The sequence below is a fragment of the Adiantum capillus-veneris genome, chromosome 24, assembly GCF_014529385.1.
Source record: "Adiantum capillus-veneris isolate H3 chromosome 24, ASM1452938v2, whole genome shotgun sequence".
In the NCBI taxonomy this organism is placed as follows: Eukaryota; Viridiplantae; Streptophyta; class Polypodiopsida; order Polypodiales; family Pteridaceae; genus Adiantum; species Adiantum capillus-veneris.
The window spans coordinates 72,554,439-72,626,527 of record NC_140954.1 but is presented as its reverse complement, the minus strand read 5'-3'; the positions used below and the strand labels follow the sequence as shown (position 1 = coordinate 72,626,527).

At 42.6% G+C, this 72,089-nt stretch overlaps 1 protein-coding gene across 1 annotated transcript; it reads right to left on the bottom strand.

Annotated features, from left to right (window-relative positions):
* Window positions 1-33,372: 33,372 nt before the first annotated feature.
* Window positions 33,373-64,394, bottom strand: LOC147426580 (26S proteasome regulatory subunit 4 homolog A). The gene is made up of 6 exons (XM_086498114.1): window positions 63,876-64,394; window positions 62,016-62,261; window positions 35,062-35,231; window positions 34,328-34,544; window positions 34,108-34,248; window positions 33,373-33,606 (listed from the first exon to the last, which is right to left on the bottom strand). The coding sequence occupies exons 1-6, from the start codon at window positions 64,353-64,355 to the stop codon at window positions 33,523-33,525; spliced, it is 1,338 nt and encodes a 445-aa protein (XP_086354240.1). The 5' UTR covers window positions 64,356-64,394; the 3' UTR covers window positions 33,373-33,522.
* Between the last annotated feature and the right edge of the window lie 7,695 nt (window positions 64,395-72,089).

The following is a 72,089-nucleotide window of genomic DNA, read 5'->3' as shown; positions in this document are numbered from 1 at the left end:
AGAGACTAAAACCGGACCCAGAGCTTGTGCCAGGATTCCAACCTTTACAGGCTCAGTTGCTTAGCGTTTCTACGAAAAGAACTGTTGACTTTTGTCAGGACTTTGATCAAGAAGAGTCAATTTGTGAAGATGAGTCAGAGAGATTGGCATGCCAAGAGTATCCCTCACCCTACAAGGGCCCCTCACCCTCTACAGTACTTGTCAAGAAAAATACAAGAAAGAGGAATATAGACTTCTCAGATGATGCAGATCTCCCAGCAAGCAGTCCTTGTGCAAGTAAAGGTAAAGCCAAAGAGGATGTGCCTTCTCTGGAAGAGCCAGCTGTAACTGATGAGAGGCTGTTTGATTTTGCAGCATCGTGTGGTGCTGGGGACAAATATGATCTAGTTCATTCTATGTTTAACCCAAAATTTGATATTAAAGACCTTTTAGCTCAGCACAGTGAATTCTTGCATCCCTACAGAGATCAATTTGAACTGATGGTGCAGGTAGGGAGGGTTGTTCTGCCCAGTATGACTATCGTCCATTTAAATGACTGCGATAGAAAAGGACAGGGACTGAAGAAGTATAGGGAATTACCACCTGCTTGCCGACATTCAGCTTGCCCTTTGCACCAAAAAGAGTGCAAACTTATTCAAGAAACCTTTGGCTTTATGATTTACCTGAACAGCCTGTTTGGATTCCTCATGCAAAATCCTGATGAGGTGATAGAGGAGCAGGAAGCAGCATCAGACGAAGAATGCAAGGAGACAACACATATACAAGAAGTCGAGGAGACAACACATATACAAGAAGTCGAGGAGGTTGAAGATACAGTCGACCTTGAGGTTGAGGCAATTGAAGTTCAAAGAAGTAAGATGCTCTCTGTGAAAACAACAAAAATCAAACTACCCTTGGATGTCGGTAACTTCACTGAGAAGCATGCTCAGATGTTCTCCCTCGCTATCCTTTCCAGAGTCCAAGAGCAGAGGAGTGGATTTGTTTCAGAGGATAGTAGTGATGATGAGGCAATAGAAACATCCAGCAATCCAATGGAATGCCTCCGAAGTTTCTTTTGAGAAAGCTCAAAAATACAAGGAGACACTACCGGATGAAGCCACCTTCCAAGAAATAAGACAAAGCCTAAGACCATCAACAAGTCACAAAGAAGTGGAGGATTGGTTTAACCATTCAGGTCAGGAGTCAACTACATCTGTGGACCTGTGGGTGGCAGGAAAACCTCTTTTTGCAGGATGAGAACTTCATGGTAACTCTCTCTCTCTCTCTCTTTGTGTGTGTGTGTGTGTGTCACTTACTCATACATGATATGTGCAGTCTTGGATTGATGACAAGGATGACTTCCTTCGACGGTGGACTCGAGAGTATCGTGGAAGGGATGAAGCCCTAGCATAGTACCTTTCAAAGCTTTGTGAGTCGCCGATAATAGTTTTTCACAATGGAATGTCACAAGAGGGTACAATAGCAACTTACACATAAAGACACTATCACGCTTCTTGGGTGGACCCGTGCTGCCCAAAAGTGCAGATAAAGTCATTCTTGTGGACAAAGTGTTGCCAGAGATTGTTTTGGTTACTGCTTGGGCTATACAGGTGGTCGGGCAGCGTATTACTACACTTACACAGCAATGGCACTAGCTCTTGGCATACAAAACCCGGATGAACTTTTAGAGTATGGCAAACATCTCATGATTCATTACAAGGGTGATGTGCCAAAAAACAAAATTGAACCTTCAAAATCTTGATTCACTTCAAGTAGCAATTGTATAAGATCATGTATTACAAAAATTTCTTACAACGTCATCCACTCAGAGTATCTTTCTCCACTTGTGGTTCACATACACCATTGTCTCTCTCCACCTTCGTTGACCTTCACTTGCACCGGAGTTGTTGTATGCCATTGATCTTTTAATTTTTTGTTGTTGTAAATGTTTGATGGCTTGTGCTGTTGCTGAAGAGGCCAAGACTTCTTTTGCTTGCATTCAATGAATGATTCTACGATAGAACCATTCAAATAGTTCTCTCAAACTGTTAGCCTTGATTCGAGAGCCACCATGTCGTGTGTGCCTGAAATACGCATTTCTCGCCATGTAATGAGACTTTTCCATCCCTTGGGTATTCCATATTGCCGGGTTCCCATACTTTTGTATAAAATATGGTAAATGATTGAAAATGATGTGCTGGATATGAAAAAAGATTACTTAGAATGTTTTACAATCACATAGTTACACATAAAAGAGAATCAAATACACAATAATAACATGTAGTGAGTAATCTAGGTGTCTGTCCATGCTGTCTTGAATGATTTCTTGAGAAGGTTGAGATTCTCCTTGAACTTGTTCATATCACCTTGTGACCAGTCATCTTTGTCGCACATCAAAAATAGCATGTCTATTGATCACCAAACCTCAGCCTTCGCGGTACGAGTAGTTGGTTCTTGATCTTTGACTGCAATATGTATCTTTTTCCAGCTCTGATAGTCTACCTTGCTAACATAAGATGTGTTATATATTTTTCCATGTTTTGTTAGCTTCGGATCTCCGATTCCTTGGGGTTTAGAGAAAAACCTCCGTGCCTTCACCCCATCGATGGATGGTTTGCATGGGACATCCTTCTTAGCAGTTGATCTCTTTTCATCTCGCTGGATTTTTACATTGCCACCATGAAGCCCCATATCCGACAGTACCAATTCTAAGCACTGCAGGGCCACTTGTCGCTCTGCTGAGTTCTTGATTTTCCAAGTAAACCCGATATATAAGTAGACCATTTTCTCCACAATTCTACAAAGGGTATGCATTGTACAGATGTGGACATTCACAAGTGGTATTTTCAAAACCGGTCGAAAAGCAGGGTCCTCAATGTGACGTGTTGGATCTTTTCTCCACCACTTTGGGTCCATGACCTTTGCAGGCTCCATGCAGAACAAACACGACGACTTTGCCATTGTACCCATTCCACAATTATACATGCACTTTAATGTTTTGAGGTCACCTGCAAGATGCCACTGAACTTGAAAGTCTCCCCTTCCATCTAGACGTAGTACCTCTCCCTGGTTAGTGTGTCGATCAATCACCTCCGGAACATTAGTTTGATGGAACACCCAATATAGAATATCATGATCTTCTTTCTTTACCTACAACACAAAATAAATGAGACTTAAGTAGATGTGAACAATTGAGCTTAGCTGAGAATCTCTCTTACCTCAAAAGCACCAAGCCACCATATGTTAGATTTTGATTGAACACTAAAATACAAAGGATCATCATTGGGACACTTTGAGAGGGCTCTATTCATTAAAGTAATAGTAACACGCTCTAGCTTTTTTTCTTTAACAAGCTCACACTCATCCAGTTTCAACACAAAATGTAATACCCCTCGTGACTCTTCAAATGTGATGTTGTAAAACTCCACCATTCTCTTCTGCAACATCTGCAAGTCCATAAAAATATTATTGAACTCATCATATGACATGTTTGCTCCATGGCCACTGTAAGTTGCTTTAATATGAAAGGGCTCTCCAAGATATTCTCTCTGTGCGTCGTTAAGTTGAAGCCTCTCTTTCCAAACACTTGAGGCTGATGATTCCCTTCTTAACAAAGATGGATGAGACAGATTTCTGTATAGCTTAATATCCTCTTTTGCTTACACCAAGTGAATCAAGTGTGCCTTGTATCTCTTTTGCAGGCACTGAGTTCTCTGAAATAAAGCAGTCCACTATATTTCTCTATAGGACCTTAAACTTCTTGTCATGTACTATACCTACTGCAAGGCTTCTACTTATAAGTGGCTTCAATCTCTTTCCTATATTGGCTTTGGGGTCAATGTTTTCCTTGTCAGGATAGATTGAATCTCTACATGAAGACAATGCATAAGTAAATAATAGAAAATTTACTTAACTAACACTATTTAGGCACATGAAAACAATGCATAACAAGAAAAAACAAAAAATTTACTTAACTAAGACTATTTAGTCAACCAAGAAGCATCACCTTAATGCTCGGATTCTTTTCTTGAGACCTCTTGATGCAATTTCTTCTTTCGGATACGACCACCCAAAATGGTGTCCTTCATTTGAAAACTTCGTACCTTTCCTTTCAGTTCCTGTACCTCTGTTTTGTGTAGCAAAATGGTAACCTGATCTATAGAATGCAAATGTGAAAGACGGGCAATCTCACATTGTTGAGCTTGGAGAATGCCCTTATAAGTTTCAGCTTTCCTTGTAAGAGATTTACAATAACCAAGAAGGCCCTTTTCTCCATCACCAGCAAAGGTCAATAAGCTTGTAGGATTGACAAATGGTGGAGACGCATTAGTCAATGGATTCTTAGGATAGAGAGAGCTTCTCGTCCAGATATCTATGTGTTTAGCTCCCTGAGCTCTGAGCGTGTCTATGGATGCGGGAGGTATATGTGTGTTTGCTTTACTACGCTTAATCAATGGTTGGTACTCATTGTCCAAATCAATGTGAAGGTGATATTTGGCTCGTTTCTGCATAACATTTGTGCCATTGGAGGAGTGCGCCATTAGCCAAAGGTGCAGGTTTAATGAAAAGTGAATAGGCGGCTGCGGCTTCGTCCCTCCATGTTAGCCTCATTCCCTCCATGTTGACGAGGTTCATTCAATGCAACTGAAAAGAAGATTATCCCTCAATCATTACGGACGAATGTTCAAAAGAGTAAAGAATCTACTTAAAGTACACTTTTTGAACTTTTACCATGAAAGACCCATCTCTATTATTCTCCATATTTTCTAGAGAGAGAGTGCAAAAAATACATTAGAAGGCCCTCCAAATGACCTCCGAAATTAGGGATGAGGGGTGTTTGCTTTGCATTCACTACTACTCCAAGAAGAGAGAGTCTTTTTTTTTAAAAAGCGGTGCAGATCCATTAGGGAGGGTTTTTTTTCAACTCTTTTTAAAAACTCTCTCATTGAGTAGTCCATTAGGGAGGGTTTTTTTTTACTCTCTCATTGAGTAGTCCATTAGGGAGGTTTTTTTTAAAAAAAACTTTCTTTAAGTAGTCTTTTAGGGAGGCTTGTTTCAACTTTGTTGGACCCTAGGAGTAGGGGCATCTTGCTTTAGCTTTGGCAGCTCTATGAGAATAAGGGGCCTCATAGGCGGACTTGTCTAGGGGATGTGGGGTATTCTTCTTCTAAGGCACCCTGGGCATGGAAAGGTATATATGGCGGGGGATGGGATCTGCAATGTAGAGGGATTGGGCTTTCTCTAGGTGGGAGAAATTGGCTGGCCTGTGCCCGTCATCCACGAAAGCTTTGGCAACCATCTATTTTTGCCAATGTGGTGGAGGCTGCCCCTCCATGACTTGTATGAGCCACCACGGCAGTTGGATCTCTTTGGTGGTTGCAGCTCAGCTCTGGATGGGGTTGTGGTGCTTTTGGCGGTAGCATTCTCTTAGCGATACTACATGGCAAAATGGTTTGGCTCCCTTGAAGCCAAGTTTTGGTTTGCAGGCTTGCTACGGCACTGTGGTATTGCGGGTCATGGCGTAGAAGGGAGGGTTGGTGACGGGACTTGGAGGTGCTCCATGTCAAAGTTGGTGGGTTTTCTTGGTGGCACCTGGCTGCCCTTCTAGTGGGTAGGGTTCGGATTGGATGGTCAGCCTTTGGCTCTTGGTGGTTTTTTTTGGTGAATGGCCCCTAAGCAGCCAGTGATGGAGCTTCAGGCTCCCCCCTTCTAGCGGCATGCGGCTATCCGGCTTCGGCAGTGGTCTTTCATGTGTGGTACCCTACCCAGTGGACAGAGGGTGGATGTCCAGTGGCAATCACATAGGAGGTTGCTTCTTCTATCGAGGGTGGCTCCCTTCTCAACTAGTCTGCTTTACTTTCTCAATTTCAAGGTGGCTCCCCTTTCAGTTGTTGATGCATATGATGTATGGTCTGAGTATTTGATATTAAGATTGACGCCATGGCTTGGTGCAAGCATGTGTCCTTGTGGCCTTATGGGCACATATTGAACATTCCCATCATACTTTGGTCTGAAGTAACACTCGTGGGTCTCATGGTTGGTCCATTTTCCCTCAATTGCACACCATTTTTGTGTCCTAATTGGTTGTCCCTGTGGGGGTATCCCTTGTCCTGGTCCTCTCATAGGTGCTTTTTGTATATTGTTCATCATGTCGTTCATCCGTTTTAGCATATCTTCTATGGCTGAGAATGGTGCCACAGCAGTCGTTCCCACTTGTGCTGGTTTTGTGGACGTTGTCTTCTCACTTTGGTTATCCTTAGGGACATCTTCTTCATTGAAGATCTCACAATTGTCTCCTAGGTCAATAGCATCAGACACACACACTTCTAGGGTTGTATGCTTTTTACTATAGAGTATAGCATGAAGTTCTTTGTTTAGCTGTCCCTCTAGAAACAAAGATACAAGTCGTTCTTTTGTAGGTATCTCCATCTCTGGGCATCTGGCAATATATTGTTTCATTCGAGTTGCACAATCCCTAACAGACTCACCATGTTTCTGTTTAAAGCTATAAATTTGAGCTACCGTATTATGTTTAATCCCCGGTTTGGAACACACACCTACAAATCCTTGAGCTAATGCGTTCAAGTCCATGATTGACCTTGGTGGAATATTTTGGAACCATGTCAAAGCTTTTCCTTTTAATGACATTCCAAACCCCTCAAATTGAGTATGGAAATCGAATATATGCTCTGCTCTTAGCACTTGGTTAAAGCTTGCTAAGTGGTCGTATGGATCCCCTGATCCACTGTATTTTTTGACCCATTTCGGAAAATCGGCTGGTTTGACGCATCTGTTTGGTTCAACTCCAGGTCTTCTAGGAGTTGGTCCTATTCCGAGTCCTTCAAACTAGTCTGTTGGAAATAGTGACTCATGTAGCCGAAGACTGGCCTTAGTGTCACCCGGTTTTCTAGGTGATGAGGTGGTTTTTGGTTTCTTCACATTACTCTCAGGTGATCTCTCACGGTGTTCATCTCTTGGAATTGTTTCTGATCCTTGCCCCAATATCCAATCCCGTATGGAATACCCTTGGTATTTGGTTTGTTCTACCTCCTCAGGAGTCATCATAACAAAGTTCTTATTATAACAATCCCTAAACAAGTAGGTTGGTAGGTCTGTTGATTCCTTATCTTTGATCTTGAAGATATAGATGATATTCATGGCCATTAATTTTCTTGGTTTGGCATGGGAGGTCCACAAAAGATCTTTTATGTTTCTATCAATAGACTCCGATCCTAGGATTATCCGTACTAAGCCATTTCAAAGGCTTCAAGTCTACTTTATGGTAGGGCCTCGAATTCTAAAGTTGGTGGTCCTTCTTTTGCTGACATATCTGGGATTATGGTGTTTACTTCTAGTCCCCATTCGTCTATCACGTCAGGGTTTTCGACTTGTAAAAACTGAGTTCCGTTTCGATCCATGTACATTTTTCCTTGTTTGTTTGCCCTAACCTCTTCTTTGAACTCAATACCATGGCCATCAATGCGAATAGCATACTCCTCGTTAGGGTCCAAGTAAACTTGGGCTCCATGACAGTTAGTCTTGTAAAAAGATAGTATATGCTTAGAGCGCACTGTCGTTTCGATTTTCGAGTGAGTCGAGTAAGAAGACATTTTGGATGTTGAATCTGAAAAAGTGTCTAAGACTTCTTCAGGAATTGTGTGCAAGAAATTGCCTTGATTCACGCTTTCTTCGGTAGATACTCTGCTGGAGGTTTCTCCGAGTATGCCATGATTTCCTAGTACACGACCAGATCTAAGGTTCATATAGACTTATGAAGCACTGGATAGAGTACTCACCGTTGGATTGACTTGTCGTCAATTTCCACTCGATTCAATTGCAACTTTATGTCAAGCCACAGATTCCTCGTCTGCAACCTGATTCCTGTACAAATTTAATCAAGTTAGCTATTCTTCTATAAAGATAGTAGAGCTCTTGAGAACTCTCGTGATTGGTCTCTGTGTATCACTTCAAATCGATCTATAAGAGTCAAAATTTGACTTTCAAATTCGACTTTTAGCAAAAATCAAAGGTCTAGTATGTAACCTGTAAACTGAGTGTACATGTATCAATTTTGATCCGATTGAACCAAAATTTGCCCTGTGGCTTTATATTATGTTGGTCTATCACTGTATAAGTTCAAAAGTCAAAAATGATGTCTCTGGATAGCAGAAGTAAATAATCGTGATTATTTACTTTTGTCACTTTTTTGCTCTTTTTTGATAGGTTTGGTAAGTGTACAACTTGTTAGAGTCCCTGGACAAGTTTCAACAAGTTTCGACAAAATTTGATCAAGTTTATCAATTGTTTGGTGCCGTTGACTCTAATTTTGAGAATCTGGCTTAAGTCTCACTTTTGGGATCCAAATTTCACCAAAACTGATTTCTAAGGTCTACTTGATGTGCTTGACCTTGTGGTATACTCAAATTTGCAAAATCATCAAGTTTTGAAGCAAATGTAAATATTTGCGATTATTTACTCCAGCTAGATTTTTGCAAGTTTTTGCCCCAACTTTGACACAAGTTTGTTAAGCACCTTAAGTTAAGGTCCCTGGGCAAGTTTCAACAAGTTTGGACAAAATCTGGTCAAATGATCATCAATTATCTGTCCGCAAACTAACTTTGCAATTTTAGTCACAAATTTCACTCCAGTGGTCCAAATCTTACCAAATTTGGTTTGTGGGCTTATCACAACATGGTGAAGCTAGTGGTATGCAGACTTGGTAAAAAAAGATGAAAAATAGGGCAGATGTAAATAATCACAATTATTTACTTCTGACAAATTTTTACAAATTTTTGGTCAAGTGAGCATATACACATTTATCACATCAACATAAGCCTATGAAACAATTTTCAACAAGTTGGATTAATTTTTTCCAAATTTATACTCATGATTCAAAAAGTCAGTACAAATTTTAGTTTTTACCCAGTTTTTTGCCAGTTTAGCGATCCAAATCTCTTGGGCCTTTACAAAAGTTGTTTGTACACATGCAATGAGTCAATGGTATGAACCTTGGCCAATTTAGAGCAGAAAGTTAATCATCGTGATTATTAACTTTAGGCTTAAAATGAGCACTTTTTTGCAATTTTCTCAAAGACAGTCTTTACATGATGTATTTTAAGCCTATGAATCAAGTCAAAACTTAATTTGGCCTAAAATGTCAAGAAAAAGTAAATAATTTGAGTTTTGGCCAACTCTTGAAATTTTTTACCTCGAAGTGTCTTTGAGCTTACCAACTAGTTTAGACAACTCTTAGGCTTACTCTTCAGTCGGATTGAGTGGATTCGAGTCTTTTTAGGCTATTTCTAGCCGTAGACCTGAAATTCTGTAACTTCCAATAACAACTTACACTTGATTCTTTCAGAGGGAGCAATGTTCTGAAATCCACCTCGGATCCTACTTACCCTACTCCTAGATTCTCATGCAATGGGGTTGTGGAAAGTGTCCACAAACACTCTTTTTCTTGCGTTTTTTATGTTTTTCATAGCCTTGATATTAAAACTTGTCTCGTCTGTTACCATATACATGTGGTAGTGATGTGTGTGAACACACTAGGACCGTCGGGGCATTTTTTCCCTCTTTTGGAGGTTTTTTCCCCCGTGCATTGTATATACGTCCATCACTCTAGGTCTATCTTTCTTTTCATTGCACACTAAGTAACATACTCTCTATTGTGTGCCTTGAGCTTCCTTCGTCTTCTCCAAGCTGTGTGTGTTTCTCTGCAACCCTAATTCCAACAATTGGTATCAGAGCAGGCCACGTCCTCCCGGGCTTAGTCGCCAGCTGCTCCAGCACACGCCTGCTCACTTTCTCCGATTTCAGTGAGCTTTGGCGAGTGTTCACAGGTCGACAAAAATTTTGGAAAGCTCAAAGAGCTTGATCTGCTCAGAATTTTGATTTGGGCTCATTTCGGCCTCCGTTTCCACTACAGGCAATACTGCACAAGCTATTTCATCATTTTGTGCAGAATTTCTGTCAGTGTCGTTTTCTGCATAACAGGTGCCTTATAGTCTTCTACGGTTTGTGCTATATAGCACAGGTTGTTCCCGCTCTGTTTATCCTATTTTCGGGTAGTTTTCACATCAGGTGCAGCATTTACCATGGCTGACAACAACAACACAGATGTGTTCAAGATGTTTGCTGCTGAGGACAGGTTGGATAGGGACAACTACCCTATGTGGGCTTATATGATGCAACATGTTCTTGTGTCAAAGGGTGTCTGGAACATTGTGCAGGGCATTGATGTACGTCCTGGTTCTGATGATGTAGGCGATGTTGAGGATGTTGCAGCTCTTGCTGCAAGGATTGCAGCTGTTAGAGTTGTTTTGCCTACGGCAGAACAAGCTCGTTGGGATGTTAAGGATGCACAGGCTCATGCATTGATTGCGTTGTCTATGAAGCGCACCATTGTTCCTCACATCCGTTCAGCAAAATCTGCAAAACAGGCTTGGGATATTTTAGCAGGTCTTTATGCAAGCCGCAATGAGGCTAAAATTGCTTTGCTGCGTAAAGAGCTGGAGTCGAAGATTATGCATGAGGAAGATGATATGGACACTTTCCTTGATAGTGTCAAGGATATCAATGAGCAGCTTATTTCTGCAGGTGAAGTCATTTCAGACAGTTCCCTTGTGCAGACTGTTCTTGATGCCTTACCAGATTCCTACCAGACTTTTGCTAGTACTTGGAGACTGATGACCCAAGGAAATCCTGAAGTTGTCAAGTTTGATGCATTATGCACATTGTTGTTGCAAGAGTCACTTTCCAGAAAAAACAGGACTAGGCAGTGTGCAGTTGAACAGGCTTTTATTGCTTCTCAAAGAAAGGGTGGTAACAGTAATGCAGCCACTTCTTATGGTTCTGCTGCGAGTGGCAAAAATTATGTTCCTAATGCTTCTGCTGGCAGCACTTGTTAAGTATGGAGCTTGATTTACCCTTGTAATTTTCTGTGGTAAAAGCGCACATTTGTAAGGCCCCCAGTATGAGGAGAAGCCATCGTGCGTGAAGGAAAATCACTTACCGGAAACCAAAATTTTCACGGACAAGAATCAGGGGCAACTTTAAAGGTCTCGGGGGCGGAGGCCCCCGAGACTTTTTTTTCGCCGGAATATTATGGCCGGACGGCGGCCAGAAAGTGGTCGGAAAACAACCGATCGGTTGGTCGGTGGCCGGTAGTCAATGGCCGATGGCCGGTGGTCGGAAGTCAATGGCCGGTGGCCGGTGATCGGAAGTCAATGGCCGGTGGCCGGTGGCCGAATTCAAAAGCGGACTTGTCTTCTCAAGGGCGGCCACACATGGGCGGATTGGAGGGTCCGATTTGGACTTATTCGCACAAGGGCAGCTACACATGGCTGTCTCTCATAAGAGAGGGCAACCCTTTTGGCCTATAAAAGGAGGCCAGTTCTACACACATTTCATAGTGTGAAGTTGATGCAACAAGGTGAGTGTGAGGTGGTGAGAGTGAAGCAAGGCGGGAGCTCCATTAAGGGTATAATCCCTTTGTAAACTACTTCTTGTTTTGAAGTACTAAAGCCATTGAGTGGCTGCTTTCCCGTGGACGTAGCCCACATTGGGTGAACCACATATATCGTGTGTACTCTCTCTCTCTCTCTCTCTCTCTCTCTACTCTATAATCTCGTGTATATAAATCTGTCTCTCTCCATTAAGTAATCTACTCAATTATCTATTTAGCTACGTCTTATTTCCTAACAACTGGTATCAGAGCAAGGTTTGCTCGTAGCTAAATTATCTCAAGGAAAGGATTCCTTGAATTGAGTGGGAGTTATGGCGGAGGAAGGGAAGCTCAAGATTGAGAAGTTCAACGGCAAAAACTACCAACATTGGAAGATGCAGATTGAAGACTATCTCTACCAGAAGGACCTCTATTTGCCACTAGGCGGTCTTGCGAAGAAGCCCGCAACAATGGCAGATGAAGCATGGATTGTCCTTGATCGAAAGGCACTGGGAACAATCCGGTTAAGCTTGGCTTCAACGGTGGCCTTCAATGTTTCGGAGATGAAGACCACGGAGGACTTGATGAAGTCACTTGACGACTTCTACGAGAAACCATCGGCATCCAATAAGGTATTTCTTATGAAGCGCTTGTTCAATCTAAAGATGGCAGAGAATGGTTCAGTTGCAGAACACCTAAATGACTTTAACACAAACATAAGTCAACTTCGATCAGTGAAAATCAATTTCGATGACGAAGTGCGAGCTCTCCTTATACTATCATCTCTACCGGATAGTTGGGACAGCCTTGTGATGGCTGTAAGTAATTCTATCTCTGGCACAAATACTCTTAAGTTTGATGATGTTGTGGGTGTTCTCCTAAGCGAGGAAATGCGAAGGAGAAGCACAGGAGAATCATCAAGTGCTGCACTATCAGTGGAAACAAGAGGAAGGCTTAAGGAGAGGTTCAAAAACCAAAAGGGTCGTGATTGCTCAAGGCGGAGCAAGTCACGCACAAAGTCAGTTCTTGAATGTTGGAACTGCGGCAAGAAGGGTCACGTCAAGAAGGATTGCTGGTCCAAGAAGAAGAAGGAGACAGAGTCTCAAGACAACAAGCCAACATCGGAGGCCAATGTGGCAGGTAAAGTAGAGCAAGATGCTCTAATTCTCTCATTAGACAATGTGTCTAATTCCTGGATAGTAGATTCCGGGGCTTCATTCCATGCGACACCACACAAGCAACATTTCCAAGACTACACCAAAGGTAATTTTGGGTATGTATACTTGGGAGATGATGAAGCTTGTGAGATTGTCGGCAAAGGTACAATTTCTGTCAAAACTGCTAGCGGAAATGAATGGAAGCTTAAAGATGTTAGGCATGTTCCTTCTCTTCGCAAAAATTTGATCTCTACAGGACAATTGGACGATGAAGCTCACAACATTGCATTCGGAAACAAACGGTGGAAGATCTCAAAGGGATCTTTGGTGGTTGCCAAGGGTGAAAAAGTCGGTACACTTTACTTGTGTACTGTTAGCACGCAACCTTCAGCTTGTGCAGCAACTACAAAAGTTGACAGTGCAGTGTGGCACTACCGACTTGGGCATATGAGTGCCAAAGGAATGCAAATCCTTCAAACAAAGAATCTTCTACCAGGTTTGAAAGAAGTGGACTTAGAGTTCTGTGAAGATTGTGTTTATGGTAAACAAAAGAGCGTAAAATTTCAAAAATCAGGAAATGAAAGAAAAAATAAAAAACTTGAGTTGGTTCTTTCTGATGTTTGGGGTCCTGCAAGTACACCATCACTTGGTGGCTCATTGTACTATGTAACATTCATAGACGACGCGACTAGAAAAACATGGGTTTATGTCATGAAGAATAAATCCGATGTATTTTCCATATTTCAAAGGTGGAAAGCCTTTGTGGAGAATGAAACAGGTACCAAGGTTAAATGCCTCAGATCTGACAATGGAGGCGAATATTGCAACCAAGCTTTTGAAAGCTTTTGTGCTAGCAATGGCATTCGGAGGCAAAGGACAACCCCAAGGACACCTCAACAAAATGGGATTTCGGAAAGGATGAACAGGACAATCATGGAACGAGCACGAAGCATGCGGCTACATGCAGGCCTACCGGTTGAGCTTTGGGCGGAAGCTGTAAGTACGTCTGTGTACTTAATCAATCGGTCACCCTCAACGGCATTGGATGGGGGAGTTCCAGAAGAGGCATGGATAGGTACACCGGTGAATTATGCATTTCTCAAAGTGTTTGGGTGTGAGGCTTTCATGCACATAGATAGAAGCCTAAGATCAAAGTTAGATGCAAAGTCCAAAAAGTGTTTCTTCATTGGCTATGGAGAAGGAGACTTTGGGTATCGCCTATGGAATCCTGAAGATGGTAAAATCTTAAGGAGTAGGGATGTAATTTTTAACGAACAAAATATGTACAAATATTACTTGGAAAGAAATCAAACAAAAGAAACAGGTGATGAGTACATGGAGCTTGAGGACGGTGAAGACTCAAGGACTGCAAACGGTGACAATGTGCAACAACGTCAACCAAATGAGGAGCCTCAACCTATTCCCCGAAGATCTACAAGAGCAAGTAGACCTCCAGAAAGTTTTGTTCCTTCCTTCAACCATCTCTTGATCTCAGATTCTGGAGAGCCGGAATCATACGAAGAAGCTATGCAACATGAATCCAAAGAAGAATGGACGAAGAACATGCAAGTGGAGATGGACTCACTACATCGCAACCAAACATGGGAGTTGGTTGAGTTGCCTAAAGGTAAGCGGGTACTTCAAAACAAATGGGTGTACAAGCTAAAGGAAGAAGAAGGTGGGAAGAAAAGGTACAAGTCTAGGCTTGTGGTAAAAGGTTTTTCTCAAAAGAAAGGTATTGACTTCAATGAAATATTTTCTCCTGTTGTAAAAATGAACTCAATTAGGCTTGTCTTAAGCCTTGTGGCTGCTCATGATCTAAATCTCGAGCAAATGGATGTAAATACGGCATTCCCTCACGGTGACTTGGAGGAGGAAATCTACATGCTTCAACCAAAGGGGTATGAAGTAAAAGGTAAGGAGAAAATGGTTTGCAGATTAAAGAAGAGCTTGTATGGTTTAAAGCAAGCATCAAGACAATGGTACTTGAAGTTTGATCGATGGATGTTGGATCATGGATTCACAAGATGCAACTCGGATCACTGCGTCTACACGAAGAATTTGGGAGATGGGAAATTCATCATCCAAATGTTGTATGTTGATGACATGTTGATTGCAAGTGCTAACATGCAAGACATCAAAGACCTAAAAGAGGAGCTGTCCAAATCTTTTTCAATGAAAGATTTAGGTGCTGCAAAGAGGATACTTGGTATGAAAATATCAAGGGACGGGACGAAGAAGACAATAAAGCTATCTCAAGAAGATTACATCAAGAAGGTACTAGAAAGGTTTGTAATGCAAAATGCAAAACCAGTTTCTACACCTTTGGCTGGTCATTTTAAACTAACGAAGGATATGTGTCCAAAGACACAAGACGAGATAGCCTATATGTCTAAAGTTCCATATGCTGCAGCGGTAGGTTCTCTAATGTATGCTATGGTCTGGACAAGGCCAGACATTGCACATGCAGTGGGAGTTGTGAGTAGGTTCATGGACAACCCAGGTAAAGAGCATTGGCAAGCTGTGAAGTGGATACTTAGGTATCTAAAAGGGACAACAACAAATGCTTTGTATTTTGGAGGAACTGATATTTTTCTAGAAGGGTATGCTGATGCAGATATGGCAGGTGACAAAGATACTCGAAGGAGCACTACTGGCTATGTGTTCACGGTTGGAGGCACAGCAGTAAGCTGGTCTTCAAATCTGCAGAAAGTGGTTTCACTTTCTACCACGGAAGCAGAGTATGTAGCAATGACGGAGGCAAGCAAAGAAATTCTGTGGCTTCAGAGATTCTTAGAAGAGCTTGGATTCAAACAAGACAATTGTGTCTTGTACAATGATAGCCAAAGCGCTATCCATCTTGCGAAGAACTCAGCCTTTCATTCAAGGACAAAGCACATTGAGGTGAGATATCACTTCATACGCACTCTTTTGGAAGAGGGACAACTAAAGCTAGGAAAGGTGCATACAAGTGAAAATCATGCAGATATGTTTACAAAGGTGGTCAACAAGGAGAAGTTGAGCTTTTGCTCATCTTCAATTGGCATTCAAGGATAAGAAGCCAGAATGGAAAGCAGTCACAGGTTTGGTTTGGAGATCAGTCTCCAAGTGGGAGATTGTTAAGTATGGAGCCTGATTTACCCTTGTAATTTTCTGTGGTAAAAGCGCACATTTGTAAGGCCCCCATTATGAGGAGAAGCCATCGTGCGTGAAGGAAAATCACTCACCGGAAACCAAAATTTTCACGGACAAGAATCAGGGGCAACTTTAAAGGTCTCGGGGCCGGAGGCCCCCGAGACTTTTTTTCGCCGGAATATTATGGCCGGACGGCGGCCAGAAAGTGGTCGGAAAACAATCGGTCGGTTGGCCGGTGGCCGGTAGTCAATGGCCGATGGCCGGTGGTCGGAAGTCAATGGCCGGTGATCAGAAGTCAATGGCCGGTGGCCGGTGGCCGAATTCAAAAGCGGACTTGTCTTCTCAAGGGCGGCCACACATGGGCGGATTGGAGGGTCCGATTTGGACTTATTCGCACAAGGGCGGCTACACATGGCTGTCTCTCATAAGAGAGGGCAACCCTTTTGGCCTATAAAAGGAGGCCAGTTCTACACACATTTCATAGTGTGAAGTTGATGCAACAAGGTGAGTGTGAGGTGGTGAGAGTGAAGCAAGGCGGGAGCTCCATTAAGGGTATAATCCCTTTGTAAACTACTTCTTGTTTTGAAGTACTAAAGCCATTGAGTGGCTGCTTTCCCGTGGACGTAGCCCACATTGGGTGAACCACGTATATGGTGTGTACTCTCTCTCTCTCTCTCTCTCTCTCTCTCTCTCTCTCTCTCTCTCTCTACTCTATAATCTCGTGTAAATAAATCTGTCTCTCTCCATTAAGTAATCTACTCAATTATCTATTTAGGTACGTCTTATTTCCTAACAGCACTTCGTCTGGCAATTCTGGTGATAAGGGCAAAAAGAAGATGCATTGCGATTATTGTAAAGCCAATGATCACTTGATCAAGTCGTGTCCTAAGTTGAAGGCCAAAGAGGCTAATAAGAAAGAGGGTTGTTCCACTGCAAATGCTGGTTCCACTACAAATGCAGCCATTGTTGAGTCTTCTGTGAAAGGAGACTGTAATGCTAATGTTGATGCAGAATGGGCTTTTAGCGCAGAGTGCACTTACAATCTTGTTGTCCATGATGCATGCTTGTCAATTGCTGCAGATTCACATGTGTGGTATTTCGACAGTGGTGCTACAAATCACATTACCTCACATCGTGAATTGTTTACCTCTCTTGAGTCTGTCCCTCATGGGAATTCAGTCACTTGTGCCAACAACGCCTCTTATCCAGTTCAGGGAGTTGGAAAGATTGTGCTCACTGCTGCTAATGGCAGTTCCTTCACACTTTTTGATGCACTTTATGTACCTGGCATCAAGAAGAATCTCTTGTCTGTATCCGCACTTGCTAGACTTGGACTTGTAGTCAAATTTGTGGATGACAGATGTACAGTTCATGATCTCAGTTTTGGTGATGAAATTGTTGCATCTGGGCTTTTGTGTCATGGGTTGTATAAGCTCACTTTGTATGACAAGTGTGGACAAAATTTTGCAAATGCTGTTGTAGATTCAAGGGCTATTTCAGATGCAAAACTTTGTCATGCACGTTTTGGTCATCTGAATTTTGCGAGTTTGCTGCTTTTGCAGAAATCTGATATGGTTGCTTCTTTGACACCTCTTGAAGCACCTGTCAAACATGTTTGTGAAGGCTGTATTTTGGGTAAGATGCAGCGTTCTAAGTTTCCAAAGGATGGTTCAGTTCGGGCCACATGCAGGTTGCAGCTTGTGCATAGTGATGTTTGTGGGCCCATGCAAACTCCATCCTTGGGCAATTACCTGTACTTCGTGACTTTCATTGATGATTACTCTAGGCATGCATGGGTATTTCTGCTTAAAGCGAAGTCCGAAGTTTTTATGTGCTTTAAACAATTTCTGGCTATGGCTGAAAATGTCTCGAAATGCACTATGGGCACCCTCCGTTCTGATCGAGGGGGGGAGTATATGTCTCATGAATTTAATGCATTTCTGGCTAGTCGTGGGATAAAACACCAATGTACAGTGCCTTATACACCTCATCAAAATGGTGTTGGTGAGAGGAAAAACAGGTCACTGACGGAAATGGCACAATGTATGGTCAAAAGTCAAGCTTTGCCGCATTCTTTTTGGCTTGAGGCCATTATGTGTGCCACTTATGTACTTAACAGGTGTCCTATGAAAGCTTTACAGTCTATTACTCCATATGAAGCATGGCATGATAGAAAGCCTTCTATTGAGCACATGCATGTTTTTGGCTGTTTGGCATATGCTTTGGTGCCACAAATGCAGCGCTGAAAATTGGATGATAAGGCTGTCAAATGTATTTTTGTTGGTTATAGTGCTGAAAGAAAAGGTTACAGGTTGTATCATCCGCAAACAAAACGTATTCTGGTTTCACGGGATGTAGTGTTTGTGGAAGATTCTGTTCAGCCCTTGCTGTCATGTACTAGAGACAGTAATGTAAGCTCACAGGACATTTATGACACTTTGTTGCCTCTTTTCAGTGGTGGAAATACGAATGTAAGTTCCAATGAGGCAAATGTACAGCCTATGGGGGTTTCTGAAAATATTCTAGATCAGCCTATTACTGATGCAGATGTACATGATGTACTTGATGAGGAAAGGGCTGAAAATGAGCAGGCTAGAGGTATGCCAAAATGGCTGGTGCACACTTTGCGTGACAGTAAATTGGATGCACCTTTTTCTAGTCGTGCTCGTTCAGGCTCTCGCCATGCATCTTATGCATCAGATTGTTATGCTTTGGCTGTGTCTAGCTTACATGATGTTTTTGAGCCTCTGACTTTTGATGAAGCGCAAAATTCAGAAAAATGGATGGCTGCCATGCAATCAGAATATGATGCACTTATAGAAAATGACACATGGACTCTATGTGATTTGCCTCCTGGCAAAAAGGCCATTGGTACAAAGTGGGTTTACAAGTTGAAACGCAAGCCGGATGGTGAGATCGATCGCCATAAGGCTCGACTTGTTGCAAAGGGTTATGCACAGCAAAAAGGCATAGATTATGAAGAGACTTTTGCTCCCACTTGTCGTATGACTACTGTGCGTTTTCTATGTGCATTGGTAGCTCATTTTGGTTGGGATGTACATCAATCAGACATTGTTACTGCTTTCTTGAATGGTGACATATTTGAGGAAGTTTATGTAACGCAGCCTCACGGTTTTGTCATAAAAGGACAAGAGGACAAAGTGTGCAAATGTAACAAGGCTTTGTATGGGTTGAAGCAATCTCCTCGTGCTTGGTATGAGAAATCTGACACTCATTTGGTCAAACAAGGCTTTCGTAACAGTCCAACAGAAAGCACATTGTATGTAAAGCGTGAGGGTGATGTACTTCTCATTGTGGTTCTTTATGTTGATGATTTGCTGATCACTGGACCAAATGAGAGACATATTGCTGAATTTAAGGCTGATTTGAATGCTACTTTCAAGATGAAAGATTTGGGGCTGTTGCATCATTATTTGGGTATACAGTTTAAGCAGTGTGATGGTGGTATTGCTTTGTGTCAGAAAAGTTACATAGAGACATTGCTATGTAAGTTTGGACTTGAGGATTGCAAACCTATTTCCACTCCCATGGAAACAGGTTTGAAGTTGAGTCTACATGATGCTGGTGATCCTGCTGATGTCACTCTTTATCAAACTGCCGTTGGCTGCCTCATTTATGTATGCAACACGAGGCCGGATATTCAGTTTGCAGTCTCACAGGTCAGCAGATTTATGCATAGCCCAGGGTCTAAGCATTGGCAGGCTGTCAAGAGGATTTTCCGGTACCTTAGTGGCACTTTACATCTTGGCTTGTTTTATCCCAAGGGGGGATCATTGCCGCCAGACTTACATGCTTTTTCGGACTCAGATTGGGCTGGTTGTTTTGACACACGAGTGTCCACAAGTGGTTTTTGTTTCATGCTTGGCAGTTCATGTATATCATGGTTGAGCAAGAAGCAACCTACTGTGGCCACTTCGAGTTGTGAGGCTGAGTACAGGGCAGTCTTCACAGCTACGGTTGAGTGTGTATGGCTCAGATGCCTTATGGCTGATTTGGGTGTTGGACAGGACACTGCCAACACTATCTACACTGACAGTCAGAGTGCATTGGCAGTTGAGAGGAACCCAGTTTTTCATGCTCGCACAAAGCACATTGAGGTGCATTACCACTATGTTAGGGAGAGGCTCTCAGCAGGAGAGATCAGCTTGGCTTATGTGCCAACACAGGACAACCTTGCAGATCTTTTCACAAAGGCATCGTCTCGTGAGAAGCTTGAAGCTTTCCGCAAAGCTTTGGGCTTACTCCCCTTTGTGGACTGATCCTGTCCTTAGGGCATGGCATTTCCCTTTACTCATGTGCCAGCTCTCGTTCACCGCATCACTCCAAGGGGGATTTGTTACCATATACATGTGGTAGTGATGTGTGTGAACACACTAGGACCGCCGGGGCATTTTTTCTCTCTTTAGGAGGTTTTTTCCCCCGTGCATTGTATATACGCCCATCACTCTAGGGCTATCTTTCTTTCCATTGCACACTAAGTAACATACTCTATATTGTGTGCCTTGAGCTTCCTTCGTCTTCTCCAAGCTGTGTGTGTTTCTTTGCAACCCTAATTCCAACATCGTCTACCAATCATTTTCCAAATCTTAATCTAAATCTACAATCCTACAGTCCTAAAGATACTCAGCAAGTACGATTACTTCCAAGCTACCTCTATACAACAAAAGATGACACTCTTAAGCTATGTGGTTTCTAAAAGAAAGTTTTGAACTCTAAGCAAACCTAGAGGAAGTTAAAGGACAACTACACAAGAAGCTCGTGTTTCTCCCTAGTTTAGGTCTCTTTGATCCTCGGTAGCGGCGCCAAATGTGGGACACATGTCTAACCTCACCATCCTATCTTATTGCAGTATTAGCAAGAACCACGATTAATTTATCAAACCATGGGACGAAGCTGACTCGACTAGTGCATAGAAGCTACAAGTGGTTGTCAATCTCTCGGAAAAAAACTAACAACTCGCATCTAACTCAAGCTACACTCAAGTGACTGAAATCACCAAAAGCCAATCGCTCATCGGCAAGCAAATCACATCCGTTACAGCATCAAATGACATCCAAACGTAACGAAACTTCTAGGACAAGTTTATAAGACCTAAGCACACATGCCTATGGTGTCAAACCCCACTTTAGGTCAAGTTCCAAAATCGCGATTATTAACAATGGTGAAATCTTTCGACCCAGAATGCATCTAAATGCTTAGCAATGATGCCCCAATACCCCGCCTATGCTTAGTTTTTGATTTAAAAGTATAAATTCCTAGTTATGATGAAATTAGACCGTGGGTCGGCGACGCCAAAAGCTACGAAATACTGTGAATGGATTACGTCAATGCGTAGAGCTCTTACTTGCGGTTGCAATGCAACAAATGCATTTGCAATGTGACAACCAGGGAGGGAGTAGGAAGCGTGAGAAGGAGAGAGTGAGCGCCATTAGCTCACACTGTGTATTTCTTATCCAAAAACTTATAAAAGACTTACAAAAATTGGCTTTTATACCTTAGCCAAGGTTTTTGGGTGGTCAAAACTAATAATCTGGAGTTCTATCAAAGCTGGAAAATGACTGGCTGATACAATCTAGAAGCTTGTAGCCCCGGCTCATTAATTACAAGGTTTATCCAAGAAAATAGGAGTTACAATATTCCCGATTTATCAAAATAATAAATTTTTTACAATGAGAACTCCGAAAAATGGTGTCCGCGTTAGCTTGCTGCAAACATAGTGTCTAAAAATGGCATAGCTACTGCTATGGATTAAATTCATGTTATTGCTGATTTTCCTAGACCAACAACAGTCAAGGGGGTTCAAGCGTTCATGGGACATTGTGGATATTACATACGGTGCATTTACATGTATGCTATAATTGCAAAACCCATGTATAGCTTGATTACACACTTTGAATGGATTGATGAGTGTGAAGAATCCTTCATGAAACTTAAGCAAGCTCTCACCTCGGCTCCAATATTGAAAGCACCAAATTGGAATAAGATATTCCACATATATGTAGATGCTTCCAATTTTGCCATAGCATGTATACTAGCTCAACCAGGAGACGGGAAAATTGATTTTCCTATTTCTTATGCTAGCCGACAATTGAACATGGCATAAAAGAATTATACCACCACAAAAAGGGAAGGATTAGGAATGATCTATGCCATAAAAAATAGAGACATTTATTAGCAAACAAATTTGTGCTCTTTGTGGACCACGAAGCCTTATTGTACTTGGTCAACAAGCCATGCAGCACATGAAGAATAGTGAGATGGTTCATCATTCTTCTGGAATTTGATTTCATTGTAGTTGTAAAAAAGGGCACTACTCATCAAAGAGCATATCATTTGTCTAAGATTGTTTTAGGAGAACTTTCTTAAGGATTAGATGATGATCTACGAGATGCATATCTGTTCTCCGTGGAAATGATACCTCGATGGTCGGAAAATATGGTATCATTGATGACCATATCTCAAGTGGATTCACAAATACCACTTCCTATTACAATCGGATTAATTGAGCAATTGGCTATGTATCAATTACTAGCTAGTAGGCTATACAAAAGAAATCGAGATGGAATATTGCTCTTATGTATTAATCCTGAAGAGAAAAACCAATACCTAAGTCAAGCACATATTAACATAGTGGGACTTCACTTTGCAGAAGACCAAACTATGCAAAGGATCTTGAGACTTGGAGTATTTTGGCCAACTATGAGGAGTGATGTTTGCTCTTTTGTAAAGGACTATCCTCAATGCCAAAAACAAACACCCATACCTCATGTAACATTGTTTCAAAAGTCACATGTTCCTAAGTGGAGTAACTATCTAGTTACTTACTTATCTAGCCGAACATTTCCTGAGGATATGAGTAAATGCCATCAAAGAGCAATTGAAACTGAAGCAAGAGACTATGTTCTTATTGGAAACCAATTGTATCAAAGAGGTAAGGATCAACATTTATGTCTTTGTGCAAATGAAGACGAATATATCCCGATTATAGAACAAGCACATGCTCGATTAGCTGAAGGTCACTTTTCTAGTGAGACCACCACAAGAGCAATCTTGATGGCAGGCATATGGTGGCCAACACTTTTTGCAGATGCCAAAGAATATGTTCAAAGATTTGATGCTTGTCAACGAGCAAAAACGCCAACATGAGTAGATAGCATGCCCTTAAGACCAATGATGGGAGCTAGAGCTTTCGCAAAATGGGGTATAGACTTTGTTGGGCCAATACAGCCACCTGCTTATAGAACCCAAGCTCAATATATTATTGTAGCTACAAATTATTTGACTAAGTGGGAGAAGGCTAAAGCAACTCAAAAGAATGATGCTAGAACCACTGCTGCATTCTTAAATGAGTATGTGTTCACAAGATATGGACTGCCATAGAAATTGTCAGTGATAGGGGAACTCATTTTCTCAATGAGATAATTGAGTATCTGCTTAATGAATTTATGGTCATCCATAACACGTCAGCTACCTATCACCCACAAGCAAACGGACAAGTCAAGCATACGAATAAGATTCTTAGTCCGAAAGTGGTTAGTTCAGGAAGAACAGACTAGGAAATGAATCTCCATGCAGCTCTATGGGCTTATCGAGTTTCATTCAAAATAGCTTTAAATGCTACACCATTTAACCGTGTTTATGGTTTTGATGCCATACTGCCAATAGAATTTCTATTGTCGACACTGAGGGTAGCTAAGAATCTTGAGTGGACTATACATGAATTGTCAGAAAGACTTGAAGATTTAGAGAAGCTAGATGAGCAAAGGCTAACTATTGTAGCTCACATCTATGCACAAAAGCAAAAACAAAAACAGATTTTTGATTCCCATCTAATTACAAAAATCTTCAAGAAAGGGGACTTAGTTTTAATCTATTCCCTTAAGCAACACATTCCCAAGTTTAAGAAAAAGGAAAACGGACCGTGTATCATTGAAGATGTATCTCCAAGTGGAGCAGTTAAGTTGTCCACCTTAGATGGTGAACCAATGGCTAATTGAATTAGCAGATGTCGTTTAAAGAAATACAATTTTCCGCTAACCAATGAATTGCTAGAAAGAATGCATGCATCCAAGCAAAGGAAGATAAAACGACAGCAGGTTATTGATGAAGCCCAAGAAGAAGCTCGGCTTCGGGTACTCAAAAGGAAAGTTGCTCTCAAGAATCAACAAATACCTATTCCCATCAACACACTGGAAATAGATGACCGACAATGGGACTTGCAGAAAGATGCACTGTCAACAGATGATGAATGGTTAGATGGAATGGACCTTCGTATCAAAGTACAGCCCAGCATAGCAAAAATGCTTTGGTCGATATAAGAGCTAGAGTAAATGCAGTCACTTATTCCACGTACAAGAAAGCAACAACTCAATCATTGACAATAGGAATAGCGATATCAAAGGATGCAACAAGAACCCAACACCAACATTGGGAGTAGTCAACTTGAACGTGATAGTACATGGATGTTCATGTCCTCATCAATTTGTATGCTTACCAGATGAACACATGAATGAGACGATGATTCTTGAAATTCCCTGGATGCGGATATACAAAGCAGTACCAAATTGGGATACAAATCAGCTCAAGCTATCACCTAAAGGCGGGCAACTCATTGTTCCAAATGCACCAAGCAAGGAGGAATGGTAAGGCAATCGCCAGCAAAGCAAACCACAAAGTAATCAATCTTCTCCATCCTCTCAACAAGCAAATGCTACAAGTAGCATGCAAGAAGTCAAGGAAATTTGGGTATAGAAAGCACAGTTTAAGGACAAACCAATTCAAATCTGGGTGCCCCGAACATCATCGACAAAGCCAAAGACGGTTCCGAGGGTCAAAACACAGAGACGCACTTCTCCGAGAAGGGAACTTAACACGACATGGAGCTGGAAGAAAAAGGAGCACTTATCTTCTGTGCAAACTGCAAAATCAATCAAGCAATGAAGAGTTAAGCCTCAAAAACCTCAACCACACCATTCTAACCAAGACAAACCGAGATATCAATGGCGAGTAAAAGCTTGACAACAGTCATTATTGATATCAAAAGCTCAAGAAATTAGCTTGCTAAAGCATCCTGATGGTACAATCAAGTAATGAGCACACAAGCTACAAGATTTGCTCTTTAGAAGACAGCACCAGCAAGCCTCGACATCAAAAACCCTGGAGTTAATCACTCAAGACCCACCTCTTGCACAACATAATGGTTTGAACTGCATTGATCTTCAAAGCATGGTAGAGCCAACCAAGGTATGCATAGACACGATTGTTCATAACAGGCACACAGTCGTCCCGGAGTAAGCCATCTAGGAGGGGTGGAAGAGTACTAAGTTATTAAGGGCAATGTTTGAAGAGGGAGGAAAAAAGTTTGATGTTAACGCGTGATATTTTACAAAATTACCTAATAATTCCTTTATAAATCATCAATAGGAAAAATTTAACTGATAATATCTCCTCGATGAGTGTAAACAGTGTATATACTATCAAAAACTCATCAAACAATAGTCCTTTTTGGTAGTTTTTCATCCTTTTTCTTAATATTGAGACTTAAAAATGGAGAAATCTAACAAAAAACAATAAAGCTGTGTTTTTCAATGGATTTTGTTGGGGGTCCCATTGTTTCAATAGCTCCAATGACCAACAAAATTATCAATCCGGAGGAATGAGATACCCGGCTAGGGCATGGAAACACTCACACGGTTAGTGAACTAATTGTGGCAACACAAATGGTTAACTCTACGAGGTGAGATTCTCGGCCTATGGAGAAACTAAGCCGCAATGAAGGGCAATCTCCATATGCATTTTTATTCACCTCTAATCAACCCAATCACACACACTACGATTGCAAGATGCACACAACATTAATCCTATCATTCAACACACTAACCGCAAACACACACACATAGATCTATCGAGCACCACACTCCAATCAAACCTACATGCACACACAAGCAAAAGAGGGCAATCACACAAGATTAGAGAGGGATTAACCACTAATTAGTTAAGATCTAGCTAATCTAAGCATCATAGGCAATCATAAGAAGTATGAGAGAGGCAAAGTGAGAGAATGAATCATTGATTAGTGTTAATCAAGTCTCATGAGCAAGGAGAAGCTCAAGGACTCCATAGCCACACACCTCAAGAGCTCTCACCAAAGAGTGCTCTCAACAAATGACTTGAGAACCATAATTTCTTTTACACACTTCTTTATATACTTAGGTTACAATTATGCAATGTCCGGGCGCCCAAGGCCTTTAGGCTCCACCATTTACTAAATTTGTTACCTAGGCACAGTAACTGACCTATTCTTTACATCTTTGAACTCCCATTGAGCCTGTAACACATTAAAATATTACAATGGTTTGAAATAAATCGAGGGTCTCATTGTTGCAATAGTTTCAATGACCAACAAAATTATCAATCCGGAGGGATGAGCTACCCGGCTAGGGCATGGAAACACTCACACGGTTAGTGAACTAATCGTGGCAACACAAATGGTTAACTCTATGAGGTGAGCTTCTTGGCCTATGGAAGAGCTAAGCCGCAATTAAGGGTAATCTTCATATCCATTTCTCTTCACCTCTAATCAACCCAATCACACACACTACGATTGCAAGACGCACACAACACTAATCCTATCATGCAACACACTAATTGAAAACACACACACATAGATCTATCGAGCACCACACTCCAATCAAACCTACATGCACGCACAAGAAAAAGAGGACAATCACAAAAGATTATAGTGAGAGAGAGTGAATCATTGATTAGTGTTAATCAAGTCTCATGAGCAAGGAGAAGCTCAAGGACTCCATAGCCACACACCTCAAGAGCTCTCACCAAAGAGTGCTCTCAACAAATGACTTGAGAACCTTTATTTCTTTTACACACAGGCCTTATATACCTAGGTTGAAAATATGCAATGTCCGGGCGCCCAAGGCCTTTAGGCTCCACCACTAGGCACAGTAATTGACCTATTCTTTACATCTTGGAACTCCCATTGAGCCCGTAACACATTAAAATATTATAATGCTTGAAATAAATCAGGAATTTACAATACGTGACCATTTTGGAAAAACGTGGAAAATGTGTAACTCCAATCTTTACTGCTTCTTTGCATTCATCCTCGATGTGCATTCGTACGTCTTCGGTCTTTAGCAGCTTCTGTTAACTGATGTTGACTCAGTTAGCATTCCCCCCTTCCTATTTTAGTGTCCGTCCTCGGGCACTATTGAAAAATATCCGTGGAGGCTGTGGAAGGTTTTTAATTGGTGGTTGATGGGCTGATTGTCTTCATTGGTCATTGAATTTGTTGATGAGGTTCACTTTGCTGCAGCATCTTCATTGGTGCGAATATGTCTGAAGTGAGAGATGATGTTGCATTTGTCCGTTGTAATAGCATAATGATGAGTCTTCTGTTTATTTATGAAAAGTATGTACAAGAGAAGTAGAATAATGAGGTTCTAAATTAGGGTCTATAACCTGGATGACCAAAGGGAAAAAAACCCAATGGAAAAAAAGTGACTTTGAGATACGTGCATTATTGGAGGACTTATTAGCATGGAAAATATTAATAAAGTACTGAAGGGATTATTTGCTGATAAAGTAATAAAGTACTGAAGGGATTATTTGCTGATAGATATGGAATTAAAAAGGCAGCAAACATGAGAGGGTAGCATGATGGAACATTGGTTTTCCTGTTGTAGTCCACTCAAGGTGTATAGGTGAAAGCAAAAAAAGAGTGTCTAATGCATATGTCCAATGATGGGACATCCTATTTATGTATACATAGAAATGCATGGGAAACAATATGCTGTGCAAGTAAGATTTTGAGGGGTTCTTTAGAAAGATGGTGTAGCTATAAAAGCATTTGACATGGATTTGCAAGCTGGCATCCCTTTAAGAACGGTTTTTGTTGACGAGGATATGTGATCTCCTCTTACTGTGCATTGTGCGTGAGTGTTGGACTCTATGACACTCCACCAATTGTAAGTTAATAGACTTTGACTCTGATGCTCATCTCATCCAGCATGAGTGACATGACTTTAGATATTCTCAACTCTTTCAGCTTGAGCGTAAGCTTAATAACTACGACCCTTAGCACAGAGTTTAATATGACTTGAAGCTTTGGGACTATGCTTTTCTCATTTTATGGCTCAGCAACCCGACTCTGACTATGCCAAAGAGTGTTTTTTTGCACCCTGACGACTTGATTTTTTACTGTCTTGTGCTTACTACAAACATTTCTTCAGGTAAAAGAAAGCTTGAATCCTCAAAAAGAGGATTAGTAAAGGACCAAGTTGGCATTGAAGGTTTCTTTTGCCATACTTGTTTTATCATCTTCGAATCTGCATTCACGTTGGTTGGGTTGTCTTTCTTTGACTGTGAAGACTCCATTGTCCGTTTGATTCTCCAATTGGGCCTATTTATAGGAGTCTTTGATGTTGTTGTAGGCCTCTGTTGACTATCGGCATTTGGCTTTTGACTAGGAGCATTGGAAGATTTAAGAATCCAAATCTCTTGATGACCTTTGTATTTCCTTTGTTGACTTTTTTGAGCTCTAGATCTTGTTGAGCTCTTGAGATCTTCATGCAGGTCTGGTGTAGTTGCAGTTGGCTTATGGTTTTTGACTGGTAGCCAAATCTTTGTATAGCTTGTGTAGAATCCTTGTCCAAGAGGAACATTCTTTGAGATCCGTCTTTGTTCTGTATCCTCTTGAGAGTTGTGGTTGACTTTAGCATCTTTCAATGTTATTATGTTGTGTACCTGCTTCTTAGGTATCCTAGGATATTGTCGTAGTTGATACCTTGTGGGCCTTCTTCCTTGGGAGGGACTTGAAGTTACTTCATATGCTCTAACCTGTGGTTTTGGTACCCATATCGACATGTTATCTCCATAGTACTCCTGTTCTTCCAAATTCCATTGTGATGCTATCCATCCCATGTGTTTGTCTTTCTGTGTTGATTTCCTGTCTTTAATCCAAACCGGATCATTGACTTTGACTAAACTGCCCTGAACAAACACTTGCTTGACTTTCCTTTGCTTTCTGGAACTTTGGCTGAAATATCTTTGCTTTTCTGGGTGTCTCCGAAGAGGTTTTCATTGGGTCAGCAACTGTCTTGAAGTTTGGAAAGCTTGACTTGCTTGAAGATGAGGGTTCTTTGATGTAGAGGCATAAGCTATCACAACTTCTTTGCTAATCAGTGGAAGTTCCACTTTGGCCCTACCTTTGTCTGCAAGACTAATCTTTGACTCTTGTGACTTTTGCATCTCTAAATTTAGCATTAACGGCACCTTAAATGTTGCTTGCTACCTTTTAGAAAAGAGAGTATTAGCATTGTATCTTCTTTGTAGGCCTTGTGTTGGTCTAGCCACTGATATCCAAGGATGACATCTGCATGTATGTCTTTTGAAGACTTTACCTGAAACTTTACCTGCTCTTCATGATTTTGGATGCTAAGGGTAGCAACCATTTCTCTTTGACTTGTAGCCTTACCCATGATTTCTCTATTACCTAGCTTGACTGGAGTAATCTCGAGCATGCTATGAATGTGGTATGCAACCATATTGCAATTTGTTTCTTTATCCAGTAGAGCATTGCATCTGACACTTTCTCCTTTTGTACTGCTGAGAACTACAACTATTCTCTTTGTTGATTCTATTGAAGATCTTTGTCCTGATTTTTCCGTGGTCTCATCTTGATTTAATTGTGTCTCTATGGAAGGTGGATTGAGACTTTGTTTTGCAATCTAACTTGCATCAACTGATTCGACTAACAATGAGTGATTGATCTTTGGACTTCCTATTGCTTCTTGGTTGTCTGCAACCTCGTTCTTCTCAGTTGTTGGCTTTGGTGGCATTCTCTGCTCAATAGCTATCGTGGTTGTTCTTTGCTCTTTTTGATTTGAACTTCTTGATATTGCCTGATTTGCTTTAAGCTCTTCTAAAGTTATAATTGATGGAGATGAATCATCTTCAATAAGATCTGCTTTGATATAAGTCTCCATTTTAACTATGTTTGAGGACTTTGTGTTGTCGTCCATGGGTGACCAGTTTTGGTCTTCATTCTTGGTTGTCTGTGATGACTTCATCATGTTTGCATTCTGTATCTCTGACATCTTCTGAGCCATTGGCATTCCCATTATAATGTCTTCTGTCATATTCTTTGTTGTGATCACATGGAATTGAGCTGTGGTGATTTGTGAACTTACTTCAATGGTGGTGGAGATGATTCCCTAGCATTTTGCTCGTTTGTTTCCTGATATGCTCACAAATTCAGGATCATTTTCCAGCTGTGGTTGGCCACATCTTTTCCAAGTGCAAAAGAACATGAGGTTCTTGTCTAACTAAAAATCTAGCTTTACTTGATAGCTTTTCTTCGTTTTCACCAACAATGTTACACTTGATCGTCTCACGATGTGTCTGAATTGACTTCTTTTGCTGTGGCAACATCCTTTGGTTGAACTTTATCTGCATTTTCTTTGCTTTGATCATATGCTTCAATCAATGTCGAGTCCATTGGCTCTAATATTGCACTTTTTTGCAATTGTTGTGCATTGTCCTCCTGCATCTGAGTAACCTTTGACCTTAGAAGATCCATTGTACTTTCTGGCAGAATCTATCTCTTTGGAGGAGATTTTGGTGGTGACCTTTATGTAGCTTTTTGGACTTTAGCTCCCATGGACTTTGATTGTTTTGTCACTTGTTCTAGAAGCTTGAGGCATTGCATCATATTCAGATAGTCTTTGACTTCATTCGAGCCATCCGTAGGGGTTTGTACAAGGTTTTCTTGTTGATATTCATTACCATGTGCATCTTGATATGCATATGTAAGCTTGATCACACGTAACTGTTTGAACACTATTGGACTTGTCAGCTTTTGGCTTTGACTTGTGGAGATCAGCTAAAATTTTTGTCTCTGATAATCTTCATAGAAGCATTTGTCTGTAGATTCTGAGAGAACCTAGATCAATTGGAAACTTCCAACAACCATATAATCTTTCAATGGTTTCTGTCTTGAAGGGGTCTGTTGATTAGAAGCTCTAGGGCTTCTAACTGGTGTAGCACTTCCTGGTACATAAGCTGAGCTTGATGAATGTGCAGCTCCCCCCTTCCTAGGGTGATCAATATAGCCTGCTTCATTGTAAGAGTTCAAAACTATTTGGCTTTGGTTTAATCTCACCTTTTGGGACTGTGAAGGTACACTTTGGGTAGCATTGTTAATGTTTGGCATTTGTAAACCTTCTACATAGTTTCCTATCTATCGTCGTTGTCAAGAGTTTTTTTTAGCAAGGGATTGCGCATATGTACATACACATGCATGGTGCATCGAATAAAGGATTACCCAATTTCCATAGCCAAGTGGTTACGTGGTGCCCACGTGTATACAGGTAGGACAGGGTGTACATAGTGCAGCGATTTTCACTATTATCAGTACCAGTGTGTTTTTTCTACAATAAGGAGGAGTTGGTAGCGCGTAAAACTTCTCGAGGAAGCTATCCGCGGGCCGACGACATGAGGTAAGCAGGTGCGTCAGATGGCATCGAGTGGCGTCAGGAGGTCGAACGGGGTCAATACTTGCACGGGGAGAAGTATGGACACGACGTGGGTGTTTTCTTGTGATACTTATGCAAAAAGGTCATCATGAGGACTACTTTTTGGGGTCACTTCACGTGGTTGCGGGATGCATTATTTGAAAAAACTGAGTGCCAGGTGTGCGGATGATGCAAAAAGGTGACAACTATACACTGCGAGGTCAGTTTTTGGCATGTTCGGGGTCCGTTTGAGGTCATCTAAAAGGCCAAAGGTACCCAACTAATAAATCTAAGTGTGGGAACTGAAAAAACAGAGAGAAGACCAAAAGAAACGTAGAGAAGAGAGGAGGAACAGCCGCAGGTGTGTTTTTGGGATTTTTGAAGCTTGTTTTTGTCGTAAACTGCTCATCCGAGGTCGGATTTGAGTACTTTGACATTGTAGACTGGGGTTTTGGACCGTTCCGGACGCGACGGCGCTGTCCATTTTGCCAAATTCCTCACTCTTTTTCTGCTGTTTTTGCTGTGTAAGTTTCTCCTATGAGCGAAGCTTCTGCCCCAATTTGTGATTGTATATGGTATCTTTTACCCATATTGTGTGAGCTATTTGCCCCATTGGTGTTGGCCCAAGCTCAATTGTATTTAAACATCAAAAATTCTTCTCTTTTGAGCTGAGTTTTTTGGGTGTGTGTGTCTGTGTGGAGTGGGTAAACAGACAATCTCTCTCCTCTCACTCCATAGGTGTGTTCCCTGTCTCGGCCAAGTGTGTTGTGTAAGCCGAGTGGTGCCCCCTAGTGTGTATGTATCATTCCAAGAGTGTGTCGAGTCGTTATAGAGGCGCTGTGTGTTTTCATCCCGCTCACACCGTGAAACATGACAAATTATTCCCCAAGTCAAGCTATAAATAGTATTATCTTTACCTTGATATTGTCTATCCCATGGGATTCCTATGCTATGAGCTTCTGTGGTTTCAAGACCCAAGGCATCATAGATACTAGACTCTCGTATATATCTACGACTGTTTTGATCAAAGTATATGTTCATTTGGTCACAACATTGAAGTTTGATTTCCGATGGAAGAGAGTTTGGCTCTAAACAAATTTCTGGGTTCACTCGGGTAATATCCTTCAGCTTTAGAGAGGACGGGCTATAATAAATTATTTTTTCTGAAATGAACCATCCTTTCTGATCTATCACTAAATGCACGTATGTTGTGAGACAAGGAAGAAGTCAATATTGTTATCATCTGGTATTTGTTATCATCTGGTATTTGTTATCAGCATTCACATGTAAAGTGTGTGCACACGATCGAATAATTCAACACCATTGTTCATAATGATGCAAAAATTGTTTATAGAAGAGGGCCAGAAGAAACTCAATCTTGGTTCCAGTGTAGTTTAATCAAAGGCTGGCATTTGCTGTTCTAAAGACACTATGACCCCAACAATTTATCCCTGAACTATCCCTTGCAATGGTAATATGCTCCAAGATTACTTTCTCCAAACAAAGATTTCCTCTCGCCAAGAGGGGGTCAATTCTTCTAAATTATCAACACGTTCTGAGAGCCACAATCATTTCACAAGAAACACGACCTCATCCAAAAGGGAAAGATGGGCCAATTCTCTCCCAAATAACAAGTCTTGAGTTCAACTCTCCTCGTCGGATAAATTGGTTATGCCATTTCCCTCTTGAATAACAGGTCTTGAGTTTAACTCTCCTCGCCGGATAAGATCTCTTGGAATAGTTTCCTACGGTGCAAAAACAATCTTCCTCTTCTTCTTCTCTCTCTCTCTCTCTCCCTCTCTCTCTCTCACATACACACACACACACACACACACACATAAAAAGAGAGGCTACACTGGCCCATCCATACAAAAATGAGAGAGATGCCACTGAGTACCTAATCGAACAGTGCCAACCAGTTACCACACGACGCACATCATGTGCCCTAAGCATAACAAGAATTTCATCCAAATCATTATAGTGCTAGATATTGACTTTTCTTTAAAAACCGTCAGCACAACAAAATATTTAACAACCAATAAATCTGTAATATTTTTTCTAGGTACACTTTCCCTCCACCCTCTCTCCTCAATTCACTCTCAGAGAAGGAAAAAGGATCAAAGTGAATTACACCCACAAATAACCAAACTCATTAACAAAACAAAAGAAAAGGGGTGCCCTGCTTAATTTGTCGTAAGTCCTGCTAGTGCTTCTTATATTGTAAACAGTATCAACAAATCCCTGATGATTAAGTTTACATATACAATCCTTCAGGTACTCCCTCTTTCTTCTTGAACATAACCTTCTCTTTGGCTTTCTTGAAATCAGTTTGAGTGACCTGTAATTACAAAGAAGCAGAAGCATTAAGGTCATGAATGAAATTGTTACTTCACGGTGACCACCATTGCAAGAACTCAAAAGCCTTACACTTGCATAGAGAATTTGCAAAAAAAAAAATCTTGCAGCCCATGTTAAGGCTGCTTGCCTCTTATTCTAAACAAACCCTAATTTTTGTGTGTCATTGGCCACATGGAGATTAGGTTTTAGTGTTTGGGATTAGAATTTAGACCATGAGGTTATTGACTTCTGTGATGCCACTAATCTTAAACTTGGGTACCCTAAACTAATCTTAAACTTTAAACACTAAGCTAACCCTAAATCCATTAATATAGTCTCACTAAAAAGCCACAATCATTACTAAATAGACACCAGAGCATGAGGGAGGAAAGTAACTCTCTTTATAGAATTTTGAATCTTTTAAGATGCACTCCCCCTGCCCACTGAAAGAAATTGAAAGACGGGCCACAGAAAACAAAAAAACACACAGATATTTGAGTACCTTCATTCTCCGTTCTCTCAACGCTAGCAGTCCTGATTCCGTACAGATTGCTTTAATATCTGCTCCTGAAAATTCATCCTTCGTCATCACAAACTCTTCTAGATTGACATCCTCTGCCAAGGTCATTCTTGATGTGTGTATCTGCAAAAAAATGTAGGGGACATACATATAATGGCTCACAAGCTACAACAAGAATTACTACCCGATGACAAAAGAGCACCTGGAAAATCCGCCGCCTGGTTTTGATATCAGGAAGCGGAAATTCAATCTTCCTATCAATTCGGCCAGGGCGAAGAAGAGCTGGATCCAGACTTTCAATCCGATTGGTGGCCAAAATAACCTTCACATCTCCTCGTGCATCAAACCCATCAAGCTGATTGAGCAGCTCCAACATAGTTCGTTGAATCTCTCGCTCTCCACCTGAATGAGCATCATAACTAAACAAAAGACCTTGACACATCAGTCTACCGCAATTATTAGAAGTGAAAACATAAATACAATGTAAACCAGAGGAGTACATTCTGTATGAGGTTTGAGAACACTGACGCAAATGGTTGGTACACATAAATGGACGCTCACTCCATTATGGTTACAAAAATCAAACAAAGTGAAAAGTCACAATGGCCTACATAAGAGGAAGAGTGTATGTGACCCACTACTCAACGCCCCTCTTTATATAAAGAGGAAAACAATTGTTGACTACCTCTCACACTGGCCTACATATAATGAGACGATGCTTAGTTAGTGCAACGCCCCTATTTGTAAGAAGTAGGAAGCAAACAACTTTCCCATCATTTAGTTGCCACATGGCCCCAATCAACAAGCTTTATTCAAGGCTCCAGAAGTGCTCCCAAGGATTCCATGCTTTACTAAGGCCTTACATAGGCCAATAAAACTCGAGTAAGTAGACACAGCAAAATGAAAGGATTGTTGAGTAAAATAGTTACGACATACCGCTTTGTGCCCACTGCATCAATCTCATCTATGAACACAATTGACGGAGAGAGATCATCTGCCACTCTGAAAAGCTCTCGCACCAGCTTCGGTCCATCTCCCAAGTATTTTTGAATAAGCTCACTACCGACAACACGCAGAAAGGTTGCAGAAGTGGAATTTGCAACAGCCTGATAACATAACCAGGCCACACCGTTAACCAATGTCATTTGATGCTTGGAACTTGCTAAATTATGCATGCATAGTGGCTACCACATCACACGAACAACAAAGCACCAATGTGAATCAATAGGCGATACTCTGCGCAAAAGGAAAAAAATTTAAGATTATGACAGAACACGGTTAATTTGCAGTTGCTGCATAATTCCATAGATGATGCCTTCTTCCATGCTCTCAATAACCCTACCCAGGCCTGCTGCATGCAAGTGCTCCCGCTTTCACACGCATCCCCCTCCCATCATCCATGGCAATTAAATTGAATTGAATTAGTGCGATTGAATTTTTACACAGGAAAACGTGGGAAGTCAACCAACAACATGTCAGCCAAGATGTGCAGACCCAGATGTACAATCGATGCATGGCCTTTCTAAGCAATAAGGTTTGAAATGCCAAAATTTGAAAGTCTTGAAATGCATGCTCCTGCAACGTGCTATCACTTAGAAAGACAGAAAGACCTATGAACATTTTTAAGCAGTAAATAATTTAATGTGTCTGTAACAGGAGAAAAATCTCTTCAACTAGAAACCCGTCAGATTTCACACACAGTGCAAAACAGTCTACAAGCTGCTCTCTATACATATGATCGATCCACACTACCTCAACATAAGGATGTGCCCTTCAGCGTTGGCCACCAGCTGTCAACCAACCCTAATTGTGAACCCACCCTAGCTAAAGGAATGTTAAGAAGGGCCGTTAAGAGGTCCTCTGAAACAATTGGCTCGTTTGTAGCATTCGCAGAGTGATCATCACATGTGGACTCTAGTCTTAACCCACACAACAGGATGGTGTGGACTGGCGGTATGGGACTCCCAACTCTTGCACTGAAGCTTGGCCCATGCACTGCTAGATACTAGGCTTGGGATATTGGATGTATGGCTTGAAGATGGGATGGGTATGACTGAAAACAGCAGTAACAGGTGCACATGCCACAAACTCTCGTCTCCAATGATGGACAGCAGCAACCTCCAAATGTGTAACCTCCGACAGCAACCCCGTCGCAGCGGTCACCTCAATCTGCAAAGAAACTGCAGCAGGAGGGGTCGCCTAGGACTGAATAAGGCACAAGGAGTAGGCAACTTGCAAAACGCTAAGAGCCAGAGAGATCTGACAAACACGCTACTAGAGACGCTGAATGCTATGATCTATCTTCTTGACTTGTACTCAGCATTGGGGGGAGGGCTTCTTTGTAGCTGTGTCCAGCCTTGTGAGATCCTTCTCCTAGATATTTTATCTAGATACCTTGATAAGGCCAGAAAAATTATCAAGGCCAGAAAAATCTGAACTTATGTATTATAAGAGAGGCTAAATCACTCACAACACCACCAAACGCAAGGCACACAAGAAAACACAGGGCCCAGATATTGTTAGGTCGGGTCTGTCACAAACTGCTGACGTGTCAAAGCCCTGAAGAAGGGAGCCAACTTGCAGATGTCGGCCGGGGGGACTAAACCCTAAGAAGAACAAGTAACAGAAGAAGAAGTCCTACCAACTTATTGGGACCCCGTCTGATGGGGCCCCAAGTGACATAAAGGATTAAAATAAAGCAGGATTCTCACACACACACAAAAGAGACTTGCGGCATATGTGACATGCCCCCCTCTTGAAAGAAGAGTAATCTTCCGGGATTATATTTGCAAAACACAATCAAGTTATATCAAAAATATCTGAGGGTCATTCAATTTTCTCATTCCATATCGGAGCTCTTGATATTTTAGCGTAGCAAAATTAGCCATCACATCAAGACCAAGCTAATCTCTAAAGAGGACTAACATCACATACCCAGGCAATCTCTGTCAGGTGCAGCGGAAGTGTTTATGGATTTAGCTCAGATCTAGTACTCCGCACAAACACAAGAGACACTTTACTTCACTTGAAGGAACTGAACTGACAGAAAGAAAGAGACACCAGAGAGAGAGAGAGAGAGAGAGAGAGAGAGAGAGAGAGAGAGAGAGAGGGATGTCAGGTCCCAAACCCTCAAGGGCCCCCTTGCTCTGTTGCCAGAGCAAGTACTTTCTTTATTCTTGCACAATGCTGGTACAATGAGGCTAAATGTTGAGGTATTGATGCTAATGAGTATTGATGCTAATGATGCTGGGTACTGATGGTACTGATGCTGAGTACTACTGGGTATTGATGGGACTGTGGGTATTGCAGATGCAGAGGTACTGAGGTACTCAAAGGTTCTATGTCGACAACAACGATGATGACAATGGGTACTGTTGGGTCTATGTCGACAAAGATGATGTCAACGACGAGGTACTGGTAGGTCTACGTCGATGACGATGATGTCGACGACCAGGTACTAATGGGTGGTCTATGTCGATGACGATGATGTCGACGACGGTACTAATGGGTCTATGTCAACGACGGTGATGTCGACGACAAGGTTCTTGATGGGTCTATGTCGACGACGATAACGACGACAACGAGGTAACAGGTTCTTGATGGGTCTATGTCAACGACGACGATGTCGACGACAAGCTTCTGTGGATCCTTATGCCGAGCCAAGGCACAAGGGGTACTAGGTGCTTGACGACGACGACGACGGGTCTATGGCTGAATGCTGAAAACTGTTCCATCAACTTGGCCGCAATGGAACGACCGACTGCGACGAGGAAAGGGCTGATCTGTTGGGGGTGCTGAAAACGCTGATGGAGAAGAAGGCTGAAAACTCTAGGTGTTGGCCTACGATCCCCAAGTCTGCAGGCTCCTCTGTTGCTGCTGCCTCTTCTGTCTTCCACTAGCGCCCAAGGGATTTCTTTTATAGGTCCTTTAGCCATTTGCCCTATCTACATTCCAACAAGGGTAAATAAAAAGTCACTTATTAATAAAATGGCTTAAGAGGCGGTTCACACGCGGTAAAATGCCTATATGCTGAAATGTTGTCCTGTGCAAGAGAGGATATGCAACTATGACCGGCCTGGACATGCATGTCCTGCTAGAGGCTCACAAAGTGCCAGGCTAGGTCCTAAGCTAAGACTCATGCTAGACGCATGTCCACGTAGTGCAAGTGAAGTGCACACGTGACAATCTCACCCAATTAGGAATATATTCAATGGTTTGGTACATCACAATGCAACACGGATGTTACAGATGCATGTTACAAGACATAAAAACATAGTTGCCAACTTCCAAGAAACACTCCCCCCGCAAACAACCTAAAAAGGTCCGGGCCACGAGATATTCAACGACTCCCTCATCACTCCCCTTGTAAATAACCTAAAAAGGTCCGGGCAATGAGATATAGAGACCTATTACAACCAAACGCTCCCAGATCGCAGTCTGTGTTGCTTGGAGGTTCCAAGAGTGCGGCTCTGACAAAGAGATTAGCATGGACCACCTTTCCGAGAAGGGGGGGGGGGGGGGGGGGGGGGGAGTTTGTGACTCGGCTGGCTTTAGTAAGTTAGGAGAGAAATTTCTTCTATATCATCTTATGGTAGGGTTTGGGCCCCTTGATCAGGATCTATAGGTTGGCTTCGTCTTCAGTGGTTGACATGTCAATAGTTTGTGACAGCATCTATTCCTTAAGTGCGCGTCAAATCAGCGGGTTAAATCACGTGCAGTGCGTGTTGACTGATGTCTTTGTGCAAGTGTTGGATGTCTCTAGTCTGGTGCATGGGTAAATTAAGTCAGTATTTATTGAGCTAGTCTTTGTCCTTTGTCTATTTAGCAGGTGTAATCGAGGGCGTACAATACTTTAAAGAGGGGGCATGTCACAAGTTAGTGATGTGGGGTTTAGGGTTTTTAGAAGCTTAACCCCTACAAACTTAGAGCTTATAAGTGCGGTTTCCAAAGCCCTAAAAATCTGAAAACGCAAATCTGATGTTGACATGGCACCTATACAAATGACCAACGAGATTGGCGAAGAGGGGTGCTGACATGGCAAGCTGCAGGATCGTGGGGTTTTTGAGGGAAGTAGAGCAATATGGTGCTTTCCCTATATAGGAAGGGGTTACCCACCAAAAGTTCACGACAACCAATCCTTTGGGAGTTGAGCCAAGCCCTCGCAACTAGAGCTTCATCATACAGTGGTATTTTATCACTTAAAGCTTCATAGTATTGAGCTAATACAACCAACCATTTGTCTAGTCCTTGGTATGCCAAAAAGTTGTATCATCGGTTTATCATCAGAGTTGCCCTCATTTTGGGTGCTCTATCTCTCTCAAGCATTTCTCTCTTCTACAGAGTTTCTCTCTCTAACAGTTTTGCCCCTAGCCTTTTTGCCACATCGCCCTCCCTCTCTACTATGCCTTTGCATTATTGCAAGTTACTCACCTACTATGCCCTCTCCTGCCCTAGGCGACTCTCCTACTATGCGCACACTACAGATCTAGGAGATCTCCGCAACGGCGTTTCTCTCGGAAATTCCATATTCGGATGATAATGTTGTTCGCCATGGATCCAAGGGATTGTGCACTTGTTGCCACTATTTTTTGCCATAACCAACCATCTTCTGCTCCCACTTCTAAGTTCTCACAGCTTGATGGGGGCACCAAGAGAATCTTATGCGAAATGGGTGAGGGAAAGGGCCTTTTTATAGAGGAATGAGTCTCGCATTGTTTATGATGTATCTCACAACCAATGATGCATTTGACTTCAAGACTTAAATCGACGCATTCTCCTTGTCACAAAGTGCTGACGTATCAAGCCACTAAAGAACGGAGCCAACTTGCAAATCCCGATCGAGGGGCCTAAACCCTAAGTGAAGAAGCACAAGCAGCAACTATACGGAGATTTCGCAATTCACGGCGGATCTTTAGGGAAATTTTGAAATTTTAGGGAAGTGTTGTTTTGAGGTCAGCTTTTCATATTGATGCTTTTTGACTTTGGGCCTTTAAATATGAGCCTTGGGGGCCCTCTCTGGCACTTTGAAGCGCGCAGATTGCAGAGGAGGTGCTCCCCGGCTGTTGTACTTTGCGAATTAGCAATAATAAAGAAATAGCGAAAGGGGCACCATCGTTTGGGGCCAATGCTCTCTCTTGGGATGGAACTTCGCCACTCCCTGTCTCGTGTCGTGCATCTTTTTCAGTTCAGTTGTTATTTAAAGTGCTTAAAGTTGTTCAGTCTGTTCTTTTCCATTGGCATGTGGTGTGCGTCTTGTGAAAGTGGTATCAGAGCATCACACATGTGCTTTTCTGAAAGCATACCGGTCCTACAAAAGAGTGGACAAAGCAAACCGGCACTTCCAAAGGCTATTCGAATTTTATTTAAAGAATCTTTGTGCTCCGATTCCGGACTTATTAGCGACTCCCACCCTTAGACATGTTGTTTTGGTATTGTTTAAACCTCGGAAGGACACAGACGGGATGTCTGGGGAGCGTTTCATTGTATGCTTGAAAACCTTGAAACAACGCAGACGAGATGTCTGGGGAGCATTTTGTTGTATGCTTGAAAACCTCCGAACGACGCAAACAAGATGTCAGGGGAGCGTTTGATTGTATGCTTGAACCTCAAAGCGACGCAGGTGCGGTCTAGGGAGCATTTGGTTGTACAGTCCTCTTAGCTCATGGCTTAGACCTTTTTAGGTTATTTGCGGGGGGAGTGACGAGGTAGTCGTTGAGTAGCTTCAAACCGTAGACCATTCGTCTCGGGGAAGTGCTCAACGACGTTGCTCATTGTGTCTTGTAACATGCATAAGTGAGCATTTGGGTTGCATTGTGATGTACCAACCACTGAATACTCCTAATTGGAAGAGATTGCTTGGGTATGTAATTTTAGTGCATCAAGACACCCGTGGTAGATCAGTGCGGTTTGGGTGTGATGGCTAATTTTACTACACCAGAATATCAAGAGTTTTGATCTGGACAAAAGGAGAAGCCAACTCCTTGACAAAGGAGCCGAAAGGAGAAGTCAACTCCTTGACGAAAGAGCCGAAAGGAGAAGCTAACTCCTTAACAAAAAGAGCAAACTGATTATCCATCGAAATGATCTCCGAAAATTTTGAGCTAACTTGAGTTATTTTGCAGATATGTTGTAATCGCGAACGATTACTTTCTTTCAAGAAGAAGGGATGTCACAAATTGCTGACGTGTCAAGCCACTGAAGAACGGAGCCGACATGCATCCCGACTGAGGGGCCAACCCTAAGTGAAGAAGCAAAAGAAGCAAATGTACGGACATTCCGCAATTCGCGGGGGATTTTTAGGGAAATTCCAAAATTTTAGGGAAGTGTTTTTTGAGGTCAACTTTTCATATTTGATGCTTTTTGGCTTTGGGCCTTTAAATATGAGCCTTGGGGGCCCTTCTCTGGCACTTTTCAATGCGCAGATTGCAGAGGAGGTGCTCTCCAGCTATTGTACTTTGCGAATAAGCAATAATAAAGAAATACCGAAATGGGACGCCAGCGTTTGGAGCCAGTGCTCTCTCTTGGGGTGGAACTTCGCCACTCCCCGTCTCGTGTCGTGCATCTTTTTCAGTTCAGTTTTTATTTGAAGTGCTTAAAGTTGTTCAGTCTGTTCTTTTCCATTGGCACGTGGTGCCCGTCTTGTGACACTCCTAGACCGAATCTAGAGGCTTGTGTTTCTAGATAACGACAACCGTCAAGCACGTGTACAAACATTTTATGCAAGAGGGTTCCAAAACTGGGAAAGGCTACATTATAGACTTGTCCGGACATGCAAGTCCTACGAACAAGCTCACAAAATTGTCGGAACTACATCCCTTGGACTTTCTAGACAAACCTTGGCTCAGAAGCATAGTAGTAGCATGTCCACATGGTAGAAAGAGATATGTGCACGTGACATTAAAAGGCAACGTAAGTCAATTGTGGACCCCATCAAAACGGAGCTTAGACATGGATCTACGAGAATCTAGCTTCTAGATATTTGTCTAGTGGTAAATATGGCAAAAGAGACCAGGTATGCGTGAGGTCCAAGGCCTACATTGATGGAGGAGCTCAAGTTTGTTATCACAGTCATGTGATGAAAATTTGGACCTTGTTACGCGTTATGATCCACCAGGCCAACCATGGAAAAGTCAAATGCCTCTGTAAATTGCCATGTGTGCCAACCAAGCATGGACCTTCCTCTTTGATCCTTAAAAGACCAAGAATAAGGCCAATAGGTGTTGTTCAAGATTGGCAAGGTGGCATGATCACCTCTTGTATAATAGAAAAGGAGAGAAAAGAACATTTGCTATGGCAAGCAAGCAACCTTGGGAGATTGAAGATCTAGATGAGAATTTCTAAAGAGGAGCATACGTACATTTTAATAATCAAGGGATAATTCTAGGTGAAGTATTAAAAAACAAAACATATTAGTAGAAAATTTCAAATACAATGTTTCACACACAATTGATAAGTTTCATTAGTTCCATGCGTTTCACTTTCAAACTATGTCGCTAGTACCAACAAAGCACAAAATGGAGGATTCAATACAGGCAAGCAATCCACATTTCACCATCAACCATCTCTAAACCATCAGTCTCACCCCTCCCTCCCCTTCGCACGCTCACTCCTTGGCAGTGTTCGGGGAAAATCATTTTTTCAAACATACAAACTTCCTTCCCTTGATTTTGTTAGGAGGAAATCTCAGAAAATTAGGTTATTTTTTTGGGTTTTTACACTACTTTTGTCTATTTTGGGGCGGAATTTCTCCTTTTCCCCTTGTCCTCAACCGGCATTTTTGAAATTGAAAACGGCATGATATTAAGTTGAGACTCATTTTTCCCGAACACTGCTCCTTGGTCACCTTGGGCTTTCCATTTTAAGTTGTCTCATGGGCATTATATGTAAGTCACACATGATGTTTCACAAAACAAACCCTGTCCTTGCTATTGTTAGATTTACACCACTCTGCTGCTTCACATAGGTCTAGGGCATACTTGTACAGCTAGTATGTCTCCAGGTTGGCCACCCATAGTCTAGGTTGTACCTGGTCCGACCGCCCGAGTTTGGAGCCAGCCGCCCACCTTGTCCAGGCCCCCTCATATATATTTCTTTTCTTGTTGAGTCGTGGGGGATTTTATCTGGCATTGCCCTACCTCCCCTTGGGCGCCTATTTATGGGGCCAAGGCGGTACCCACTTCCAAAAAGTCTGTTCAGTCTCTTCTTTTCATTTGGCACCTGCTGCCCGGTTTGCGACAGTGGCATCAAGCGTGTGCTTTTCTGAAAGCATACCGGTCCCACAAAAGAGTAGACAGAGCAAACCAGAGACTTCTGGAATTTATTTGACGTGTCTTCGGCCTCCGACCCCGGACTTATTAGGCACTCCCACCCTTACTTCATCGCGCATCGAGCGCGCTCTTGTCATGTCTTACAGAGCATAAGCCATAAAGATCACTTACAAGAGAAGGATCCAAAATTTGTTTCAAGTCACTGTTTTTCTCAAAAGCAGTGCCATGCAGATGTTGATGTCTATAGCTACCAAGCAGCACACTCCAAGTACTTGGCAACCTTTCAAGAAAATTTTTGCCCGAAATTATATGGTTTCTGACATCTTCCTTCGGAGTGCAACTTCTGGCAGAGTGGGGTATCCTTGAATACTTGCCATGGAAACCCTAGCAAATACTAGCAGTAGGTGTCTCTTTTCGAGCTGATAACCTTGGAGGTCCAGTTTGATTGCTATCTTGAGACTACCATCGCCGCCAAAGAAACGTTGTTTGTCCAAGAGCTGATGGACCATGCCGTGCTCGGCTACGACCTTATGGAATGAACCTAACCCTAATTTTTGGTGTAGGTGTCAGGATGGAAAATCATTCGACTTTTCGAGCTCGACCGATGTCGAGATTGCTCTTTTAAGTTTGAATTTTGTTCTGTTTGAGAACTTGTTGGTGATCCTGTTTGAAATTTGTTTGAAATGGATGGTATCTGTTTTGCACCTGTCTTGGTGCCGATTTGAAATGTTTGACTCTAGTTTTAATACTGGTTTCAATGATTGGTGATTTTACTCTCGGGTGGAGTAGTGAGAAATGATAATTGAAAAGTGTTGTTTATGACTCCCGGCCCGGACCTGGATGGTTATGCGAGAGGAGTATTAAGAAGTCGGAGCAGTTGTTACTCTCAGCACCTCCAAACGACGCAGGCTGCGGTCTGGGGGGCGTTTGGTTGTAAAAGGCCTCTATATCTCCCGACCCGAACTTTTTTAGGTTATGCAGGAGGAGTGATGAGGGGGTCGTTGAATATCTCCCGAAACCGACCTTTTTAGGCTATGTGGGAGGATCATTGGCGGCTTTATGTTTCTATGTCTTGTAGCATGCATATGTGAGCATTTGTGTTGCATTGTGATGTGCCAACTACTGAACATTCCTAATTGGATGAGATTACCTGGGTATGTAATTTTAGTGCATCACGACACCCGTGGAAGATAAGTACGGTCTGGGTGTGACGGCTAATTTTACTACGCCGGAATATCAAGAGTTCCGATCTGGACGAAAGGAGAAGCTAACTCCTTGATCAAAAGAGCCGAAAGGAGAAGCTAACTTGTTATGTCCCGCTCACAGGAGAGGAGATCTAGCCCAGATGCCGTCGAGATGGGCGTCCAGTGTCCAAGCGGACGTAGTGTGAACACAGCATGATCATCAGAATTCCCATCAGAATCCATTAGAATCAGTTAGGGGAATTTTCCAATGCATTTAGCCTATTTTTTCTATTTTTGGTATTTTTCACTTATTGTTTTTAAGTGACTTCCCAACAAAAGTAGACAAGGCAATTTTGCTAAGTTAATATATAAGCAAACCCAAGTTAGCACTTTCTGGCAGAAGAGGCAGCAGGAGCTTCCCGCTCAACAGGAAACTTCTCAGCAGTACCCCATCAGCAACCCGCAACGTTTTCTAGCGCTAGACCAACTCCCCCTTTCCTTGCGTTTTTTCTCAGTCTTGCATGATCGTCAACATCATCAGCATCCCAGTTGTTTACAGATTCCTCCCATCGCCAGAAACATCAGCACTAGCGTTTTTGCTAGCATCAGCCATCATTGGCGTTTATCCCTAGGACCAGCAACCCGACACCCCTCACAAGCCCTAGCGTTTTTCAGCCAAAAACGCTGCAGCTCATTGGCGTTTTTCAGCCCAGCACATAGCAACAAAAACGCAGATTTTCAGCAGGAACAAAAACGCAGATTTCAGCAGATAGAAACGCAGCAGAATTCAGCCTAAGTGGTTGCAGAAGTTCCCCCTTTTTCAGCCATTGAAAACGCAGCCAAAACAGTCATTTTCAGCCACCGAAACAATCCCGAATTTCAGCAGTTAGAAGACCACAGATTTCAGCCCTAAAGTCGTCGTTGTCATCACCGTCGTCGTCATCGGCATAGTCCAAGTTGCATCAGTCCATTGCATACGCATTGTACCACTTTGTGCAATCAAAAAGTAGAGACCTCTCACCAACGAGAGTGGGGCCTTCGGAGGAGGGTTTTACAATGTCTCTCGTGTCGTATCTCTCTTCTCTCTCTATCTCTCAATCTCATACACTTGCACGCACATTGTCCATTCACTTTGTTCGTGATCATAGCACTTTCCACTAAGAACGGAAGGCTCTCCCTTCCATAAGAACTAAAAGGAACCTTGAGCACAGTTTGGAGCACTCATCTTGAGCAAAGCGCAAACAATCATTCCGCTGCACCTAACATTGGTATCAGAGCTTTGGCAGTGTTCTGTATCACTCAAGGAAAGAACCACAAGATTTTTTTTTTTGCTTGTTGAGGTCGCACGAACCAAATTCGCTTGGGCGTGTCGATTCCTAATCGTGTTTTGTTGAAGAGTGACAGGAATCCCAAGAAAGAAGGGCTTGTCCAACCTCCCCTTGTGTCTCTTTTCACTCATTGAGAGCGAACCATGCACTTAGCGGCCGGCCAATCGACGTGAGGTGGGAAAAAGCAACCTTGGTGTGAGCGTAAGGCCGCCAAGGGGTGCGCCCGCAGAAAGGAGTAGAACTCGGGTGAAGAGGAGATCCTTCTCCAACGCGATTTGCAAGCAAAAGAACACCTCAAGATCCTCAAGATCCTCAAGAACCCAAGAACCAAGACCCTCAAGAACCCAAGTTCCTCGTCAACTTAAGAACCAAAGATCATAGTGCATGGTCGTCACCCAAAGCGGAATGGATACTTCGCATACAGGTGATGAGCATGAGAGAGACGGTGAAGATTTTTCCCCACCAGGGAAACTTTTTTGACCCTCCCCCTTCGCCATCTACGCCACGAGTTGCACTCACTCCTATGGAGATGATGGTCAAGTCGATGTTGGAACAACAAGAAACGAATCGAGTTGCATTGGCACAACTCGCAAGCAAAGCAGAACAACAAGAACCTAGGGACCGTGAACACGACGAAAGAATTGCAAGACTTGCCAAAGAACAAGCAGCTAAGGACCGTGAACAAGCAGCTAAGGACCGTGAGCAAGTAGCCAAGGACCGCGAGCGCGACGAAAGAAACGCCAGACTTGCCGCACAACAAGAAGACAAGCGCCTTGCTTTCGAACGTGAGCGTGATGCAAGAAAAGAAAGAAAAGAACTAAGAAAGGAGGAAGCAGCAGCACGAAGCGCGGCCTTAAAGGCCAAGCGTGAAGCTCGAAGGGAGCTACGTACTCAAGAATTGCTTGCCCAAGTCCTAGCCTCGAAGACCGAACCACCCAAAGATCGTGGGAGTTCCTCAAGTGGTGCAAGCCACGATGCGGATTCCAACAACCCAGTCACCGAAAAGTTGACTTCCAGTAAGTATGACGATAAGATGGATGCTACGGTTATTCATTCTTGGTTGCATCAATTTAATGCTTATTTTGCGACAACAACTAAGACAGAAAATAGCAAAGTTTTGACGGCAGCTATGTACCTTGCCGGTGATGCCATCAATTGGTACCACACATGGCAAGAGGCACAGCTAGCCATGCACCTACAGGAAGCCGACGGATTCACGCCCCTTTCTTTCGATTGGGCTGATTTCCAAGACAAGCTCAAGACGCGGTTTATGCCACCTCAGTACCTCGCACGATTGAAGGACGATTGGCGCTCTCTCAAGCAAAATGGTATGCTAGTTATATCTTTTTCTAATCGTGTTTTGCAGCTAGGCACTCAATTACGAAAATTGGATGATGAGCGCAAAGAGGCTTTTCTCTTTGGATTGGACGAGTATATAAAGTATGATGTCGAGGTATTCGATCCAATCGATCTCAACAAGGCAGTAGCGATTGCTCTCGCACAGGAGACGAAGCACAACAAGGGAAAGCCCAAGGAGAACAAGACTTCCACAAATACCTCGCAGATTTCTCAGAACTCTCAGAACGGTAAGAATGGTAAGAATGATAACTCTTCTAACCAATCTTCCAACAGTCTCTCATCAAAGAATTCTTCCAATGAATCTAAGGGTAAGGCTAACACAATTGCTAAACCTAAGCTTACTCCAAATAAAAAGGTAGCACAAGGAATTGTAGGAGGATACATCACTTCGGAAGAACAAAGCACTTATTCTAAGGAAGGTCGTTGTTTTCATTGTCACATTAAGGGTCACATAAAAAGAACATGTCCTAAGCTTGAATCAAATGAATCTAAAGAACCCACAGCACCCACTTCCTCTGTCAATGCAATGAATGATAACACGAGTGTGCCCCAAGTTTCTCAGGACCCTCCCATTGATGAATCTCTCATTAAATGTTATGGTCGTACGTCGGGGCACCGTTTTGTCATATTGTTTGACCCAGGTAGTATGCATGATGTGATCAATTCCTCTCTTGTTGAGAGAGCCCGCCTCGAAGTTAGTCCGAGATCTCCTATCGAGATCTTTGGCTTTCGTCCTGGTATGGACGCTCTCATCACGGAGGAGTGCCTTGATGTGTTGTTTGCAATTCAACAGACTGCCTTCACTAGAAGATTTGTTGTTTCTCCTCTCTCAGGATGTGAGATGATTTTGGGCATTCGATGGTTTCGTGATAATGACGCTCTCATGAAATTTGCGGCCAACACTATAACTCTCAATGCCGACAATGATTCTCCCATTGTCATTCATGGAGAGGACATTGCTCATTTTCCATCTCTCATTGCTAATATGCAGGACAAGATTGAAAGGATTCAAGAGATGGAGACTCTCTCAGTCTCTTTTTCTCCACAGCATGACACACAGAATTTGCATGATTATGAGAAGTATGATGATTTGAATGATAATGATTTGCACAATGGTTTGGATGATAACGACAAGCATGATGATTTGCATGATCAAGATGTGATTTCGCACAAGCATGATGAATTGCATGAAGATGATGTGATTGCACAAGGATGATGTGATAGTGAATGCTTTTTCTAGCGAAGCTAACCTCGTTGTAGATTCGATCAATCACGAAGGATCGATCTTGGCTCTCGAGCCTAGGTCCAAAGAACCCTCACAGGAAGTATTATGTGTTCGCATGATTGATATGCACGCATTGTTCGAGAGTTTCATTCGTGATCGTTTCCTGTATTTTAGTCAACATCGTTATGTGATCCCTTTTCCTAGGCATGACATATTGTATGTTGAACACGTTTCTCTCATGGATGAGCACGAATGTATGCGGATTTTTCATGAAAAGCTGAAAGATATGTATGTAAGGAAGTCACATTCCGTGTCTCTTCCTTTGCATGACACAGTTTCCGAACGAGCACATGAAAGTATGAGCACCAAGCATGGGCATTTCCGTTGTGAATTGCCACAGTTGATTGCTTTAGATCAAAAGAGAAAGATTCGACCTCATTGTTTGCATGTGTTTGATGAACTGGTTGTCACTCCGTCTCTATGTTCATCTACATTGCATGCACAGTCTTTAGAGAAGACAAGATTTTTTCCACTCACTTTACATGGAATAGGTATGTTCATGGTTTTGTGTTGGAAATGGTTTCACGAATTTTCAGCCATGGAGATTCTTGAAGAAGAAAGAAGCAGATCTCTAGACGAAGTTGAAGGAAGGAAGGAGCCACAAAAGACTATGTCGCTTTCGGCGCGGCCCAAAGAAGCAAGCATTGCAAACCTTTATGAAGTTCAAGTACCGCACGACCCACACATCAGAGTGGGCCGGCGAAGAGTCCCTTCCAAGATTCCGGATGCTATTGGCGATCTCCCTCGACGCCATACAGTTCGGTACCAGTACCTCACTTTTGAAAAGGAGGAGATGTCACGTGACACATCCAACCCAATGTGTCCGTGGACAAGCTACAGCATGATCGGGGTTCAGACAGTCCAGTCAAGTCTAGATTAGAAGTGATCTGGCACTTTTGTGAGTCTACTCGTAGACCGTGTATACCCTGTCACTTAGTATAGATGCATATTGTCACAAGGCGGGCACCACATGCCAATAGAAAAGAACAGACTGAACAGACTTTTAGCACTTCAAAAACAAATGAACTGAGAGAGAGAGAGAGAGAGACGACTCGGAGTGGCGGAATTCCACCCCAGAGAGTATTGGCCCCAAACCTTGGCGCCCCTTTCGATATTTCTTGCACCTTCTCCAAGAAGCATGCCAAAGAATGAGCCCTAGCCTCGTATTTAAAGGCCCTTGGCCTAAAAAGCAATTACAATAAAAAGCTTTTAAAACTCAAAAGCTTCTGGTCCAAAAGCAAATCCAAAAAGCTGTCAACGTAAATCACGGAAATCCGTACAGCTTGCCACGTCATCAGCCAGTGCAAATTTCGGAAATCAGCCTGCTACCCTTAGGGTTAGGGTTAGGATTAGGGTTTCTAGCAAAAATTAGGGTTAGGGTTTCTGCTCTCGAGCAACCACGTCATCACTTTGTGACACTTCTTCTGTTACTTGTTCTTCTTAGGGTTTAGGCCCCTCGGCCGATAGCTCCGTTCTTCAGTAGGTCGACACGTTTGCAGTTTGTTACATCTCCCCTTCTTGAAAGAGGAGTAATCGTCCTCGATTACAGCATATCTGCAAAACAACTCAAGTTAGCTCAAAAAATTCCGAGGGTCATTATGAGGGACAATCAGTTTTCTCTTTTTATTAAGGAGTTAGCTTCTCCTTTCGGCTGTTTTGATGAAGGAGTTAGCTTCTCCTTTCGTCCAGATCGGAACTCTTGATATTCCGGCGTAGTAAAATTAGCCATCACACCCAGACCGTACTGATCTTCCACGGGTGTCTTGATGCACTAAAATTACATACCCAGGCAATCTCATTCAATTAGGAATATTCAGTGGTTGGCACATCACAATGCAACACAAATGCTTACATATGCATGTTACAAGACATAGAAACATAAAGCCGCCGATGAACACTCTTCCCGCATAACCTAACAAGGTCCAGGCTGGGATATATTCAACGACTCCCTCATCACTCCTCCCGCATAACCTAAAAAGGTTCGGGCCGGGAGATATAGAGGCCTTTTACAACCAAACGCCCCCAAGACCACAGCCTGCGTCGTTTGGAGGTGCTGAGAGTAACCACTACTCAGACTTCTTAATACTCCTCCCGCATAACCATCCAGGTCCGGGCCGAGAGTCACAACAACAATTATTTTACAAGCATACAACCAAACGCTTCCCAGGCATTGGCCTGCGTCATTCGGAGGTTTTCAAACACGGGAGTAAAATCACCAATCATTGAATCCAGTATCAAACCAGAGTCAAACAATTCAAATCGGCACCAAAACAGGTTTAAAACAGATACCATCCATTTCAAACAAATTTCAAACAGGATCACCAAACAAGTTCTCAAACAGATTTCAAACTTAAAAAGCAATCTCGACATCAATCGAGCTCGAAAAGTCGACTGACTTTCCATCCTTAAACCTGGACCAAAATTAGGGTTAGGTTCCTTCCATGAGGTCGTAGCCGAGCACAGTATGGTCCACCAGCTCTTGGACAAACAGTGTTGCTTTGGCGGCGATGGTAGTCCCAAGATAGCAATCGCACTAAACCTCCAAGGTCATCTGCTCGTGAAGAGACATCTACTAAGAGATGTCGAGAAATTTCAAGATATAATCTGCTAGGGTTTCCATGGCAAGCATTTCAGGATACCCCACTCTACCAGAAGTTGCACTCCGAAGGAGGATGTCAGAAACCATATAACTTCGGGCAAAAATTTCCTTGAAAGCTTGCAAAGTACTTGGAGTATGCTGCTTGGTAGCTGTAGACATCAACATCTGCATGCAAATGCTTCTGAGAAAAAAAACAGTGACTTGAAACAAATCTGGATCCTTCTCTTGCAAGTGATCTTAATTGGCTTATGCCCTATAAGACACTGCGGTGACAACGAAAGCGTGCCCGATGCGCGATGAAGTAAGGGTGGGAGTGGCTAATAAGCCCGGGTTGGAGGGCAAAGATACCTCGAATCAAATTCCAATAGCTCTGTCTGCTCTTTTGTAGGACCGGTATGCTTTTAGAAAAGCACACGCCTGATGCTCTGATACCACTGTCACAAGGTGGGCACCACGTGCCAATAGAAAAGAACAGACTGAACAGACTTTTAGCACTTCAATAACAACTGAACTGAGAGAGAGAGAGAGAGAGAGAGACAACACGGAGTGGCGGAATTCCACCCCAAAGAGTATTGGCCCCAAACCTTGGCGCCCTTCCGGTATTTCTTTATATTGCATCATCAAAGTACAAGCCAGTACTCCAGACTCTGCACCTTCTCCAGGAAGCATGCCAAAGAAAGAGCCCTAGCCTCATATTTAAAGGCCCTTGGCCTAAAAAGCAGTTCCCGTAAAAAGCTTTTAAAACTCAAAAACTTATGGTCCAAAAGCAAATCCAAAAAGCTGCCAACGTAAATCACGAAAATCCGTACAGCTTGCCACGTCATTAGCCAGTGCAAATTTCGGAAATCAGCCTGCTGCCCTTAGGGTTAGGGTTAGGGTTTCTGGCAAAAATTAGGGTTAGGGTTTCAGCTCTCAAGCAACCACGTCATCACTTTGTGACACTTCTTCTGTTACTTGGTCTTCTTAGGGTTTAGGCCCCTCGGTCGGTAGCTCCGTTCTTCAGTAGGTCGACACGTCAGCAACACTTTGTTACAGATATCCTTTGGTTGCGCACAGCATGATCATCAGAATTCCCATCAGAATCCATTAGAATCAGTTAGGGAAATTTTCCAGTGCATTTAGCCTATTTTTCCTATTTTTGTTACACATATCCTCTGGTTGCACAGAGCATGATCATCAGAATTCCCATCAGAATCCATTAGAATCAGTTAGGGGAATTTTCCAATGCATTTAGTCTATTTTTCCTATTTTTGGTATTTTTCACTTATTGTTTTTAAGTGACTTTCCAACAAAAGTAGACAAGGCAATTTTGCTAAGTTAATATATAAGCAAACCCAAGTTAGCACTTTCTGGCAGAAGAGGCAGCAGGAACTTCCCGCTCAACATGCAACTTCTCAGCAGTACCCCATCAACAACCCCCAACGTTTTCTAGAGCTAGACCAACTCCCCCTTTCCTCCCAGTCTTGCATGATCGTCAACATCATTAGCATCCGAGTTGTTTGTAGATTCCTCCCATCGCCAAAAGCATCAGCACTAGCGTTTTTGCTAGCATCAACCATCATTGGCGTTTTTTCCTAGGACCGGCAACCCGACACCCCTCACAAGCCCTAGCGTTTTTCAGCCAAAAACGCTGCAGCTCATTGGCGTTTTTCAGCCCAGCACATAGCAACAAAAACGAAGATTTTCAGCAGGAACAAAAACGCAGATTTCAGCAGATACAAACGCAGCAGAATTCAGCCTAAGTGGTTGCAGAAGTTCCCCCTTTTTCAGCCCTGAAAAACGCAGCCAAAACAGTCATTGTCAGCCACCGAAACAGTCCCGAATTTCAGCAGTTAGAAGATCACAGATTTCAGCCCTAAAGTCGTCGTCGTCATCGGCATAGTCCAAGTTGCATCAGTCCATTGCATACGCATTGTACCACTTTGTGCAATCAAAAAGTAGACCACTCTCGTCGACGAGAGTGGGGCCTTCGGAGGAGGGTTTTACGTCTTTGGTGTCGTATCTCTCTTCTCTCTCTATCTCTCAGTCTCATACACTTGCACGCACATTGTCCATTCACTTTGTTCGTGATCATAGCACTTTCCACTAAGAACGGAAGGCTCTCCCTTCCATAAGAACTAAAAGGAACCTTGAGCACAATTCGGAGCACTCATCTTGAGCAAAGCGCAAACAATCATTCCGCTGCACCTAACAGATTACTTATTAAATCGGAGGATTACTTATTGAATTGTTGGTTTTAGATTAAAATTCGGCATGCTGTATCCTTTCGAATCTCTCTCTGTAAGTCCCTCTGTGCGAAGCATAGAGAGAGAGAGAGAGAGAGAGAGAGAGAGAGAGAGAGAGAGAGTCACCTTCTTGACTCTGAGTGGTCCTCTCCTCCTCTATGAGCGCTGAGGCTGCAAAAACGAAGCGTGACAGGCTGGCTCCGAATTGGCGCTCATGAGCGTGGTCGACACACGCACCCACGTTGGGTGCACGAGCGGGATTTTTTTGTTCTCCACGCGGCATCAGCAGGCAAACCAACGCTCGATTTTTTTTCAGCATGCATTGAAGCCTTTTTTTTATGCTATCACTTAAATTTGGTTTGCTTAAATGAAGTGACTCTTTTTATCTTAAGTGTGGCCAAGACATTTTGAGTTTTTTAAAGTATGGTCTGAAACCTGAATTTATTAAAGAACTCACCTACAGAGACTCATAAGTTACAGAAAACTGACTTTTTGGCTTTGCTGCTTCTCTCCCAGCACTCCTCTCTCTCACCTGCTCGCGCTCCGGCCATCACCTGCTCGCCTTCAGACGCTCACGCCGACGCGTAGAGCTCCTTAAACTTCAATCTTTCGTGAACGTAAAGTGCAGAAATGGCCTAGTTTCGCGTGAAATTTTCAGTTTTTCACACACTTTGCCATGGATTCCTCCAGCTCAGATGTGTAGCGTGACGACGCGCCAGGTAATGTTCAAATTCCATTCACGCATGCTCTCTACGCATGGATTACAAGTACTTTCCAAAGTTTTGACCAGCGTGTTACCGCTCTGGAAAACGCGAACGTTCAGACGAACCTTCGCTTGGCCTCTCTCGAAGGGGTCATGCAAGGGCTTAGTTCCCGGCTTACTGCTTTAGAAAATACAGCTCAGTCGACGACTGCACGCATTTTCGAGAGCGACACCCATCTCCAGCAATTGCAGACGCAGATTGCTGCTTTTGGGCGTTCACAGGGTGGTCCGACTGCCACAATTCCGTACAAAACTACAAATTTCTCAGGTGAAGAGAAGGAGTGTACGGAACTGGCCGTAAATAACTGGCTGCACCAATGGATCACATACTTTGATCTCCATGGGGAGCATGATGAACGGAGGATTCAGACGATTCCTCTCTATTTGCGCAGTAAGGCGCTTACCTGGTGGCGCGACATGACAGAGAAGCCTACGACGTGGGCTGACTTTTGTGTGAAATTCAAGAGGGATTTCGCCAAAATGGATCCTTTCAAAGCCTATGCCAAACTGCAGAGTCTTTCGATGAAAACTCTGTCTTTTGATAAGTATACGACAGCTTTCAAGGAGGCGCTCACCTTCTGCAAGGTGGATTCTAGCACGCTGTGCACATGTACCTGCTGGGATTGCATGAGAATTACCATTGGGCCTTAATCAAGGACAAAGCCCGGATTGACGTCGAGGATGCAATGGCAAAGGCCAGGACGTTCCATTTGATAAATGGAGCAAACTATGAGAAGAAAAGAACTGCAGACCATCAATCCGGTGAGGGCGCTTCGAGGAAGTGACCCCGATTCCAACATAAGTCCAAATCATCGCCGAGATCTTCTCAGGAGAAGAAGAAAGCCAAAAATGCTTCATTGGTTGATACAGTGAAGAAGGGGGCTTGCTTCGGATGTGGCCAGACGGGTCACCAAATCAAAGATTGCCCCAAGAAGAAGATGAAGAAACCGCAAGGCCGTCCTTCGGTTCAAATTCAAGAGATCTCAGGTAACTCTGATGTTGTTCAAGTTGAAATCCATCACAGTTCATGCACTAATTGTACTTTTAGTACCAAAGTGTTTGATAAGCACGATCTTCTCCGTTTCCCCGAGAAGATCAATAGTCACGACGTGACCGTACTCCTTGATAATGGAAGCTTACACAATTTTGTGGATGCAAAATTGGTGCAGAAATTGAGCCTGCCGTCGTGGGACAGTGACCATGAGTATAGCGTGAAGATGGCTCGTGGCGTGGATACGGATGTATGGAATCAAATGGTTCCAAACTTGTCGCTCGAGCTAGCTGATTACAAAGAGAACCTGGATTTCCACATCATGCGCCTGGACAGAGAAGATGTTATTTTAAGGATGCCATGGTTTTATGATAAACAAGACTCATTGTATATAGACTATGTACATCACTCTCTTGTTTTTGTTAAGCAAGACCTGCCTCATGTATCTGTCTCGCTTTGTAATCAAAAGTCTATAAGTAATGGTTTTGCAATACCAATTATTACTGCTTTGGAAATGTATAAAGAAATAAAGTCTTCTTATGTTGACTTTTATCAATGTGTACCATCTGCTTGGTTTGATTCGTTAGAGCTTGGTACTTCTGTCACTGAATTTCGTAAAAATGTTTCATGTTCTTCTGTTGAACTTCGGGATTCCGACGAATCCAACCTTATCCGAGAAATCATGACTGATTTCAAGGATGTTTTTCTTGATGATCTACCTCCTGGCTTGCCGCCTTCGAGAGGAGTCGATCATGACATTGAGTTGGTGGCTGGTAGTCAGCCCTTCTCAAAGCAACCCTATCGGTTTAATAAAACCGAAGAGGACAAGATTCAACGGCAGCTGAAAGATTATCTCGACAAGGGTTTCGTTCGACCAAGTAAGTCCCTATGGGGGGCACGAGTGTTACTTTCTCGAAAGAAGGATAACACTATGCGCTTCTGCGTGGATTACAAGGGGTTGAATAAGCTCACTGTCAAGTACAAGTATCCGCTCCCGCGCATGGACGAACTGATAGATCGACTCCATGGAGCGTTGTATTTTACGAAGATAGACCTGCCATCAGGCTATCATCAAATACGGATCAAACTGGAAGATATTCCTAAGACAGGCTTCCATACGCGTTATGGTCACTACGAGTTTTTGGTCTTGCCTTTTCGTTTGACCAATGCTCCAGCTACGTTTCAGTAGATGACGAATGATCTGCTGAGACCATTTTTAGGCAACTTCGTTTTTATATTTCTCGATGATATCTTGATCTACAGTCGAAGTTTGCCTGAGCACCTAGCACATATACGCACTGTTCTCGAAGTACCGAGGACTGAGAAGCTTTACACTAAGGCTTCTAAGTGTGAATTCTTTAGGAAAGAGCTTCTGTACTTGGGTCATAACATTACTCGCAATGGAATTCGCGTTGACCCTGAAAAGTTGGATAAAGTGCGAAATTGGCCCATTCTGAAGAATGTACGCCAAGTAAAGTCCTTTTTAGGCTTTACTCGATTCTTTCGCAAGTTTATCAAGGATTACTCTAAAGTTGCTGCTCTGCTTACGCAACTTTTAAAAGGAGGGGTGAAAGGGCCGAAGACTTCGGGTCCTCACCGTAGGGTAATCCCCCTATTGTCTGGAATGAGCGTCTTGACGAGAGCTTTCGGACACTAAAGCACTTGGTGACTACTACGCCAATATTGCACATTGTGGATCCTAGCAAACCGTTTGTGGTTGAAACGGATGCTAGTGATTATGCTATTGGTGCGGCATTATACCACAATGGACGTCCTGTTGCGTTTGAAAGTAAGAAGCTTTCTGACACTGAGATGCGTTACCCAACGTATGAAAAGGAGCTTTACGCCGTAGTCCACGCCTTGAAGAAATGGCGGCACTACTTGTATGGCTCTACGTTTGTTGCATGGACAGATCATCACTCCTTGCGCTATATTTGTGATCAGGGTGATCTCAAAGGCCGAAACTAGATGGGTTGAGCTTATGCAAGAGTTTGACTTTGAGATCCGTTATAGAAAAGGATCCAACAATCGAGTTGCCTATGCGCTCAGCAGGATTCCTGAGGTTAATGCCTTGTCTATGGCTGAAATCTCGACGGATTTCTATCTCTCTCCGAGAGCTATGTCGTTCTGATGGCCATTTTGGCAAGATATCGAACGAGGTCGAAGCGGGGCATGATTCGCGTATTGGGTGATCCGAAGACCCAAGTGAGTCGTGCTGGAGAGACGAGACAGCAACAATATTCCATTAAAGGTTGACTATTGTTCAGAAATGGAAAAGTCTGCGTGCCGGAAATCGATGGGGTTCGACAAAGGATTTTGTGCGAATGCCACGATGTTCCTAGCGCTGGGCACCCAGGCATCCAGAGAACTTTGGCTTTGGTCAAGCGATATTTCTATTGGCCAAGAATGCGCTCTTACATAGAGAGCTATGTGAAGAGATGTGCTCAGTGTCAGGTCAATAAGGCAGAGCGCCTTAGGAAAGCTGGCCTGCTACACCCATTGGAAATCCCAGACGCCAAGTGGCAAAGTATTTCCATGGACTTCATCGTTGGTTTACCAAATACTAGTCGAGGCAATGACGCTATTTGGGTTGTGGTCGATAGACTCACAAAAATGGCAAAGTTTATACCAACGAAGTCGACGGTAAAAAGCCATGAGTTGGCGGTTTTATTTGTCGATCAACTCTGTAAGTTGTATGGTATGCCAAAGGATATCGTCAATGATTGAGATACTAAGTTCACTGGCTGATTTTGGCGAGATGTGTTTGCTCATCTTCAGACGAAGTTGAGTATGTCGTCTCCTGACCATCCTGAGTCCGACGGACAAACTGAGAGGATGAATCAGACGTTAGAGGACATGTTGAGAGCCTATGTCTCTCATAGGCAGTCTGACTGGGAAAGGTATCTTCCACAGTTAAGAGTTTGCCTATAATAGTAGCAAGCATTCTGCTACTGGATTTAGCCCATTCATGCTGATGTATGGATCGAGCCTAAATCCCCAATTGCTATTGGCTTAGAGAAAGTCAAGGAACGCCGAGCTCGTGATTTCTTGTATGACATGCAAGAAATGCTCCAATTGGCTAAGGATAGTATAAGAATGGCTCGTGATCGAGTCACTACTTATGCTAATCAAAAGAGATCTCCAAGGACTCTAGATGTGGGACAATGGGTCTATCTGAAGATACCCAAGGATTCCAAGACTATGCGAACGGGACAGTGTTATAAGCTTTCAGCTAGATATTGTGGTCCGTTCTTGATCACAAAGAAAATTGGCCGAGTTGCCTACAAACTGGCTCTTCCTTTGGATGTTAGTGTACATCCGATGTTTCATGTCAGTTGCCTTAAAGTGAAATTGGGCGAAGCCGACGTCGTTGTGCCTATTGAGGAAAATGTATGGCAAGATATGCAAACTGAGTATATTCCTCGAGAACGAGAAGCAGTTTTAGATCATCGTACCCGTCATTTGCGCCAAAAGGTGTAACAGACTTGGACACTCCAAGTCAACAATCAATCGCGACAGCACCAAATAACCACTTCAAACAATTCACAAATCACAATAGATTTGCACTGGCCCGGCGGAGTTCCGTGTCTAGAGATATTGGCCCAAAGACTGGCGCCCCTTTCGGTATTTCTTTTTATATTAATCAATGCAAAGTACAAGAGAGTGGGTCGGAATTCACTCTCAGACTCTGCGTCCAAATGATCTGAGAAGTGAGGACCTCACCACTAATTTAAAGGTTACAAGGGATGCCCAAAAGCAAAGCCCCGAAAGCTTCAAATCAAAAGCAATTGCTCTCTCTCTCTCACAGAGAGTCAAAACTTGAAAGCAAAAGCATTCTCTCTCTTTCTCATTGCATAGAGAAAAAGCAAGATTTGCGTACTCATCATTATATTATATATATATATATATATATATATATATATATATATATATATATATATATATATATATAGCCTCCGCGATTTCCGAAAATTAGGGTTTTTGGCAAAAATTAGGGTTTGCAAGAATTTTAGGGTTTCTGGCAAAAATTAGGGTTTCTGTTGTCTGTAGCCACGTCATCACTTTGTGACAAAAGGCTTATGACGAGTACTTAATTAAATGGAAGGGTCGATCTGAAAGGTTTGCTACTTGGGAACCTGTTAGAGCTTTGAAGGCTCAGTATCCCCACTTCATTGATGAGGACATCAATGGTTCTTAAGGAAAGAAGTATGTTATGTCCCGCTCACAGGAGAGGATCTAACCCAGATGCCGTCGGGATGGGCGTCCAGTGTCCGGGCGGACATAGTGTGAACACGGCCAGTGTGGTCGGCCATTATGATAAGAGGGAGGCCAAGGCCTCATTTGCAGTTATCGACCCCCACTAGCAAGGTGCCAGTGGTTAGCCCGCGAGGCTAGGAGTGCGCGAGGTCACCTCGAGGAGGTGAGGCCGGGTGGTATGGCCCATGGGACGCCGGGTCTTACAAGTGCACGCCTACGTCCTCGGACGCTGGCCCCGACACGAGGGAACTGCTAGATGGTGGCTATGGTCGGGAGGTTCGTCCGACACGTATCTGTAGGCAGTCTGTGTAGACGGGAGATCCTCTCTCTTCGTCCGTTTCATAACTCCTTAACAAAAAGAGCAAACTGATTGTCCCTCAGAATGACCCTCGGAAATTTTTGAGCTAACTTGTGTTGTTTTGCAAATATGTTTACTCTCTTTCAAGAAGGGGAGATGTCACAAACTGCTGACGTGTCAAAGCCCTGAAGAATAAAGCCAACTTGCAGATGTCGGCCGAGGAGCCTAAAGGGCCCTAAACCCTAAGAAGAACAAGCAACAGAAGAAGAAGTCCTACCAACTTATGGGACCCCGTCCGATGGGGCCCCAAGTGACATAAAGGGATTAAAATAAAGCAAGACTCACAGACGCATACACACGCAAAAACTGATGACATGGCAGCTGTATGGACGCTCCACGTTTTGCATTGGCTGATGACGTGGCAGCTGTATGAATTTTCGTAAATTACGCTGGCAGCTTTTTGACATTGCTTTTGGACCAGAAGCTTTTAAGTTTGAAGGCTTTTCATGTAAAACTACTTTTGGGGCCTAGGACCTTTAAATATGAGGCTAGGGCTCATTCTTTGGCATGCTTCCTGGAGAAGGTGCAGTGTCTGGAGTACCGACTTGTACTGTGTTGATGCAATATAAAGAAATACCGAAAGGGGCACCAAGGTTTGGGGCCAATACTCTCTGGGGTGGAATTTCGCCACTCCGTGTCACGTGTTCTCTCTCTTTCAGTTTAGTTGTTATTGAAGTGCTAAAAGTCTGTTCAGACTGTTCTTTTCAATTGGCATGTGGTGCCTGTCTCGTGACACCCTACCTACAAAAGGACACCATCGTGGTCTGTGCAATCTATCGATGACTGCTTCAGCTTATGGTAGCTTCTACAGTGAAGACTGTTTAGTTTGGCTTTCCTTGTTTCAGAGGACGTTTACGACACAGATTGCTACATCTGGCCTTCCTGGAGTTTTACACAGCTTAGCCACCTGGCCACACTGTGTTACAGATTCATGCATTGACAGGCTTCCGGTCATTCTCACGATGGTTCCTTGGCTTCTCCATTTTCTCCAGACGGTTACAGAAACCACAAATCCTATTGGGCGGGACACTTGCAGGCCTATTGGCACTTCTTCTACAACAAGGAATTGTTTTTACACTCAGTTCGAGACCTTCACACAGTATCTTCACCTTGTACCGGTGGAGTACAACAGTTTGCTACACTACTCGTGACGGCACTTTACCATGGAGATCCCTTGGAGGTTGACACAACCCACATTGTTGCAGACATCGCAACAGACATCTTCATCATTTGCCTCACATCTTCGGCTTCATGCGGTTTGTTCAGCATCACGTGCCGAGAGGGGGTGTTAGATTTACGCCACTTTGTTGCTTCACATAGGTCCAGGGCAACTTGTACAGCTCTGGGAACGCCATCCATAGTCTAGGTTGTACCTGGTCTGGCCGCCCGTGTATGGACCCGACCACCCACCTTGTTCGGGCGCCCTCATATATATTTATTTTCTTGTTGGGTCGTGGGGGATTTTATCTAGCATTGCCCTACCTCCCCTTGGGCGCCTATTTATGGGGCCAATGCGGTACCCACTTCCATCATCTCGTCATTGTGTATTGGGTCTTCTGCTCATGGTAGTCATGGGGGGCTAATCGCCCCCTCTTCACCATATCTTGCGTTTGTGGTCTCTTCTCTCTCTCTCTCTCTCTCTCTCTCTCTCTCTCTCTCTCTCTCTCTCTCTCTCTCTCTCTCTCTCTCTCTCTCTTCCTTCCACGCACACGCACTCACAGCTATTGTGTTCTTCCACTAAGCTGATCAACAAAATCCAGACGATCTGTCTGAAATCTGGCAAAATTCTAGGATTCATACCTTGAAGCATATTTCTTTAAACACAAAATATCGCTTCTACACAAACACCTTGCATCCCCCCATGTAACTAGTTTTACACATGTTACGCATAACTTGAAATTTACTTCTTGCTCTAAGCTTCAATCGATTGTTATTTTATCCACAATTATGTGTCATTACAAATGCAGCGTCTCCATATCAGTCCCAGCCAAGTAGAACAAGCATGCACATCTTTAGTTAGTTAAAGTTATGACCTAAGCAATATTTAAGGATATGTAACATCTCTTTTTCTACTGCGCACAGATTTTGCCAAAATGCAATCACAGCACAAAAACTCTCAACAATTTCATTCTGCATTTGGGTCTCAGCATGTAAATTGATGAAAAGTCACTAGAGTCTCCTCATCTAGACTAAAGTTCTAACAGTCTGTTGAATTATTTATGGATAATCTTGAAAACTGAAGAAGTCCAACATAAGAAGCAATGAGAAAAGATACCTTGGCCAGTAATGTCTTGCCAGTGCCAGGCTCCCCATACAAAATGACACCCTTTGGTGGCTTTATGCCAATGTCTTCATACAACTCAGGGTGTGTCAAAGGTAGCTCCACTGCTTCCTTTATCTCTTGTATTTGGGCATCAAGCCCTCCTATGTCAGCATACGACTCCAAAGGTGCCTTCTCCACCTTCATCACTGAAACCATTGGATCGACTTCGTCTTGCAAAAGGCCAACAACAGAAAGAACCTGCACGAAGTGTGAAGTTTGTCAAATACGCAACCTGCAACAGGAGGCAAGATAACAGAACAGTCTCAAAGACTCTAGCAAGGCAACCGTGATCTTCCCAAACCCGTCAGACAACTCTTTTAAATCACCAAAAAAATGATGTAAAATGCAAAAAATATTAAAAGGCTAATTTATTTCCTGCCTTCTGTTGATGAGGAGTTATGTGACAGGTCATTATATCTGCCACCATTACCTAACAGCCAGAAAACTTGGCAAGAAGGCTTATCTTGCAAGTTGCATTACTAAAAATTACAAAACTACAACAAAGCTACAGAGATAATCACAGCAAAGCCCCCCAAGCCAATTGATGGAAACCGCACCACAGAAAGAGGGCTCAAAACCAGCAGCATTAAAGGAATGTAGTGTAATCTAGCCCAAGCATGGTGAAACTTATGCTATATGATTTTTCTAAAGAGGATGAGAAATACCGATTTGGTAACACAGCGATAACATGTAACCTTTCCACATAACATCTAAACGTGCAAAGATAGGTCTAAAAGCTCTCAAATAAGAAAAAGGAAAATCGAAACTAGGACACTGAAAAGCGAGCCCAATGAACCACTTAGCAAGTAGCTAACCTCTTTCACATATGGCACATATGATTATTCAACACGAGTCACCTATCTTACACGCTGAAGGAAAGACAGCAAAGCAGTTAGTGTAATCTAGATCAAGCATGCATGACGGCAACAAAACAGTCGTGTAATCTAGCCCAAGCATGCTAAAACGTATGCTATATGGTCTTTCGGTGAGGAGAATTACCAATTCGGTAGCATAACAATCTTTTGCAGGATTACCAAATAACAGCTAAAACGTGTTAGCCAAGACAAGTCAAACAGCCTCTCCAATAAGAAAAACTCAAAACCATGCATTGAAGTGAAGCAGATTGAAAGTGAGTGCAAATGAACCACTAAGCACGAGGCTGACCATGTTTGCATAAGGCACATCCTACACATAAAAACCTAGATGATTCAAAATAACCCGTAATCACCTTTGCATATGGCAAGTATTAATCATGTTGATCTGTTGGTTCCTTCCAGTTAAACTAATCTTACAGAGATGCTACGAGCACCAATGTACATTTACCTGTATGAAATGAGGAATGTGCTAGTTTACAAACACATAAAAGTAAAATAGACGTCCACGTAACCATCAGCTACACCATATGAGATATCAACTAGATACTACAGTCTACAACATCCCCTTTTAACATCATAGAGCCTAATGATGAGGCCCAGAACGTTAAATCGTAAAAAAACAACTCTTAGGGAGGAAATGGACTCCCAAGAACAATGTTCACAATGAGGGACCATGCCTAGTGTTCAAGCTCAAACTCTAGTCTCAAGAGCTGTCTCAAAACGTATGTGTGGAATAGCGTACAGCCCCCAACCATGATGCATTCACAGGCAACATGCTCCAAGACTCCAATTATCTTAAACGTTCTATCACCTAGTACCCAGCACTGCTGAATTACAGCATGCACATAAAACGCTCTAGTTATCTATAAACAATGTTGCTAGATACACATACTGACTTTCATAGAATACTAATAGATTGAGCCAAGAGACACCATACCTTGTTATGCATGAGAATCGCACAACCAGGCTCAAGCTGGTCCTTATCGACAAAAGACAGGATGTTGACATAGTACTCGGGACCAACAGAAGAGGAGACAATGGCATGGTTCTCATCTATTATCTCTTCAAGGCTGCCTACGCTCATGGGGGAGCCACGCAAGTTATCCACCTTAGATCGGTCTTCTTCGTTCTTGTCCTCCTGGGGCTTGAGGCGTTCTTGATTAGTGACAAACTCTTCCTCCATGAGCAGATAGTCTTTGATCCGCTCAAGCTTAAGGAGGCGAAGCTTGCACTTGGTTGCGGGGGTGACCACAGGGAGGCGTGCGGCAGCCTCTGGACCCTTCTGCTTCCTCTGTTTTCTGCCCACCCTTGTCGGAGGAGCTGCAGGCTCGTACTTCTTCTCCTTTTTGTCATCATGTTTCCTGTCCCCTGGCTGCTGCTGGCCCTTCGATCCTCCTGCTGAATGCGCTTGCCCCATCCTTCTTGCTTGTAGCAGGCTTCGTCGTCGTTCTTAATAAGAGTTCCGATCGGGAATGTGTCCGGACATTGCATATAATATGAGGACATGAAATTTCGTCTAATTTTGACAAAAAATGCTTTTTTTTTTCCTCAAAGGAAGAGAAGGGGAAGGGGGTACATGGAAGAGACTCCTAAATTAGAGAACATGGGTTTATATAGAAGTACGGCTGGGTGGAGGTGAGCATGTGGTAGTACCCAAGTCCTTTCACTTGTATTAGAGCCGTTTGCATTCTTAGAAAAGGAGGGGGGAAGTGGAGATATTTTAGCATGCTTTGCATGTGCTTGGTTGTGGTGGAGAAGACAATGGAGAAAACATAGGAGTTCTCTATTGTGGGTGGATGTGGGTATCCTCCCTAGCTCCCACCCACGTGCTGCAATCGATCGGCACCATAGCACCACCAAGTGGTCTCATTGGGCTCAGGCGGGCTGGAGCAAAAAAAATTGACTCTGCACCAGCCTCATCCGCCCATGCCACGCCAATGTCTCCCTCTCTTGCTCTTGGCTAGCGCTCGTTTGTGCCATATCCAGTTTTGCGGAGTCATTGGGTTCACACCCAAGGGCCATCCACCTTTTGAATTTAGCCAAGGGTTGGTTCCCATCGCCTTGAGAAATTCAGCCCAAGAAACGCACGGTATGGCCCTTCTGCTCACAGATTTTTCACATGGCATGGCCCTTTGTAATGGAAATGGCTTGCGAGCTTTGAGAGTAGCGGAATTAGGGAATTAGATAAATCACTTTTGTGAGATTACTTTGTGAGCATAGCAGGTGAGCTTAATTGATGGTAGCAACATAAACATGGTACTTAGTTAACTTGTCATGAACAATACTTTTGCAAGAGAGACAGTTTAGAGAACATGACAATAGTTGAGAACCAGATTCATACGGAGCAAGTCCCCCCTCTAATAGGCATTTGTATTATAGTTTCTCTCATCAAGAGAGACTTGGTACAATACAATCTTTGTGTTCCTTGTGACCTTGGTGATGCAATGAATGATGGAAAGCTTCATGCATCACAAGCATAACATAAACTTTGTAGAAAGCATTAACTATCCCAAGCCTCAGTCCCAAGGCCTCAAACACCTTCGAAGGTGGAGAGAGCTAGCAGGGAATGAGGGTAGGGAAGACAAAGAAGAAACATTCCATAGGAGAAAGAAACAGTTCGTCACTTATCATCACTCTTCTTTCTAGCATACATAATAGCATAGCAATGAAGATGGAGAAGATGGCAAGCTTAAGCATTGAAGCATGGCTCTTGGTTGGATTTGCATTCCATAGCCAAGAGTGTTGGTGTAGGATATCACTTCTCACAAGCTTGGACAAGGAGGTGGAGTTCCTCTACTTTCACCAAGTGAGAATGAATCCACAAAATGATACCCCCCCCAACACACCCCTTGCTTGCTTGGGGTGAGTTCTACTTTTTTCTCATGCCTCAAGCTCATTAGACCCCTCTCCCCCTAGCCAATCATATGCAGCATGCATTTCAAGTACATGGGTAGTCTTTGGACAAGTGTCCTCCTTACCCCTTAGAGAGAGAGAGCTTGAAACTATCTAGATATTTGTTGGATGGAACTAGAAGCTCATTGGACCCCTCTTTAGCCCAACCAATAGCATTCAAGCACACCATGTGGCTAAGCATAGGGAGAGTTTGACATGTGTCCCATGTGCCTCTTTAGAAAAGGGGTGCCCTTTGGGTGAGTGGGAGGTTAAGTCAAAGATTCCCCTAACTTTGGGGCTTTTTCCCTCCTTTGTAGGGTCTCTTTTTGACTTAATCACCTTACCCCCATGCATGGGAAGCTTCTCAAGCACCTTTCTCATTAAGCATGACAAGCACCTCAAGCACTAAGCACGACAAACACCTCAAGCACCTTAGTCATCAAGCACGACAAGCACTTCAAGCACCTTAGTCATCAAGCACGACAAGCACCTCAAGCTTAGGTCGGGTTCCCACCTCAAGCTCAGCCCTAGCTTGCCTAAGGTCAAAGGACTTTTTAACACTAACCATTGGAGGTCTTTAATGAAGCTAACCCTAAGGTCTTTTAAGCTCCATTAGATGCACATTGCTCTTTGATAGACTACCTCCTTTTGGACCCGTATTGAGATATAACCATCTCTCCTCTTGGTCCCCTATTGAGATAAGTCTAGAAGCACTTATTGCACATTGCTCTTTGGTAGACCGTCTCCTTTTGGACCCCTATTGAGATGCAACCATCTCTCCTTTTGGTCCCCTGTTGAGATAGGTCTAGAAGCACATGTCTCTATTCTAACTCTTGTTCCCTTTATTCTCCCGCATTAAATGATCAGTTTGATATGATAAAATCATTTGGGTTAGCTAGATATTATATTTTATGACACCCTTCTACTCACACATTTCCTCATTGCAGTAGAATAAACATCGAAAGTGGGCTTTCAAAACCTTTTTTTGACCATCACACAAAGTAATTTTGCAGTGAAGCTCACATGGTTTTGGCAAGGCTAAGAGCCAACATGGTAGACCCGCATTAAATGATCAATTTGATATGATAAAATCATTTGGGTTAGCTAGATATTATATTTTATGACACCCTTCTACTCACACATTTCCGCATTGCAGTAGAATAAACATCGAAAGTGGGCTTTCAAAACCTTTTTTTGACCATCACACAAAGTAATTTTGCAGTGAAGCTCACATGGTTTTGGCAAGGCTAAGAGCCAACATGGTAGACCACGATTCATGCTACAACAAAGTTTCACCAAGGATCTCGACACGGGAAGCTTGGCATGCATGGTCATGTGGGTGCTTGAACATGCCGTCGAAGCTTGACAAGAGTTAAGTGTTAAGTAGTCGCGATGGAAAAGGATGTGCAACCACAAAGGACGGCTCAAGGGAGTTCTCCTTCTTGGTTTGGGAAGGCCCATACGCAACCGTACACAAAAAATACAAAGCTTGCAAAGCTTGAACACACGGGCCATGTGGCTGGCAAGGCAAGTCAGAACATGTGATTAATGAGGTATGCAATAAAATTTGATTTTTGTTGATAGTTTCAAGAACATGTCGAGTGGCTATGGCATGCAACGGCCATGTACGATGCTTGTGCAATTCAAGCCATGTTGCATCAAGGCACGAGCAAGGCTTGTGAAAATCATGATGAGCAAAAATTTTCAGACAAATCACTCAGCAAAGAGCAAGATTTTCAGAGTCAATCAAGAAAGGCTGGTGCAAGCAATGTTGCTATCAAATTATGGTGTACAAATCAAGCAAGGCTAGACCGTGCCATGTGAGAACCTTGGGATAGCCACATGCTCATCTTCACCCAACCATACTATATATAGGTCCTTGGCCCTCTGGCTCATAGCTATAAACAGAACCCCGTATTGCATGCGTGTCCTGGCCCTTCCATTGGCTTGACATTACTCTCCCTTTGGAGAAGTGTTTTTGTCCTCAAAAACAAAATTGGAGATATCTTCTTAAGGACACTAATATTTTCCTCATTGGCATCTCACTCAGGTCTAGCTGTCCACTTGACTGATAACAAGATAGTCTAGAATAGATGCAACTTCATACGGTTCAATGAAACCATCAAGAACATCTTGATTGTCTACATTGTTATCCCTTTTAAGCGGTTTTGTAAACGACTTATATCCAAAATCGGATGAATACAAAGTGTATAGACTCAATTTATAGCTCACTTGAGTGGTTGAATGAGTTACCACGACTAAGGAAAACTGAATGAAAAATCAATTTTTAAAGGTATTGGAACATATAATAATACCTCTTCTCAATTTTCTATGAAAGTGACTTGCCGACATGTCTCATCAGCACAAATTAAGTCCTTGACTTGTTGTCATTCCTCATTAGTAGCCAAACCCACTGTAATTGGTGATTGAGGTGGAAAACTTGACATAAGCATGAAGGGACTAGACCTGTCCGCAACATGCTTCGCATCATAATAAGCAAACACCAAACTAGAGAGAATAATCTTTCCAATTGGATTGCTTCTCGCTAACGTACTCTCTTAGCATACCCTCTAGCAGTAGATTAGCATTTTCAAGCTACCCATCTGTCTCTAGATGATTAGCAGTATGATATTGATTTGTGTTCCCCAACCATTTACAGTCAGTCTTCCAGAAATGAATGTTAAACATGGGTTCACTGTGACTCACAAAATTGTTGGATAATCCGTATGATCTATATAGATTCAAACAACCAACTTGGTTAAAGAGTGGGCTTGATTGGAATAAACTTACAAAGTTTAGGCAATCTATTTGCAAAGTACCCATACTAAGCCATCACCTCGTATAGTGGTTGGTAGATCCATAATAATTCCCAGATTTTGCAGTTGGGGTGCAAAATGCTTCATAAGCTATCAACTTTATGAATTGCATGTCGCTCCAAATATGCCTTTGATAAATACTAGGGTACATAACACTTAGTGTGCATGCATTTAGCAAAAAATTATCCAAGCCTACATTTCCATGATTAATGACTTGTAGTTGCCAATGCTTGTGGCAGATGTTATGCTCATAGCATACATGGAAGATGAGGGAATAAGATGTGTAAATAGCTCTGCAAAAAGAAACTCCATACTTCCCACTACAATAACTTGATAGCCTTGCTAAAATGTTTGAACCATATAGAATGTGAAAAATAAACCACATCTAGGTACAAACAATGAAACATTTTCATTAACATTACATAGCCTTGCTATATGCACAAACAACCATCCATTACCATTGTTTAACCTTAACGAGTCTTACTAGGTATTTGATCATTCTTGGCCATTGAAATTGTTCTCGATACATTTGTGTGCAAAATGGTCTAATAAACGGATTGCATCGGCACCTAGGGACTCTACCATGACATACAATTGGAGAAACAGGCGGCAATGTCAGTCCTAAAGACTTATATTCTCCAAGTGAGGAATATGTCTCATATCATGATGTCAACAAATATGACATCTATCGAGTAGGAGATGTACTTGCATGTGGAGATAACTGAATACACTCAGTGACATGAATGAGAGGGACCCTCGTAAACCTTGCTCCACACTAGCTAAACCGAACTCCATGAGTTCCTAGACCATGTTGTACACCTTGTGACTAATAACATGTGCCAAACAAAACCCTACTTTGTAAGCCTATAACCATTTCAATAGGGAGTGAACCCTCGATTTGATCAAAATAAACAATTAATAGAGAAAGTAACAGGTGGCAAAGATGGTGCATGGTACACTACCTTCCCAAAATCGTGTGCTTACCTTGTCATGTATCTGAAGGGTGAAGTGGATGAAAGAATTCCAGCATATACATCCCACTTGTAAAGTTAAATCAAAGCATACTCAGAAAGGAAACAAACCAAGGTGAAAATGTATGGTATACTTACCCAAAGGTCAAGGGCAATTTTCAAACCTCAATGGGGCCTTATCACAATTCCATCTTCAAAAGGAAATATTCAAATGATAAATAAATAAATAAATACTCAACTGATAACCATGACTGTTGCCTCGACAATCCGAATCCCTTGGTTAGATTCTGTGAATCCAAACACCTTGGTTAGATTCTACGAAGAAACTTCTTAAACTATAAGTGAACTGAGACCAACATAGGCTAGCGTGCTACCAAGAGTGATTTAAGCAGCTTGTAAAGTGAACTTAGCTACTACCCCTTGGTAGTTGAGAGCTTCCTTCCATGAAAGTAGAAGTGTGAAGAGACCAATCAGTGAGCATCAACACTTATGGGGTGATTTGTTATTAGATGGATCATACCCTTGAAAATATCACTCTTATAGGCACACTTAGTGCTATATACTAAGCAAAAGATCCTCTCAAGTTGGAATCTTATTCACAATTGGATCTTTGAAATCATTATATTTTTCCATTGAAAGAAGAAAAAAATTTCTCAAACCAAAAGAAGGTAGTCATACTAGATATTCTTTGGTTTTTTGAACTAGAGATTACCTGCCTTGAGGCTCTCTTAATAGATTCATGATATCCCATGAACTAGTTGCTTGATAGCGAGGCCATGCCTACCTGATACAATTAAAAATCATCATCTGTATGCATGCTCCTTGTGCATATAACCAGCGATATAGAATGCCCGTCATTGCACTCATATGCAATAAACACAAGCAATTTACGAGCTATGGATAACCTCTGCAACAACATCAACATGACAATCATCAATAAAAATCATTGGAAACAAACAAGATCTTACCTCGTCTCTTAACAAAGCATACGATTCCAATGCATGTTAAGACCACATCGAGTTGAATCGACTATGACCAATAGGTGGATAATGATGTCATTGACAAAGTAGTTGGTGTTATAGTGGAAGCGTAAACAATGATTGAGTGGAACTAATTCTACCTTATTGGCTTGTCATACATGCAAGTGCGAGGAATAGATTGATGAGACCTTGGCTACCATGGTGGCCTCAATAATTTGAGACGATACTGTAAGCACCTTGCATGATCTATATTGGCATGGATACATTAAACTTTGACGTTGCCATACGTAAAATGTGAGCTTATCTCCCATTAGTGCTGATTCCCCAAACATGTGTGCACAATATCTTGGCATGGGATAGAAGCCTTGTTTCTCGTTATATCCTTCAAAGCACTTTTCCTTGCATAAGAGGAAATCTTTCCAAATTAAAGGTTAAAAAACAAGAAGAATTGCAAGTTGTCAAACCTTGTTGCCCATATGTTGCCAATTGCCTCAAAATCCAGGAGAAAATGCTTGGTTGATAGGGATTCTCACTATAAGTCTGCAATCTTGTTGGAATCCGACTCATAGCCATGGAATACTTAAAGCGGTCGTATGTATCGTATGAGCCCCTTGGCTTTGTTCATGCCGGTACCCAACAAAAAACCGTTCATATACATTCGCCAAGTGCTCTCAAGTCCATATGCTAATAGCATATCTCAAACTTGGAAAGCTACTATGTTGGGCACATAAAACTGAATCCTTGCTTCACATAATGATAATTCACTAATGAGCATCGTAACAGTTTATTAATGAACCTAGATTGGAGCATTTTAATGCTGCTTCAGACATTCACATGCCATGCATGATAAAACTTGCAAGGGTTAAGCCATAATAATTATACTACAATGAACGAAGAAGGCAATGTACCTGGGTTATTAAGTCCTCTACCAACTTATCCAATGATCAAGTGAATATCTCTTGGTGAGAATCATTGCTCGCACCAAGGGACTCTCTCTTATGGATAGAGGAAAGGATCAAAAGTGGTTTCTGAGAAATTGTTGGAACTCTTATAGACCATTCCTCAAATGCCAATGCAAACAAGCTGATCCAAATTCCAATTGTTCCTCTTCAATCATTTGGTTTGACCAATTTTTGTGGTACGTATTCTAGAATTTACCAAAGTCCTTTCAATTCTCATCAGGACCGGCACATGTGTATGCCTTCATAGCTTGGATAGCCTCATTTCCAACGGAATTAAGGCATGCTGTAATCGTTTATTATCAATTTCATAAGTACATGATAGAAGCAGCTAAAGGGCTAGTCTTATACACACCAGGGACACCACTTCTTCAAGAACTACACAACACACCAGTATCCAACACAATTGAAACCTTACTCAAACCCCCAAAAGGTAAGGAACAATTGAAGAAGACCACATTCACACCAATCAGCATGACGTCAACAAGTAAAAAACCAAGGCAGTTCAGAGGATCTGAGGACTACGGAGATAC

Excerpts from the sequence above, each read along its gene's own strand:
- LOC147426580 (XM_086498114.1), bottom strand. The coding sequence starts at position 64,355 with ATGGGGCAAGCGCATTCAGCAGGAGGATCGAAGGGCCAGCAGCAGCCA. Across the intron at positions 62,262-63,875 it reads CGATTCTCATGCATAACAAG|GTTCTTTCTGTTGTTGGCCT; the intron begins GTATGGTGTCTC and ends CACTTCGTGCAG. Across the intron at positions 34,545-35,061 it reads GATGCAGTGGGCACAAAGCG|TTATGATGCTCATTCAGGTG; the intron begins GTATGTCGTAAC and ends TCTTTTGTTTAG.